The sequence below is a fragment of the Carassius auratus genome, chromosome 35, assembly GCF_003368295.1.
Source record: "Carassius auratus strain Wakin chromosome 35, ASM336829v1, whole genome shotgun sequence".
Classification (NCBI taxonomy): Eukaryota; Metazoa; Chordata; class Actinopteri; order Cypriniformes; family Cyprinidae; genus Carassius; species Carassius auratus.
The window spans coordinates 13,650,818-13,717,880 of record NC_039277.1 but is presented as its reverse complement, the minus strand read 5'-3'; the positions used below and the strand labels follow the sequence as shown (position 1 = coordinate 13,717,880).

The window sequence follows — 67,063 nt, the reverse complement described above, 5'->3', positions numbered from 1 at the left end:
AAGAAAAGAGAAAAGAGTCCAAGAAACATTTCAGGATGTTGTAAAGATTACAAAAGGATATTATTATAAAATTATATTATTATTATATTATATAATATCAATAATATTCTATAGTTCTGTATAAACTAAATGTATTAAAATATGAATTAAACATTATTTTAAAATAATAAAAAAAGAAAAGAAAAGGAAAGGAAAAAATTCCAGGAAATATTTCAGGATTCTCAGTGATTTGAGACCTTAGTTTATATTCTGTGCTTGTTCTGGAGAAGAGCGTCAATACTAGCCCCCTTGACATGGTATTATTTATATGCAAAGGTAGGATGATGCTTTTGGACAGCAGTAGTTTTGATACAATAAGTGTTTCCCATAAATTTGTATTTTCAGCAGATCTCTTGCTGTCCCTCACTGGCTTTTTTGTAAATTACCCATTACAGTTATGAATAGTCACTGTGTCTGGATGGTCCCTGGAGCTCTGGCTATATTCTGCCCTAACAAGCATTTCTGTGGCACTCTTGCAGCTGTTGGGCTGGAGAATCCCTTACAAAAGCACACATGCCTGCAGCTCTCCCTGGACTCTACTCACATGCTTCTTCTTTTCATCTAGAAGTGGCTTACAATAGATGACAGAATCTTACCGGATGCTCCTCTGCATGGGAATGGATGTTATCTGTGCCAGTAGAGAGAAAAAGAACAAAATGAGTCAAAATCCCAATTATCGTTAGAAAACTGCTATAAATAAAATTGAAATACAATTGTTTATCTGTATTCATAGTATAAAAGTATTTGAAAATCTAAGAAATTAACTCATTTTGCTAAACAGATAATATACATCAAGATACGTTTTAGGAATTTAATTTTCTAAATGGTATTCATTCTAATTGTGACATAATTCCTCCTCAAAACATATTTAGATTGTAAATTATCATTAAAAGTGCAATACATTTTAGTCAGTATGGACTTCTGAAAGTTTACATTTTTCTTGGCTGCCAGAAGTGCAAAAATCATGCAGTAATATTCTAACATTTTACTATATATTATCATTTTTTTATTCTTTAATTTGATTTATTATTATTTAATTTTATTTAAATGTTTTTCTCTGGGTTTTCTTTCAATTTCCAATATATATGTGTGTGTGTGTGTGTGTAATAATATTATAGTTTTATATTCTATTCAATTTATTGTAATAAAATGTTTTATAATAAAATTATTAAGTTAAAAACAATTTTTCTTATTTTATAGTTCTCCAAACAGTAAAGTAGACTTTACACGTTTTAATGAGATAACATGTCTGAATAAAGAAAAGAAAAAAACATTCACAAATGACTGTAAATAATGGCTGCAAGTCTGTACTTTTGAATGTTATGTGCTGGTAATAACCGATATTATCTTATCATCAGCTTTCAGGCACCAGAATATGAACAAACACAGAATGTGTAAAAAAACTAAGGGGATTTCTCTTCAACTTTATTGTCATAAACGCTTAAGATTTGACGTGTGTTTGATTTCATTAATACCAGCAGTCGAGTGTAATGTGAATGAGCTCCTTTTACAGGAGAGGTCCTGCCTAAAAAGGTAACGTCCATGAATCACTGGGAACTAAATGAAATGGTGAATCTCTCCCACACAGGAGAATAAGTGCTTGATTGGGCTGACGTGCTGCTGGGAATCCATATATTGATCATATATATTGAATGCTCAGTCTAAAGGCTCAGTGCTTCATTCAGATGTCATCCTCTGAAGCAGCACGTCCAGTGCAGTGATGAAACAAAAAAACACTTTGATCTGAATAATGCATTTCTTCTGATCTCTGTTCAAAAGAAAATGTAAGAAATGTCTGTCGTTTTGCCTGTTAATAAATACTGAAATCTGTATAATGATTTTGGGTGTGTTTTCTGCATGTGAGTAAAGAAGTGCTGACCTTTCCTTTATTGTGATTATGACACAGTAACCCCACCCTGCTTCATTGACCACTGACCGCCACCCACCTGCCGGCCTGCTATTGGCTCTCCACACTGATTCACGCCCAGCAGGACTCTACAGGCACAATGCAATAAAACGGCACTGGAGGAGAGACAGAGAGAGAAAGAGAGAGAATGAAAGGAGCCACTGAATGAAAGTGGCATCATAATAGTACCTTTGATAAGTCATTCCAACTACAATTTCATTTTGTAACTCAAACTATACATTTCCACTACTATTCAAGCAAAAAATAAAAAAATAAGAAAATAAAACACACACACACACACATACACACACACACACACACACATATATATATATATATATATATATATATACACATAGATACATACATACATACATATATATATATATATATATATATATATATATATATATATATATATATATATATATATATATATATATATATATATATATATATATATATATATATATATATATATATATATATATATATATATGTCTACAGTATTTAAAATGTTCACCATAGTAATTTCTGCCAGAGAATACTACTAAAAAACAAAAAATATGTTGGACATTTATTTGAAATTACATTTACAGTAGTTCAGAAAAGATAACCAAAAGTAACTGAAATCTGCTGTGACACTGGATATTCTTTAATAATTAGTGAGTTTATGCAGAATGTTTGAGCACGAGACTGTCGGGCTTGACTCTGCACAGTAATCAAAGCCTGACTGTTACTCTTCCAGCCGTACAACCCATCTGAGTCGACTTCAGACAAAACCCTCACACAGGCTTTCAGTGTTGCTTAGTAACAAAAGCACATGGCTGACCTTATGTGTGGTCATGAAAAAGTTATTTTATTTATTTCTCGATTTTGTTTCTCACTTGCAGTTGTGTCTCACCAGTAGCAGAATGACTGATCATTATTGACTGATATTTATATATATATATATATATACATATAGCTGAATAGTATTGCTGCATTTTTTTCTTTTAATTTGAACACAATTATAATAATAAGCAATAAGCAATGATATTTTATATTTCAATTTCAATTTAATTTATGCATTTAGCAGACACTTTTATCCAAGTCGACTTCCAGTGCATTCAGGCTATCAATTTTTACATATCATGTGTTCCCAGGGAATCGAACCCCCAACCTTGCGCTTGATAGTGCAGTACTCTACCAATTGAGCTATATATTTATATATATATATATATATATTCTGCTGTATACATAGATTTATATTTTATATATATATATATATATATATATATATATATATAAATATATATATATATATATATATACACACACACACAGTATATTTTTATAAAAATAAATAAATGCATCTAATATTTTCAACATTGATAAAAATAATTACAATATATGTTTCTTGAGCAGCAAATCAGCATATTAGCATGATTTCTGAAGGATCTTATGACTCTGAAGACTGCAGTAGAGGCTGCTGAAAATTTAGCTTTACATCATGGGAATAAGTTAAATTTTCAAATATATTAAATTAGAAAACAGTTATTTTGTGTGTTTTATATTTTAATATATATTATATATTATCATTGTTGGGGAAAGTTGCTTTAAATGTAATGCATTACAATATTGCGTTACTCCTTAAAAAAGTAACTAATTACTTTTTAAATATGAGCGGGACTCAAAATAATAAAAAAAGTTCTATTTATAGTAAATATAAAAGCCCTTTCAAAACAAAAAGTGTAATGAATAAATCTCGGGCTGAAGGAAAAGTTTTTTGTGAGTAGGATGAATTAATGCACATTCACATTTATCCTAGAACTAAAGTAAGCATCATGTTCACACAGTGCACACAACGCCTCTACTATTACTTTTTCATGATGTATAATGTTTCAAGGTTAGGAAAAGTTCAGTCCAGTGAATACTGCCTTTTTTTTTTTACACTTACATTGCAAAACTCACCCTGTCTACAGAACTGCCAGCCGGTGGCTGTGTTTAAGGCCAGCAGCAGCTGAGTCGCTCAACGGGACATTCCCCCGTCTGTCCCACAGGACACACAGATGTTGGGCTTGCTGTCTGCACAGCTGTAGGCCTGCCACGCACGGCGGATCCTGCAAACTGTCTGACGGAGAGACGGCAGGTTGGCACAGATGGCATGGAGGTGTACCGGGGCCTGGAGGGAGTAAACTGGCAATGGAAATAAAAAGGCAGGTACCAACATATCCTCCATCTGGACTCATCACTGGAGAACAGCCAGGGGACGTTAACATCACTGCGGCTGAAGACCTGTCAACATGACAGACAGATAAATGTACAGAGCTGCGTTTGGAACGTGCACACAAAAATAAGCCAAATGACACAAAGCTATTTCTGATTGCAGACTTAAGTGTTATTAGTATTTATTTTTATTATATAATTATATATTTATTAAATGTAATAATAAAACATTTAATTAGCATTATTATTGTTCTGTATTATATAAATAAAAAAATTAAATTACAGATTTTGAATTCATGATCGCACACATTAGTATTCTTATTGTTATGATATATTATAGAATTATGTAAAAAATGCATTATTGTTATATTACATAATTATATAAATAAAATATACATTTAAATTAAATTAATTAAAAGTAAGCAAAAAAATTGCTTTTAAAAGTTTGAATTTCTGGCGGGAATCTTTTGTATTTTTTTATTATATATTATATAATCGTATTGGAATTTCTGATACTTTATTATTTTGGGAAATCGGAGCACAGTATGAGATTTTAATGAGACATTTTCTTGAACTCTAAAAGGAGACACGTGGGATTTTAGGATCTATTTCTCAGGAGAAACATCTGAGGAATAGAAGACTTAAGTAAAAGTCTCACATTGTCTACATTTAACCTCATTGCTGTCCAAGACGCACAACTGTGAGATTAAAGAGTTCTTTCTTACGACTTTTCTTTCTCACAGAAACACTGGGTACAGGCACCGCCACAGCTTTACCTCTGATCCAAAACCAGAATCCTCTTCCCTTTCATCTTAAAGCAACACAGACGGACTTCAGCTCAACATTAAAGGCAATTCAAATCCAAGCTGGTCTCTCTAAAGGCAGGAAATTACATTTTGCAACAAAGTTTATTGTTCTATAAAGTCTTAGAAAGCTTTCAGGTGTTTGCATCTGAATATACTGCATTGTTTTCAAAACTGGCATGCTAATAGATGCCAAACCATTTTGGGATGCTTGTTGATAAAGATGGTGTAATTGATGTTGATGGCGATAGAGAATTCTAGCAAAGTAAGCTCGAATCTAGATTTAAAGGTCATTTCAGAGACCATTTTCATTTCAGTGTAAATATGCAATGCAGTTCCGGTAACAAGATTTTTTTGTTATTTATTTACCTCTCCATTTAGTTCACATGCTGTTCGGGTTCAGTAGGCCATAAAATGGGGTGTTGTTTCATTAATGGGAAATAAAAGATGATTGCATCCTGGAGGAAAAAAAAAATTAAACACTAATTGTGTTATTCTACAGCTGTCTCAATTTATTTGCCTCAATTACACTGTATCAAGTATAACATCGAATTAAAGAAATGAGACGAGGACGGACCATCAGTGTGCAGCTCTGGTTTATTTCTGTGGCGGAAGCCCAGAGAAGCTGGAGACTTCATTCATCATCAGAGAAGGTGTCAATCACTCCTGTAGAGGACATGCTTTACTGCTGCCCGAGGGCTCCTGTGTGACCTAAATACAAAACTGTCAACAGAAAGACTGACCAACACAGAACAAGCTGAAGAGCATCGCAGAGAATATTAGAGGATTCATGCATACACTTCTATTTATAATGCATACAGAAGAACTGAAATGCAATTACTGCTATTTATACCAGGTTCCAAGGCATGTATACTTATGAAAACTCTTTTCCAACAACAATATATTTAATCAAAACTGTTGTCAAAAAATACACACGCATTTTATATATGTATAAAATCCTAGAAAACACGCATGAAACATCTTAAAATAACCTTAAAATTAAGTGTGTGTGTGTGTGTGTGTGTATATATATATATATATATATATATATATATATATATATATATATATATATATATATATATATATATATATATATATATATATATATAAATTCAAAACTTGTCAAATATGAATCAAATGTGTTGCGTGTAGGCCATTCTGTAGCAATATCGTCAAAAACACTTTGTTATACTTACTAATGATTATTTAATTAGTTTGTTTTATCATACTTAATCTTGTGACGCTTCCAGATTTTCTATTTTTAAGCAGACAAGTGAGACAAACTGAAGGGAAACCCCACAACTTCGAGGTTATTCCTGACAGTCCGTGACGCCGCCTGCTGTTTGTCAGGAGAACTGCATAGACACACTAACGAATCACACACTTTACGCTTTTATTTTTTCGTTTTAGCATCTACAATGCAGTGTAAAATTTTAGATATTTAAATTAAGAGCACCTTAATTTTGCATCAAAATCTCTACATATTTAGATTAAGAGCACCTTAATTTTGCATCAAAAAAAAAAAAAAAAAAAAAGAATTAAATCCTGATTAGGCTAATGTTTGATTTTAGCTACAAAAGTTTTCAAAACATAAGAAACAGGCAAAGACGGTGGTGCAGAGTTAAAAAAGGGAAAGATAAGAAAGCAATACAAAAATATCCTTTGACATTTCCCATATACGGAAGTAATTTGATGTCAGCAGGTAGTGTTCCTCTAATAAGCCTAATATCGCTCGTGTTGCTGAGGTGAGCTGATAGTTGATGCTATTAGCTGATCTTAAATGCAGCACAGAGTGCTGATGTTCAGTAGAACCGCACACAGCAGCACAGGGAACCTATGAACGCCAATAACGCTGATGTATGACATCGACTTCAAGAACAGAGAGAGAGGGAGAGAGAGCGAGACTAAACCCACAACTGCCCAGTAACAAGCTCTCTCCCCTCATTGGCTGCAGAGGCAAGTGTATTTGATCAGGCCCTCAGACTAAATGACACACTCTGTTTGATGGGTGGACACTAAACCTCACGTGAGAGCTAAAGGAAGACCTCAGCATCTGTCCTATCTGAAGAATCTGCCCTGCTCACAACTGGGTAGTTCACAAAAACAAGCCAAATTCTGCCAAACCTCATCTGTCTTCTCTATAACATAAAATGAGATGTTACGCAGTGCATCATGGCAGCTCTTTTCTGTGTAATGGTTTAAAATGGTATAAAACTGGTTTATCACTTGTTTGTTACATGTACACCTCAAGTCTTCTGAGGACATAATATGGTTGAAAATAAGATATTAAATCTCATTTATTCATGGCATGACATTACTATGTAAAATTGAAATCATAGCTGCAGTTTGATCCTTTTTATAGTATGTTTATGGTCCTTCTATCATTTTTGGAGCTTGACTGCATGTGTATATTTACTTTCATTGAATGGAAATAATTAGATAATTTATCTACAAAGGATCTTTTGTGACACAAAGTGAGAAATAATTTCACTTGGGAGAATAGATATTTCAGATGCAGATGAGACAAACAAAGCGAAACACCAAACAAAAAATTAATTAATCCATAAAACGGCATTGAATGCAGCAATGCAAAAAAAAAAAATTTATAAAAAAAAAAAAAAAAAAAAAAGAATGAATTTGACAAATTCAAAATCAATGTCTGTGGTTTGAATTATTTGCTCTTCTTAAATTATATATATATATATATATATATATATATATATATATATATATATATATATATATATATATATATATATATATATATATATATATATATATATATATATATATATATATAATCTTAATAAAACCATTTCCTATATATACAATATATCCTTTAAAATTCATTCATTCATTATCATACGCAGGCCGAGTCAGGCCTAAATCAGCATTTTGGGGTTTATGGACTTCTCAGCATATTTTCCCCAGTTGGGGGGGGTGTGGGGGGGGCATTACGGGAAGCAGGTTTGTTTGTCAACACACCGTGGGTTCCCTGCCAACATTTTCCTCTCACAGAGACTGAGAGTAAAGCTAAAGATGAAATGTGTTCCCAGGCTGCCGTGTAATTGCGTAGCCCTTATGTTGAACCCCTTGAGCATTCATTCAAATGAGGCCGTAATTGTCACATCTGTTAACCCCGTGAAGAGCCGTCAGCCGAGTGTCACGCATCTGCTAATTGGTACAAACAGGTAGCAGACGCTGATCTCCTCCACTGAGCATCTGCCGATTAGAGTCGCAAATTCAATGAGCGGTGATTAAAGGTCCTGCTAAATGGCAAAGGAGAGGTTGAAATACTGCTGCTGAATATGCTATAACACTTCATAATGGTGATTAACTGGGAGCCAGGAACTGTGATGACTCCGTGGGTTGGTGTGAATTCATTGTTTTAGGCGTGAAGAAAAGCTGAGGAAAATGGGTCATAGGAGTTTTACTCCTGTGGTTTGGTTTGCTGATTGTGAAGCCTTAATGCTCCATGAATCCATAAAATATATATATTCAGAAGGGGATTCTGTACCTGTTAAAGTTGAATCATTCAGTTACAGATAAAAAAATTAAATAATGTAATATAATATATATAGTCTTCAACAGTCCATATATAATATTTTCAAATACCTTTATATAAATATGTTAAATATAAAAAAATGATTTAGCTTCACTTAATAACTTTCTACAAATTAATATGACCTTGGACATTATATTTTGAAGAATACATATCATAATATCCATGCATCTATGTATAATACATGAACTTTATGATATTTTTAAAGATTTTATACAAGTCATAAAATCTGGGTCACATAATTTATGTTACACATTTGAGAAATGTATTTGAGAAATGATGTATAATAAACCATTTAAAACAATTTTTAAAGAGCGTTAAGATTAGATTATATTTGCAACTTTTTTTTCCTCATTTAAATTCAGAGACAACATTTAATCAATTATGTTTATATTTCATTAAATCATGTAAAGACAAAATATTGATATTGAACCTGTCCAGTCAAACAATCATATACATTTTAACATAAAATCTTGATGTTGTAAAAATAATTTCAACTATCCAGTTTTTTTTTTTTTTTTTTTGGCCTGTTATTTTATCAAATACTGTAATAATGCAAATGTGAACTGTTGTGGTGGCAAAGAAACCCAGAGAACAGAAACACGTCAGTGATGTAAAACCTCATGGTCAGGTAGGGATTTTTATTCAAATCATTTGTACAATTGTGTTCTTTATACAAAACATAAACAAAATTAATAATAATAGCATATTGTAGCAAATAAATTTGCAATTAACTTCATTATAGACACTGGTGAAAATAAATAACTGGTTCTTTTTAGATTTATGTGAATACACTTAAATGAAAACCAAAATTTAAATACAAGACTACAAAAAACAATATCGAACATTAAAGGTCTCCTGGACCTTGTCACAGTTCCTCAGAGTCAGCAAATTTGGATCAGTCGCTCTTCTCAAAAAGCTTTTTTTATTAAAAAGCTAATATCTCTGGAAAAAAGAATATTGTATTTTAGTTTTTCTTACTGCATATTATTATTATACCTAATATTTAGAATTCATTTCAGTTTTATATAAACTACTTTTTACATTTTAGTCCATACAAAATTAGGGTAAAACAAAACAAAGAGGTAGTTTTCTTCTTGTGTAATAGTAATAATAATAATAACAATACATTTTATGTGGCACAGCTTGGGTTTATATTTAAAATCTTACCCGCATTTGTTCATATATCCAGTCAAGGAAGTAGGTCACATTTCCGTAGACTCCAGGCTTGTTTCTGAAAGCACATCCATCACCCCAGCTAGTGTCCCCAACCAGCCACCATAGAGAATTCTCCTTTATGACCAGAGGACCCCCACTATCCCCCTGTGTGGAAGATCGCATGTTTATTTTGGCTTTTGGCACATACATTACATTTACAGTGCTCGAATGTACTCTTTTGAATGATCAAGCAGCTTCTAACGGTGTTTCTGACCTGACAGGAGTCCACGCCGCCCTCCAGCTTGCCAGCACAGATCATGGTGTCTGTGATTCGTCCGTTATACACTGCTCGGCTGTTGCAAGTCGTTCTGTCGATTAGCTGGATTTTGGCTTCTTGTAAGGTTTGTGAGGCAGGTCCTTTAAGAAAACAAAATTAGCTTGAAACGATTTTCAGTTTCAGAAATGTAGAGGCATGAGTTATTTTGTCTAATATGAATCACTACACATGTATTTGGATCTGTAAATGGTTACAGCTCTGTTTTGCTTTTTGAAAAGTTTCAAACCTCCACTAAACAGTGCCCCCCATCCAGTGATGTAACTTTCCCGCGGGGCAGCAAAGTACATGCCTTTACGGGGAAGACAAACTGGCCTGACGTCCGCTGAAACAAGAAACAAAATGCAAACTGTCAACATCCAAAACAAAGGAGGAGATATTTTGCAGAAAATTTCAAGCTGCTGTTTTCCACACAATAGAAACTTCTGTCTCCAAAAATCCACCACAAAGATGGTCCATACAACTTATTTATTTTCTTCTGAAGTCATGAACAGGGCAGACTGATAAACAAGGAGTTCTATGAATAAAACAGCTTTACTATTTTACAAAAGCTTTCTCTTAGGGTTCGACACAATAAAGAATCTTTTGAACAACCTGATGGTGAGTAAATGATGATTCTTTCACCTAAAACTCAATTATCGAAGTCATGTTCTATATTAAAAATATTTTACTCTGGGGGAAAAAATGTACCCAGAAATTTCTAGTAAAAAACACACTGAATTAAATGTGAAATTATGAAGCATAAAAACTGAAATAGCATTTTCTTGCTAAACATATTCCGCAATAATCTGTTTCATTTAATACTTTGAATTTTTTTTACTAATATAATTATTAATACTATGAAATAAAATATTAAATACAAACAGTATTCATTTATAAATATAAAATCCAAAAATAATTATTCAATAAAAATACAGAAATGTTGACTTTCCAACGAACTAAAATGTAATTTTTAATCAATTCAAATGACAAGCACATAACGGAATTACAAAAGCTTACAAAAAATATTCACATAAAAGCTATATTGTAAATAATACCTACGGTAAATAACAGTGTGAAACAAAAACACTTTTATTTAATTTATTATCATTATCATATTATCATGAAATTTTCTTATTGGCTGGGGGGAAATGTGAAATTCAGTCTTACATGTAAATCTGAGTGGTTGGTTTAGCTTCATCAGGGCAATGTCATTTTCGTTGGTCCTCGGGTTAAAGTCGTGCATGACAATTCGGTTTACAGAATTGCCAGTGGCCGAGCGCATCTCAGCACGAGTCAGATATCCAGCATACACAGTCCAATCCCTTGCATTTGAAAACCTACACCAGTTGGTCATTTATTAGAGTCATCATAACTTGTCAAATGAGACTGGACTAAATGAGAGAACTTACTCATAAACACAGTGAGCCGCAGTGATGATCCAGTAAGGTGTAATGATAGACCCGCCACACAAATGGTTTCCGGAAATTTGCAGGCTGACCTGCCATGGCCACACCCCCTTAGCGGTCACAGTGGTTCCTCCCACGATTCGGGTCACGCTGTTCCGTCCACAATCTACAACAGAATTCAATAATCATTATCAGTGTATGTGAAAATGTAGCTTTCCTGCCCACAAGCTACACTTCATATTAATACTTTAGATACTTAAAAGGATGGGTCACCCAAAAATGAGAGTGAGTAAAAGATGATGACAAATATGTACATCGGGATCAGTGTTATTGTTTCATACTTATTTACTTTTATAGTTTTTGCTTTTATTTTTGCATTTTCAGTTTTCATTTTATTTTAGCCTAAGGTATTTAACCTTTTTGTTTTATTCCAGTTTTAGTTATTTTAGTACTTATTTTCATTTAGAAGCCATGGCTTTTAAATTTTTTTCTCATATTATGATTTAGTTTTTCTTACTGCATATTATTATTATACCTCATATTTAAAATTAATTTCAATTTTATATAAATTACTTTTATCTTTTTAGTCATACAAAATTATGGTAAAACTCAAAAAAAAAAAAAAAAACACACACACACAGACACAAAATAATAATAGAAAAATACAAATTAATAGATGCAACTATTATCTTACCTATACATTTGAGTGCCACTGCTTTGTTAGATGGACAGTCTGAACTGAATTATTATAAGATAAATATAAAAAGAGTTTTTATAACATAACCAACATGCAAAACCTAAACATTTTAGATGTGAAAAACTGGAAAATTCTGTATAAACAGTCTGTGACGCACCTTTTACTGTGAAAACTTGTCAGATTGAAAGAGCTGGGAGTATCTGTCTTCACCAGCATGTAGTCAGACGATGCTCTAGAGTTACTCTCCACATAACCCACATAAGTGTTCCTGAGAGATAAACCACACACAAACACACAGCACATATTACAAATCGCCTCTTTCAAAACCCATTCTGAAAATGCTTTACATTTTCATTTGATGGCAAAGCTGAGTTTTCAGCATCATTTTTCTAGCATCTTCAATGTCACATGATCCTTCAGAAATTATTCAAAAAAGTTGATTTGGTGCTTTTAAAAAACTTAATTTATTATTATTTATTTTTTTGTGGCAACTAAAACATTTAAGGATTCTTTGATGAATAGAAAGTTTCAAAGAACAGCATGTATTTCAAACAGGACGTTATTTAGTAGCAGTCGCAGACTTTCCTCTGAGCAGTCGCAGACTAACCCTGAATCAACAAACAGAACTAACAATTATTGCTAAATGTGTGACTGAATCATATAATAACTTAATCAATAATATTGATAGTTCATCGTCTAGCTGACTACGTCTTGTATTATTATTATTATTTTTATTTTTTCTAAAATCCTGTCAAATGTGCACAAACTACTAGCTACTACTAAATATTGTAGAAACATAATTTTCTGTAAAGTTGCTTTGTAACGATTTGTTTTGTAAAAAGCGCTATACAAATAAACTTGAATTGAATTGAATAGATGAGTCGTACTAATATTACCTCTCGTATCCCATCTCCTCACATGCTTGCTTCCCGAGGTTGTCACTCCATCCATCCATACAGACATTCTCCCATTTTTGGCTCTCACGTGAGTACATCTGAAGAAGGGAGTTAGATCCATACAGACGATCTACACAAAAAAGGTACAGTAAAGTGCTTTGAATGGGATCAGTTCATTATGTCAGACCATATGCGTAAGGGATTCTTACAGCAATGAGCTTCATCGTCTCCTGATGGACAGTTCTGCACGCCGTCACACCACTGCGAGAAGCTGACACATTTGTTATCCGTTTTACAGCGACGCCCTTGCAAACAATCAAACCCATCTGTTGGAGTAGATGGAGGATATCAGAGCAAGAAAAAACTGGGTAGATGTATAGTTGGAACCAGTGTGTGGGTTTCTTACCATAAACCCAAAGCACCGCAGCTATGACCCCAGCAACAACCAGAAGGGTGATGACTATGCAAAGGATCAACGGCCATTTTTTTCTCCTGGAAGCTGTTGGAAAATCAAAGCTCATAAAAATCAAAAAAATTGTAAACATAAAAATGATAAAAGAGATCAAAGGGAGAGCTCACCCAAACTTGTATGAATTTCTTTTGTCTGTTGAACACAGAAGATATTTTGAAGAATGTGAGTACCTAGAAGTTGTTGGTCCCCATTGGCTTAAATAGTATGGAAAAGCAGAAACAATAATAATACTATGGAAGTCAATGGGTACCAGAAACTGTTTGGCTACCCGCATTCTTCAAAATATCTTCTTTTGTGTTCAACACCACAACAGCTTGGAAGAACTTGAAGTAAATGATACAACATTTAAATTTTAAATACCTTTGTGAACCGGATTAACGTCAAGGTAGAGTCCAGGTGTGACCGTGTGGTGTGTGTTTACAGGTGCTGTTTGAGGCGTATACTGATGCAGGCTCTGACCAGGCGAGTATCTCTCTGTAAAGTACTGTGGAGGAGAATTCTGGTGTATATACTGTGGGTTTTGGGGACCGGGGTGCTGAGGTAAAGCCGGGTTTATTCCAGAAGAGGGTGCATGTGGAGGGGGACGCTGCTCTTCATGTTGGAAACCATGGTTCACGTGCGAAACATTGTCGTAAATCTGAGAGAAATGTGGTTTTTGTCAGTTTCTCAGGTTTAATAATGTGACAAATCAGACTGAAAATATTCATCAGAAAGTAACTTTAGACTACTGTGAGAATATTAGCAATTACAATATGACTAACAGCAACAATGTGCAGACTGTTCCAGGAAAAACTAGCCTATTAAATACACATTGTTCCTTATTTGAACAATAATATGCACTATTTACTCCTTTATTGACATGCTTTATTATATGTAATAAACTATATTGAACTTAACACGCCTTAAGAGTAATCCAATATTTCATCCGATCAACATTTTATTGCAGTAGAGACAGGAAATGAGCTGCACTTGCTTATATCTTACAACACTGGAAAAAAGATTTTTTTTTTATTTTTTCAGATTTCATGTAATTAAGTCTAAATGTCCAATATAGACTACTTGAAATTAAATGTTATATTGTTACCTCCCCCAAATTAATGAATAAATGAATACTAATATATATATATATATATATATATATATATATATATATATATATATATATATATATATATATATACACACACACACACACACACACACACACACACACACACTCAAAGGCCACTTTATTAGGTGAACATCGTAGGTACCTGACGGGCTGGTCTGAGTATTCCAAAAACTCTTGAAATTCACGCATAACCAACTCTAGGGTTTACAGAGAATGGTCCGAAAAAGAGAACATATCCAGTGAGCGGCAATTGTGTGGACAACAATACCTTGTTGATGTCAGAGGAGAATGGGCAGACTGGTTAGAGATGATAGAAAGGCTACAATTTGCAAAGGCTCAACAAAATTGGACAATGGAAGATTGGGAAAATGTTGCTTGGTCTGATGAATCTCGATTTCTGCTGCAACATTCAAATGATAGGGTCAGAATTTGACGTAAAGAACATGAAAGCATGGATCCATCCTGCCTCGTCTCAATGGTTCAGGCTGCTGGTGGTGGTGTAATGGTGTGGGGGATATTTTCTTGGCACATTTTGGGCCCATTACCACCAATTGAGCATCGTTTAAACGCCACGGCATACCTGAGTTTTGTTGATGACTATGTCCATCCCTTTATGACTACAGTGTACCCATCTTCTGTTGGCTACTTCCAGCAGGATAATGCACCATGTCACAAAGCTCGAATCATCTCATACTGGTTTCTTGATCATTACAATGGGTTCACTTTTCTCAAACTGGCCTCCACAGTCACCAGATCTCAATCCATTAGAGCAGCTTTGGGATGTGGTGGAACGGGAGATTCACATCATGGATGTGCAGCCGACCAATCTGCAGCAACTGTGTGAAGCTATCATGTCAATATGGACCAAAATCTCTGAAGAATGTTTCCAAAACCTTGTTGAATCTATGCCATGAAGAATTAAGGCAGTTCTGAAGACAAAAAGGGGTCCAACCCGGTACTAGCGAGGTGTACCTAATAAAGTGGCCAGTGAGTGAATATATACAAATATACATAGTTTTGGTTGTATTCCTATCTGAATAAAGAAAGGCTATTTTGGTTTCAATTAAATTGTTTGCATACATTTTTCAGGTACAATAGAAAAGTTCCCTGTAGCTTATTCAGAAAATAGTTCCTTATGGAAATGATGTATGAATCAGGCCATTATCCATTGTGTCTAATGTTATCATTATTTTTCATGAATTCATTTCTAACTGCCTTTCCATTATAAAAGACCAAATGGCCTTTCTGATGAATCATTCATTAAGTGCTTGGTTTGTCCTCAGGATAGTTAATGCTTTACAAATATATCTGTTGACTGACAGTTTCTGCTTTGTTCCATAAAATCAATGTCAAACAAAAGACAACGGGAACTAAAAGATCCAAGCTGGACAGAAGAGGGTGTTCAGACAGGAGTTAAGATAAGAAAAAACAACTAGTTTATGTCATTACCGCATTTGTCGTCTGCATCTTTTGCCTTTGGCTTGTTTGAACTAAAAAAAAAAAATCACTTGAACTTCAAGCTCAGTCTAAGATCTGCTGAGTAAACAAACATTAAAACATGCATTAGTCTTAGAAACAGCAACAGATCTGTATGAAATCATACATCAATGTCATACAAATTATAATAATATACAGTAAAACTCACCTGGTTTTCCTTGTGTTTGAGTGTTAGTGGACTCTCTGTCCGCTCTCTGTGTGTGTAATGAACAGCCAACGCCACACCTTTGCTTGGTAGATCAGCTAAAACACCCACCAGTCAGGTGAATGCATAAAATATCAATCATAAAATATCACCCGGTGACCAGAACTAAGGGTTTATTATTCAGAGCACTTGATTGGTTTTCTTTTCAATGACTATCTGGTCTCACATTTCTCGCACACAGATGACGCAACTTTGCATTGTAAAATACCAAGCAAACAAGTTGTGTCAATAATAAGGAAAAAAAATATATTCCTGTCAAAGGAGCTTCCTTACTGCAAACTCCATTTCACAACATTTTGAACGGGGCACAAATGCAATAGAAAAATATATAAAATGACATCTGTTTTTTATTTTTTGCTTTTGTTTAGTCTCGCAAATGCAAATCTACATTAACTTCAGTCTCTGTGATTTGAATGCTATGGTTCAAGTCTGCTGAAGTCAAATGATAGCTTTGTGTGAGAATTTAGCCAAGTTTAGTTCCTATACACTGAAAACCTTCCATTCATAGCTCAAATCTAATTTGTAAAAATAAAGCAAGCTTTTGCGTGCTGCAAGTGTGCACTAAATATTCCCTTTCACTTGAAGAAGGAAACATTTGGTAAATCACAATAGATTAGAAGACACGAGAATCAAACATATTTGGTACTGTTGTTATTATAGTATCATATTCCATCATAGGTTTTATTAATATTTAAAGAAGCAATTCGTTTTTTTTTTTTTTTTTTTGATTTAAATTAACTTTTTGTTTTTATCATTTGTAGTATATATTTTAGTTTTAACTTTTTTGGCAAAATGACAAAACTATTAATTATTAGTTGTACTATTCCTTTAAATACCCCTTTAAATCACAGCACACAGCAAATCAAACACTATCCCCATGTGTGTCAACCTTTGCAGACCTTTTAACCCTCTGTGCCCCAGAGAAAACTAAACAATCTTATGTTTCACAAGAGTGCTGTTCTTTTCAGCGAAAGCTTCAAAATCATATATGAACATATTTCAGTGTCATGTATGAACAAATATGGAGAGGAAATAAATATAAACAAACTCAACTTTAAGTTCTCATGTAAATAATTTTGTACAAAGAATCACCTGAACTGCTAAAAGCTATACATCCTTTACAAGGCTTCTATTTGATGAAAGTTTCATCGGTTGCAAGCTGTAACTAGACTTCCTGTTCAATTTCCTGACACGACACAATTTCCACATGAAAAACAAGCTGTAAAGATCATCTGCACTAAGAAAATGTGTGGCTTTCCAAACTCATCTCTCGCACAGGGGTCAATCTCAGCCCTGCTGTTATTCAGTAACTTAGTCAATGAGCCGATACTTTGAGATCCATGACGTTACAAGTGCTCTCTCAACATCATGTTAATATTTGACTCCCACGCCTGTCTCGTAGACTGAAGCACGATAACATTTTAATGACAACTAGAAGGAAGAAACTGAAAATTAGAGCTTGATAAACATTCTCTGTGTACTCAGTAAAATCAACATATGGTGTTATGTGATGAGGCAAGACTTGCGTCTGGAGGTGGAGCCAAAGTTTGTTTTCGGTCAAGGTGTTGGATTATTGATACAGACCCGGAAAGAAGCTCTGTCAAGTTCTCAGGAGGAAATAATTGTTCCTTTTCACTTGCTGAAATCCTGGTTACAACCTAGAAAAATTCTGGGGCAAAGTTAACTCATTTCTGTTAAATAGCTAACAGGCATTTTCAAGGTGAAGTGACTGAAAATTAGCTGTTCAGATTTACTTTTTTTTTTTTTTTATACATATAACTCTTTGTATTTAATGAGGGTGATTATTTCCCAGCAAGTAATTTAAATGTTCTCAGCCATATAAGTTTGGAATGACAAGAAAGTGAATAGTTTATAACAAGTTTAGTTTTTGATTGGATTATAATCTCTTTATTGTCATTGACATATTTAGCATCTAGTTGCTTCTAGTTCTACCCCTTTGGCAAAACATTATTTAACAAATGATCTAGTAACACAGGTAATTTAATAAATAAAGTACATAAATTAGCATAACTTCTGCAAAAGAAAAAAAAAAAAGATCCTCATGGACTCAATAACCAGGAACATCAGTAACACATTGTAATGATGAAACTTGAGATATTGCACATACAGTATGAACTTAAAATGTAATTATGTGATTCTAAGGCAATGCTACTGTATATGTAATAGTGATCTATCATAAAAATAAACTGATTCTGAATAATTTTATTATTATTCATTTTGTTTTGCTTTTTGTCGTTGGTTTTTCCCACTCTTTTTTTAAAAATCAAACGTAATATTACAAAATCTTTTTCATTAAAATAAAAAAAATAAAAAAACTTGACTTTCCAAATGAGGAAAATATATAGAGAGACTGATTAGGAGACTGATTAAAGATTAAGAAGAGTAAAATATCTCAATTTTAACATTTTGTTTGTAGTTCAATGCTTTGGGAAAATAAAATGTCATGAGATAATGGTAAATTAGGTTTTTATTGTTTTTTTTTGTTTTTTTAACCTTTGTTAGAATCAAGATTTTAATCACTGCCTCATTATAGTCTGTGAAAAGCATCCATTAGCGAATCAGCACACAGAGCTCAAAGCACACACCATCTGGTGTTCATTCCGGTGAAATGCATTGTGTTATTTCTGAGTATATTCATCACACATTCAACATCAACGAAACCAACCAATAATCTATTTCAGTGCAAACACACACTTTAACATTCTAAACCCTTTTATTAAACCATTATTTTGAGAATGATCACCATGTAACAAAATATGTAACAAGAGCAGAGAGATTTGTACAGTATGACCATTCACAAGTTTGTTTCCTATTTTAAGAAAAAACAGGACTGACCTCGCATTAATAATGCAGGCATGATGATATATCTGGCACAATGACCAAATCCTACATGCATTCTGTAGGTTAAAGTGCAAGTCCTAATATTTCTGGATCAGAATAGAGGAGGCGCCACCTCCTCCATTGCAGATTCCGGCCAGGCCGTACTGTCCCGATTTCAGATTGTGCACCATGTGTCCAACGATTCTCGCCCCTGACATTCTAGAAATCGCAAAACCAGCACATTAATTATTGAGCGAATCTAATTACAGTATGTCAATATAGTAACCAGTGATACATCTGAAAGATGCTGCATATCTTTACCCAATTGGATGTCCAAGAGAAACAGCTCCTCCGTTGATATTGACTTTATCGGGGTCGATGTCTAACATCTTGATGTTGGCCAGCACCACGACACTGAAGGCCTCATTGATCTCCCACATGGCAATGTCTTCTTTCTTCACACCGGCTGCTTTTAGGACCTGTGCGAAACCGATGTTACTACACTGAAGGACTTCACTTTAACTTAGAAATCAACAGATAAACATCAGCTAACCTTGGGGACGGCAAAGGCTGGAGCGATAGGGAAATCGATGGGGGCGACAGCAGCATCAGCGAAAGCTGTGAATTAGGATAAAATGGTGATCTAGATGTGAAACTATAATTCTCTGACAAAACTAGCCATAAATGAGTAGCTAACTAGCATGACAGTACCACAATTGTTCAGTCCAAATAGTGTAGTTTTCCCAGTAACAAGACTTTTTTTTCTTCTCAAGGGGTGGAGCTATGGCAAAACTCAAATGCTGCTTCTGTCTCTTTTTTCTTGACAAGAATTACATTTATTTAGACATAGAACATCTTTAAGACCACATATTAGGTAAAGCACACTTTTTTTATTTAGTTTACAGCATGTATGCATTATGTATAGATTATTTATTTTATATTTTTAGGCTGATAATTTTACCATAAGTCCGGGACTGCAGATGTAAAATAGCCTTTTGGATAATTCTGGAAAATTACGTATTACTGATGTGCATTGTCCCTGTGAAATAAACCTGAATAATATAAATAGGATGAGTTTCAACCTGCGTCATGTTCAAAAGAAGTCTCATTAGAAGTTGTTATTTTTTTAATAGTCTAATAAATCTAAACATTGATAGTTCTCTATTATACTGTTATGTTGAATGGTTATAGTCAGTGGTTAAATATTTGGAGGGAAAAAAGTTAATAGAGACATCAGTAGTATTTGCATCAGTGATACATTCTGGCCTTCAGTCATAAAAAAGATACCATTAAACAAATATTACAAAATATACTGTCCTTATGTTGTTTTTACATTCATTTGAATATTGAATGTGAAATTATTGCACTATAAAAGTATATTTAACAACTTTAACATTAGGTGGGATTAATCGAAAATTTAATTAATGACCAAATGCGATTATCTATTTTTTTTTTTTTTTCATTTATTGATCACACTGGTTAATATAAAAGAAAATCGTAGACTCGCTTCTGTGTTGTAATATGATAGATAATACATTTCAGTTCATTTCAGAATTTAATGTATTGTAAACCTCTCAGAATATTGTTTACTGTCTTTATGCTTGTAAATGTGTTCTTCGTTGCAAAAACAATACTAAAAGAAAAACTATAATAATAATTTGATGTGTTAGTAACATTTCGTTTTTAGCATGTAGCTAACTACCTTATCAAAAGGGTGACAAGTTTAACTAGTTTATTTAAATAATTAACATTAAATTATTAAAGTATCTTTGAATGAAGATACTTCTATATTGGTGTACTGTAGTTCAGCAAGAAAATTCAAGTGGATCTATCATAGAGCATGTATCACAGTATCATTCAAATGAACAAAATACACCATAAAATGTCATTTAATTTTAAACAGGTGAAAAGTGGCTCACCAACGATCTTTGCAAGCGGCGTGATGTTGAGTCTCTTTGCCGCATCTGCAGTCATGAGCACGAGAGCCGCCGCGCCATCGTTTAGCGTGCTAGCGTTGGCTGCCGTCACTGTGCCTGCAAAAACAAACGTTTTTCAATACCCCCTCATATATAGAAAAGAAGCACTTTAACATAATTTTCAAAAAAGCAATTATTACAGAAATAATCTAGTTTTCTAGTTTTTGTCAACTTAAGTGAACACTAAATATGTTTTCAGACACTTAATTGCATGTTTTAAGCAATTACATGAAAATGTATTATAGTTTAAATCTATAATAAACGCAATTATCTCAAAATCAGAGTGTTTTTTTTATCCCACTTAAGTAGGCGTTAAGTGCATCTTTAAATGTAATTTCATAATTACTTCTATTGTCTACTGAATGTACTGACAAGCATTTAAGGTAAACTAAAATATACTTGTATGTAATTTTTACATTTGCTCTGATGAAGCTGCAATGAAAAAAAAACTTTAAATGTAATATTGAATAACATTCTACAGTTAATTCATAATCAAGTCCTCTGATCTGCTTTAATGTTAGTCAGCACATCAAAATAGGTGGACAAAATATTATTAAAACTGATTTTTTTAGTCAATTTTTAATTTAAGATGAATACGATGTGACTTTTTAAAATATTTATATTATTTTAAGGTAGAGTTTTTTTTTTTTTTTTCTTTTTTTTAAATATGCTTTTAAAATGTGAAGAACACTATGTTCAGTACTCTTCCACTAGGGTTAATGATAATCTTGTACCGTTCTCTTTCTGGAACACAGCCCTCAGTTTGGGGACTTTGCTGAAATCAACCTTCTTATATTCTTCATCTTCCTTCACAACGATGTCTGGTTTTCCTATACGGTGAGAGAGCACATTTTATTGCAATTATGTATCATATTTATATATTATGCAACCAAATATTTTAATTCTTGGGGAATGATGAAACTTAAACCAACCTTTCTGAGGAATGCTCACAGGAACCACTTCCTTGGCCAGGATGCCAGACTTCCATGCTGCTTTGCTGCGGCTGTACGAGTTGATGGCAAACGCGTCCTGCTCCTCCCTGGAGATACCGCTGTTCTTAGCTGTATTTTCAGCACAGCTGCCCTAAAAATGGAGATATGTGGAGGCGTTTTACACAGTCATGGTCTCTACAGTGTTATACGCACTGCTGTCAAGATGTTTCCACACAATTTCATTCACTTCCTTTATTTACTTAGTACTTATTAACAGGCTTCACTACTATGCAAATACAATGCAATCTGTTTTACCATGTGGAATTTGTTGTAGACGTCCGTCAACCCATCCTTAACAATCAGATCCTCCATCTTCACACCACCATAAGGGGGCGCTTCTCTAGCCATAACATAAGGAACCTGAGACATGCTTTCCATTCCACCAGCAACCATCACATCCTGAAAGAGATCATGTAGATTTACTATCTCTGCTGTATTAGCATGCTTAAAGCTGTTACTTTCACACAAAACACTTTCTGAATCTCTGGCAACGTGTCTTTTACATTACCTGATGCCCACACATGAGACTCTGAGCGGCCATCATGATGGACTTCATCCCGGAAGCACACACTTTATTGATGGTAGTTGCCGGAGTGGATATAGGGAGACCTACACGAGGAAGATCACAAACATCACTGAATTTTTTAATTCCTAAATAAAAGGTGCATTTTTTTGTTTGTTTGTGTGTATGATATAGGACTCACCTGCACCCAGAAGAGCCTGTCTGGTTGGTGCTTGTCCTTCTCCTGCCTGCAACACATTGCCCATATAAACTTCCTTCACCTCCTCAAGAGGAATTCCTGTGGATGACACATAAACCTTTAATCATGCAGACAGCTAGAACAAATAAGACTTAAAAATGCAGAAATATTAACATGCATATCAATGCATTAGAAATATCAAACTGCGTTGGACTAGTCGTAGAAACAAATAGCACACCTTTCTGATTACCATTATAATTTCTCTAGATTATTTGATAAACAGAGGCTCCAAAGAACAGCGTTTATACGAAATCAATTTTTTTGAAACATTATAAATGTTTTACTTTCACTTTGGCTCAATTTAATGCATTATTGCTAATTAAAATTATTATTTATTTTCAAAATGTAATTATACTGACTCAAAACTTAAAGGTGAATTAGTGTACATTTGAAAATATTACTGAATAAAAAATATGAATTATAATTAGCTATATTCTTAAACTACATAATCTGCATAATAAAATAGGAAATAAAATATGAATTCCTCCTAAAACCATCAGAATTTTACCTGCTTTCTCGACGGCTCCTTTAATAGCAATGGAACCCAGTTTAGTTGCAGGGACTGTGGAAAGGCTTCCTTTGAAAGAGCCAATAGGAGTCCTGACTGCACTGACGATGACAACTTCCTGTGCAGACAGAAATGAGAGGAAGATAACACTCATCAATGCAGAGCATATTCAATGAAGGAACCAGCTCTGGCTCCGTAAACTGATAAAATCGCATAATATTTTACTCACATTTAGAGATGGTCGTGTGCTGTAGGTCCTGCTCAGATATTTATGTGCCTGCAACGGCAGATTCAAAAACTATTTTGCTGGCAAAATAAATGACTGTTATTTATATGATCACCTCATATTTTGCGTGTCTACAATTTAAGAGGTGAGGTGCAATGTTTAAAACAGTACTGTGTAACTTCGGTTCTGAAATAATGAAACAGGCCTGCAGTCAAACTGCTGTATGCGCCGCATTGTCTCGCAGCATAGTCAATATCGGCTATCGATTTATGTATTTCAGACTCACCATTTGTCTGCACAGGTGTGTGCGTGTACTGTAAAGTGCGCAGGACGTCATAATCGCGATGGAAAACTGCATACAGAGAACAGCAAATTTCACCTTCAACCCTCTGAATGAGAGCGTACAGCGTAGTACTTGCAAAAAGCAGCCAATCACAGTAGAGGTGTGTCTGCGTCACATGGCGACGCCCCGCGCATTATGGGTAATGTAGTTTATGTCCAGGCGCTCATATATAGCGCGACCACACCAAAACAACGTCTACCTGATTACTAGACTAAGTTGTCTTCGCTTCTGATTGATTTTGCGCCTAAAACTGTCACCAAAAAACACATGGTTTAGCTATAAACACAGATGGTTATGTCTAAAATGAAAGTAAACATTTCAGAGAGAAACAGATTCGTGTAGCTCTTAAAGTGACAGTAAAAATGCTGCAGCTTCTCATTAAAGGAATAGTTCACCCCCAAATTAAATTTCTGCCTTTAATTGCTCACTCACATGTTGTCCCAAACCTGTATTAATATTTTTCCCTTGTTGAAAATAAAATAAGATAATTTGAAGAATTTGGGTAACCAAACAGTTTATTTTCTTAACAAAGATAAAATAATAATACCGATTTTTATCTTTACCAGCTTTGGCCTGCCATTCTTTTTTATTTAATATTTTGTTGAGGTGTTATGTTTCTGCACTCTTCCATTTTTAGCAAATAAAGACTACTTGTGTTTGTTTTCAGACATAACAGACATTGTATTCGTGGGCTACAAATCTTTGGCCTGTGCAACAAAACCTTTAACCAGCACCATTGCTATGGGCAAAAAAAGTTAACCTGCAGCCCTGATATATATATATATATCTGTGTGTGTTTGTGTGTGTGTGTGTGTGTGTATATGTTATTCTCTTTACAAAAATAAACGCTTTCACATTTTCTTTTTCTTATTATATTAAAAGATGAGTTACAACTGAATTGCAAGTTTTTGCAAAAAAACAACAACAACAACAACAATTATTTATAATAAGATTTATTTAAAAAAACAATAACAAAACAAACAACAAAGAACAATATAGGTACACTATTATGAATACTGAAACTTAACTAATTTAATTTCTTTTTCATTTAAATATTTAGTAGCAGTCCAGCCATCCATAGTTCAACAGCACCCGATTCACTCGTTTTGAGGTGAAATCATACTCCGTTTGCCTTGAACCTTCTGAAAAATACAGATAACCTAAAAAGAATACATACATTAATAAATAATTCAAGGAAACAGCATTAAATGAATAAGGAACGATTTAATAGTTTTGTTTATTTAATAGCATTTAAGCTCACCATAATTTTCAAAAGCAGCATCCACCCGTGACCCGATGCCAGGGAAATGATGTCGAATAGTTTTAGGAAAGCCGCTGTCCATTTGAGCTTTTCTTTCATTGAAGCTACACCATTGTTAAAATTATGTTAGTTTTGATGTTATTTTGAAAAATCAACACAATGTTAAGAGGAGACAATGTGACATATAAATGTTCATTTAAACTATTCAGTCATTTAGGTTTTTCTTACCTCCAGTATTTTGTTCCAACAAAAAACAAAGTGCGGCCAGTTGATTTTACATATACAGCTGCATCAATCTTTTTCACATATGTGGGAATCCCGAAAGTGGATATGGGTTTGGGATATCCAGGCAAAGTAGTGGTGCCCTTTACTGCCCAGTACTGCTGACCTGTATGTGGAAGACCACACAACTACATTTACTGAAGCCTTGTTATACACCACTCAAAATCTCTTTAGGAATTATGACTTTACCTTTGAAGAGGAAGCTAATGTCTCTGTCACTGAACTCATAAGCAGCATCAACAGAGTCAATGGATGGCCAGGTAGTTTTTACTTCTTTCATTGAAAGTCCACTGTAGTAGCCCTTCTTCCAGTAATAACTGATGCAAATGAAGAATTAAATATGCATAATAAAATTAAATATTTAAAAATCAAACACACATAGTGTTTTTATTATTATTATTATGATTATTATTATTATTTATTTATGTGTGTGTGTGTGTGTTATTAAATATAAAAAAGAAAATAAATTCTTACCCATTTTTAAAGAAGAACAGTTCTCCACGAATGCTGGTTGCTGCATCAAATACTAAGTCACGTTTGCACCGTTCTGGTGGAGGCGGTCCAGGATTAGGTTCTGGTTTTGGTTTTGGTTTATTTGTTGATGGTCTAACTCCTAAAACATAACACAAGAAACATAACAAATTATATTTATTGATTTTTGTATAATTGATAATGCTCACTAGTGACCATGCAATATGATCTACTGTTTTTTATATATTGATATTGCACTTTGCGTTCTCTATCACAAAAAACATTCACCATACAGAGCCTGGACCCCAAGTCGGTCATCACGGGGAAGTGTATAGCCATTTGTGTTGACATATCGGTAAGTTGGGTACATGAGAGCCGAAGGGTCTTTGGAGTGGTCTAGTCCCAGTGCATGTCCGAATTCATGAGCAGCCACCAAAAGCAGGTTTATATCTAAAGCAGATTTATGATTTTTAAAAATAATAAATAATAAAAAGTTAACATGCACATTAGTATGTGATTCTGTGTGATTTGTGCATTTACCTCGTGAATGCAGGGTCCACCTCTCATCATCATCAAAGTGTGTGTCTCCTCCCTGCTCTGGACCGGGTGAGTTGGCATGGGCCAGAACCCCATTAGGCCCATCAAATGGGTAAAAATCTCCATGATCTAACAGGAAACATACATGAAATAATTACATAAAAAAAAACTAAAACAGTAATATTGTGATATATTAATACAATTATTATCAATGCTGAATTATTAATAAAGCTTAATATGGAAACTTTGATTTTTTTCCCCCAGGTTTTTCAGGAAAAGAAATGAACAGCATTTATTTAAAATAGAAATCTTGCATAATATTATAAATATTTTGCACCATTTTAGTCCTATTTTTGTATACAAATCGTATCTACCCCAAACTTTGAAATGGAAAATTAAGCAGCACAGCTGTTTTCAGCATTGACATAATAATAAGAGCACCAAATCAGCAAATTAGAATAAGGACCATGTGACACTGAAAACTGGAGTAATGATGCTGAAAATTCAGGTTTCCTGCCACAATAAGTTACATTTTAAAATATATCACAATAGAAAACAGTTTAGGTAAATACAGCATTAGTGAACATTTGAGATTTATTTAAAAAACAATGCAAAAAGTTTTAACTATTCCAAACTTGTAATGGTCCTGTACATATACCCACATCCTGCTTTGAAGAGGATCATGATGTCGGCCGTGCCGCTGTAGATCTGTTTGAAGTCAAGTGGAATAACATCACTGTAGAGCTGGAAAGCTTTAGCGATGGTGTCGTCCACCTCTTTCTTGCTCAGCTGTGATGTATATTCAGTTATTCTAAGAGAAAAACAGCAGTTTGTAGTCTGAAATTCAATACTAAACAGTTGCATTGAAAAAAAAAAAAAACAACTAATTTTCTCAGTCTGAGAAGGTCTGTTCTGATTGGTTGATTTATATGAACAAAATTAAGGAGCTACATCTACCTGTATGTTACAACGCTCTGCTTCCACCTGGGACTCCCCTGGAAGTGTCCGTATTTGGCCACATCAGTGACTCCACACCGCGGCAGCTTCATCGTCTCAAGAGTGTTCGAGTCCAGCTTACCCGTGACCTCCAGTCCAAAAAACTCCTGCATGACCTTCAGTTCATTCTCGAGATCTGGGAGGAACATCATTCTGCCAAGGAATGTGGTTGCATTCGGGTCCCTGTAGAACTGTGACAGATAAGCCTGGGAAGAAAGAGGAAGGAACATTTTTACACTGATTTTACAATGAAATAGAGCAGATAAATATCATAGTTTCATGTCACAAAGTTAGATCTGTAGATTTTTTTGTGTCATAAAAAAATGCATAAATTGAATAAGTTAGTAAATAGATAATAGGTACCGACCTCTGCTATTTGATGGTCTTCCGTTGATGCTGTCGTGGGAGCGCCGTCGCAAAGAGCTAAAAACCCAAAAAGCATCAGGCTGAGAGCTGTCAAGTGCTCCATACTTCAGTCTTCTTCCTCTGCAGGGAAAGAAAATTGATCTCCACGGTGTCTGTTTCTGACTTTTATAAGTGGTCTTAAAGGGGCTTGTCCAGTGTTTTATCATTTCCGATCAGTGGCTGTATTAGCGGGGGTGGAAGTGGGAAACTCAGGGTTGCAGGGTTTTTTGGTTGCTGTCTGAACATGTCAGACAGATGTTTGTATTGTCGATGACTTCAGCTCTGACGCAGCTGCTAAATAGGCCACCTTCAGAAATATTTGAAGTTTTGTATCCCCGGCCTTTGCTTTTGTTTTGTTTTCTTTCTGGGGACTTTCTAACGAGGGGATACGTTTTTTCCCCCCAAAAATAAAAAAAATTATTAATAATAATTCTAAGTTTAGGTCTGAGATATATATATATAGAATGAATTGCACTGCATTTCTACATTGTCTAAATTTCTATATTAAAATGTCACAAAATGCATAATGAAGAAATGGCATCAACTCATAGAAATTATATAAAACATTCACCAAGCAGAACATGATGAGCTTGATAGTTTTGTTTTGTACTAATAATTTGAAAATGTACCACAAGAAAATATTGCCAAAGTGATAAACTCTAAAAGACTAAATAGTTCCTAAAGTGGGCCTGCTGAGTGTTTATCTTAAGCATACATACCAATGGGGGTTTGTGAGAAAATGACTTGAAGGGGGTTTCGGGAGTCAAACTGATACAACTGTTTTGAATTGAATTAAGGATTATCCCAAGAAGGAATTCACTCTGGTAATTTATATATACATTTTTTAAATATTGTGGACTGACATTTTAGTTAGTTTAGGTAATATTGTAAGTTTTTATCAATAATCTATAAATGATAAATGTTAAAATAGTCAATAAAAAAAGCTTCATAGATATTCATATATATATATATATATATATATAGTCTAGCTTTACACAGTCACTGGAATTCCCTTCAGGGCACATCAAGTGCATACACGTTTCCCAAACCCTGACATGACTGAAAGATAAAAATACAAAAGCACAACCCCAGAGGCTGTTTAACAGAGGCACTCCCTTGTTCATGTCCTAAAATGTAACCACAGAAATGATGTCCATATATGTCTGAGTGAACCATTTAACAGAAAGACCATGACTGTTTTTAATGTCCAGTACATACACATGGTGATGACAAAACAGTTTTCTCAGAAATTCCAAATACTGTATCAACCACAAGTGTCAACAGGCTTTGACAAAAAGTCTGCCCTTTTATAAAGCTTTAGAGGTCTACTTATTATTTAGAATTTAGATGGTTTGATATTTTACAAAGCTGTTTACTGATAATGGATTTGCAGTAGATACTATACAGTATATAGGTCTGCCCTGTAAATCAGGTCAGAGTCTTTTAAAAGGTTAAAGTCAAAAGTATTTCTACACCAAAATCAGTCTTGCTTACAAAATGAAGACACTCACGTGCTGTTTAGTTGAATTAGACATTTTAGTTTATTTGGAAAAAATAACATTTAATTGATTCTGTAAAAACCCCAACCCCAACCCCAGAGTTTTCAGACTAAACGTTTGCAACGTTTTCAAAAATCTCAGTTTTCGACGAAAACGTCGGAGTAGTGTAAACGATAGGCGTAACGGTAGCAAACATTATGCGTTTTAAAACGAAAAGGCACTGGTGTAAACATGGCCTTAAAGGGTGCAGCACGGAGGGACGAATATCCAAAGTTTTTCAGACTACTACAGCTTGCACTCATGCTGCCTGTTGGTTCAACAACATTATCAATACGTTTCTCAGTTATGAGGAGAATAAGAAACTGGCTCTGGTCTACCACACAGAAAACAATTTGTCAGATTTTTTTTGTACTCTTTGTACAGCAGTTATTGTTCATTCTAAATGTATTTTAATGTAGAATATGTGTTACAGAAATACATAAAATACAGAACATATAAAAAAGTGCTCGTGGCTCGTCTGCCAGTGGGTGCCCTCCCCCCACGCATACAAGTGAAGCTCCGCCTATGTATCCAAACTCATACACATTTCTCCCACTGTAGAGATATATGTAACCTGGAAGACAAAAAAATCATTCAACTACACTAAGTATAATCATTGCACATAAACGCTTGTGGGAAAAGATTAGAAACACCTACCATTGGACATGTGGGCTGCTGTAACCTCTCCAGTCAACCCTGGAAATCCACTTTCCACTCGTTGGGGATACCCTCTGTCCATTTTCTTTGCCCTTTCATCATAGCTACCAAAAAAAAAAGGGGGGAATTCCAACAGCTTTTCGGTGACAACTGTCAGGGATTTTGTTTATGATGCATCACTAGACCCACCTGTAGTAAACCTTGTCAACAAAGAGCAGTGTTTTTCCTGAGTTTTTGTCATGGACGGCAGCACTAACTTCTCTCACAGATGCTGGCAGACCAAAGCTGATGAGAGTCTTGGGATATCCGCGCTCAAGATTGATGCCATTAAATGCCCAGACTTGTCTACCTGTAAACAAAGACAGACTACAATAAGAGTTTTTCTGAGCATGGATCTAGAGATTGTAAGGGTGATTGTGGCTCCAGAATCCCCAGATTGTTTGAGAAGGTACCTTTGAATAGGAAAAGTTTATCTTGCACTGGATCCTCATAAGCAGCATCTATATTATCTGGAGCACTGGCCCAGAAACTCTTGATCTGATGTTGCGTCACAGTTTTGTTCGGAGATCTACGCCAGAAAAAGCTGAAGAGAGAGACATGAAGATATTATAGGTCTACTTATATAAAAATACACTTAATTTTTATTTAATTTGTATATTACCCATCCTTGAAGAACATTGTTTCATCTGTTAGAGTTGTATCTGCATCTAAGATCACATTAGGGTCACAAGCCTTAGGAGTTGCTTGTACTTCTTGATGAGTTTGGGTGGGGGTCATGTCTCTGTTTGGGCCTGAAGGAAATACCACATATTAAACGACTAAATATTTTCACTTAAAGATTGTTGATGTGCTCTTGAAGACCTTATGCTTACCATAGAGCGACTGAATCCCTCTGATGTCATCACTGGGCAGAGAAAAACGATCCGGATCAGTAAAGCTGTATGTGGGAAACATCAGAGCGCCGGGAACGTCAGAATGAGAAAGACCCAAAGAGTGACCAAACTCATGAGCGGCCACCAGGAACAGGACAAGTCCTGTGGAGAAATTAAGCAGAATAGTTTAGGTGCGATTTATAAAATAAACACATTTTGGAGGAAAATGTTAAATGGTGCTAAAGTTACAATCTGCAGTAATGAGTTCAATGCACTTCTAAATTTAATAACTTTTGTAAACTAGTAAAACTCACCTTTAGATGAGCAGAATGTGAAAAACTCATCATCGTCGAAATGTGCATCTCCACCAATTCCAGGAGAAGGAGAAAAAGCATGAGCCAATATGCCTTGTGGTCCATCAAACGGGGAAGCATCGCCATGATCTGTAGGTAAGTGTTTGGTTTTATATTTAGTGTTCAATAGAGATGTGTGACGAGTGGGGCGGGGCCGAGAGACGTGGGAACAGAGCGAGACCGGTGGAGTGACTGGAGATGAGCGACACCTGCTCGACCCACCGGTCTCGAGTCCCACGGAGGAGATGGAGGGATATAAAACTGGAGCGACAACAATGACGGACGAGACAGGACCAGGCCTGGGTTTTAGTTTTGTTTGGTTTTTATCTGTTTTGTCTTTATTTTCTCATTAAAATGTAATTTGATTGTCCGCCGGTTCCTGCCTCCTTCTTCCCGATGATTATGAAGGTTTAATTTGTTACAAGATGCCTTTCACGTGATTGCGCAGACACGCACACCGCATGCTATTGGTTCTGTAAGCAGACTCACTGAAACTTTTTCCGAACAGTTTTTCAGAAAAATTTACTTACTTTCACTGAATTCAATTTCATTATTGTTTTCTCTTAGATATACATGTGCCATTTCATGAACATCATAACATAAATGGCCTTAAGACAACAGAATAGACTTTAGATATTTGGATTTCACCCAAATATTCAAAGGACTAACTGCAATAATTATTTTATTGAACAATTCTACTTTATTGTAATGTTATATAATTGTACATGGGGACTAATTAGTCTGCACTTATCAACAGTTACATTTAATTAAACTGAAAAGAATTCAACAAAATATAAATAAAGATATATAGATAACTTACATCTTTTAGCAAAGGAGATCATGATGTCAGCTATGCCTTTGTTAATACGAATGAATCTCAGAGGAGTGACATCGGCCCAGACCTGCAGCGCTTTACTTATGGATTGATCCACTTCTGCAGTTGACATGTCAGGGGTGTAGTTCACGATTCTGTAAAAGCACCAGGGCAGGACATAGTGGGCCAGGGGCCCCTTGACTACAAATGCCCTCAAGAGCGCCATTATGGAGTAGCACAAAATACACACAAATTTAAATATGCTTTAAGGTTTATATATATATATATATATATATATATAAAGTACATTTAATGTGCAACATGGATAGCCTAGTCAAAGTTTAAATGTATTTTTTTTATATATATATTTTAAATAGTAATTATAATACAATAAACAGAATGTTTACTCTGAGAGATTAAAACCCTGAAATGCCAATGAGCAAAAAAAAAAAAACCCAGAGATGTCTAGATCTCATGTCAGATTCTTAATTTGAATCAATAAAATCAAATCAGAATAAGAAGACATGTTCGATATTAACAATGAAATAAAAAAATTAAATAATCAGCTACTTTTGTAAAATAATATGAAACTACAACCACTAGGCCAAGTAGGTGGCAACAAGTGACTGTGGGTTGAATCCTTAAATCAACCATTAAATCAATTTAACTTTACATTTTGCAAAACTTTACTGCTCCGTGTAACACCGTTCTGCTGTTTGTGCAATTTTTTTTTTTTGTAAGAAACAAAATGGAATTGTATGTCTGAAAGTTAGTCAGTAACTTATTGTTTATTGTTCATTTGCGACTGTGTAGATATTCTGTTTGTGCGATAAGCCAAGTCCTATATCATAGAAATATTAAATAAAAACAAAAACTTATTAAATGGCACATTAAAAAAATAAATCATTTTGATGACATTTCTGCCCCACCATATGTGATGGCAGTGAGATGGTGGGATAGAGCGCTCAAAAATGTCAGATTGCATAATTTAGCGGACCCTTTAATGTAATATAGAATCATCCCCTTTAAAGAAATCAGGTGAGAGCATATGAGAATGTATTATTATCTTTATAAATGTGCACCTCGAAGGTCACAGTTGGAAGCTGTTAGCCCTGGCCGGTCCATTTAGCGTTTTGTCTGCACAGTGGAAATGAGACTAATAATTTTTGACTGGCATGGCTGAACAAATCAAACAATGTGAACTGGTAATGGCAGCACAGTCGAGCCCAATGATCATTCCGGCCTTGAGAAGCACCATAGTCTCCTAAAACTCTTTTTTGTGTGGGACCAAGAGAACTGTTATTACACACACCTGTAGGTGAGCCTGTTGGTCTGCCATTTGGGTTTGCCTCCAAATGTGGAGTACGCAGCAACATCTGGAACTCCACAGCGGGGCTTCTTCATCACCTCCAGTGTTTCTCTGTCCAGCTTTCCAGTGACCTTAAGTCCAAAAAACTTCTGCATCCCTTTCATCTTCTCAATCAGTGGACTGGCCTCTCTTTGGAAGGCTGTTTTTTCATTCGTTATATCTGTTAGATTGTAGAAGCTCTGCAGGTAATGCTAAAGGTGGAATCATAAGAGCAATTATGAGCAACAACAAACACAACATACAAACATGAATTTTATACATATATATATATATATATATATATATATATATATATATATATATATATATATCATACCTCTGCGGTGGCTTCATCTTTGTCAGCGGACTTTAAAATCGGTGCAGTGTAAATAACAAGCACCAGGCTTGCAAGAAAACAAAGCTGGCTATGAATCCTCATTTTGAGAGTTGCTTCTTATGCTCCTGTGCTTTGTTTCTAAATTGGCAAAAGTCTGATGGAGGCTTATATACTCCTAAAACTGAGGGTTTTAGCAACAGGTTAAGTCATCAGCTGTAAGTTTCTGAGTAAACCATTAAACTGGCTGACCGATTAACGCCTTCCTTTAACACAAACCTCTTCCTTCTTTCCCAGATATTAATTTGATTTATGTTCCACACACCTTTATTTAACAGCAATATTTCTTAATATTTATATCTATACACACAAACAAGAGCAAAAATGTAAACCTCTTTGCTTAAATGTAAAGGAATAAACTAGCAAATGTGGTTTCAGAACTTTCCTGTTAAAAATACAGTGAGGATTTTTACAAGTATCATGTGATCTTATTTTGGCGGCTGTGTGTTTTACACTACCTAAATTTGTGTGATAGTTCAATGCAGGGACTTTTGGGTATGGTCATTCATATCTTTAAGTCACAAAATTTGATTTTATTAAGTATATACTTTGGGCTTTACAAATTACCAGTTAAGTTTTTGGATATTTTTATGGGTAAGACTGAACCACAAAACCTCAAGTGCAGGAGTGAAGCGTGACATGTTATTTTTTAGTCTGAAATAATGCAACCATTGTTCCCTTATCAGAATGGAACAGCAAGAAATCAATAGACATACATGGACATGTCAGACATAGTCAAGTTCCTGATTCATCGTCATCTCTGGTTGTGATTCACTGGGGTGGCATCAGTCACCAAACAACAACCGGGACGTCCACTCTGTACATGTGTGTGCGTGCAGTTACAGTAGGAGCTAATGGAGGATTGAAATTCTGATGCACATTCAAACTAACCTCCTCTTATATCCTCAAGAGGAAGTGGTGTCTATATTCACTTAGAAAATGACAAAAGTTTTAGAATTTGTTTAATTTGTGCAATTTCAAAACATATCAAAGGGACCCCCAGTTTATAAAATGAAGCTCTGCATGTATATGAATATATGCATAAGACACTTTAAAAATAATGCCAAAAGCACCATGAAGCTATTATGAAAGTGGTTAATATGGCTAATGCACTATATTTTAATATATGGGACAGTGTAGTGTAATGTAGTTGTCAGGGTTATGTTAGGTTTGTATTCTAGTTTTCATTGTGTTTTCCATGTCCATATGTCCACAAAGTAAACAAACAACTCAATATTTCTGACTCAAAAAGTATAGATAATCTTACGAAAAAAATACTAAGTAGTAATGGGCAACCCAAATTTTGTTTCCCTTTTTGTTTATTTTTTAAGAGACTAACGTTACATGAATTTAAGTGTTATCTGTAAGAAAGGCATTTACAGAGCGTTCTGGTAAAAGGCTAGAACACTAGATTCTAATCTGTGTGTCTCATCATTTCCTACAGGTATGTAAAATGTGTTATGTAGATTAATATCTATCAATATTGAAATTTAAAGATATACATGAATGTTCAGAGATGATGTTTGTACTGTTAAAGTGATTTGTCTCATTTTTAAAAGAGTAGTTTATTTGTGGTTCAGTTTATGTGATTTCTAGTTGAGTAAACAGTTTAAAATTCATGATCCTGTTAAAAATGTGAAGTGTTAGAAATATGAAACCATCTACATTCCCCGCGTAATCCCAGGTTGAGCTCGACAATGTGCTATATTGAGTTTACTCTATCAATTTTACTTCTGTGGAAAAGTTTTCTGTCAGATTTACACTCTAAGGGTTAAAAACATCATACCTGTTTCAATTAAGATTTTAATCAACAGATTTTTCCATTAAATATATGTGCTGTTGCATTGTGGTGAAACTGATTTCTCTTTGTATAGATACTATACGTAAAATAGAGAAAGTGAAACATTAAAGACAAACTGAAATATTGAGTGAACCCATATGCTGGTGGTAAGGCACAAGACAGGTGTTTAGTTGTATCCAGATGTTTACTGATTCATAAAAAAGTACAACCAAAGAGAAATGTTCAAATGCGTTACATTTGCCAACCTTAATGGACATACATTTAAATTATGTGAACTGAATTGTCCAGAAAGCGTGACCTGTAAAGAAATATTGTTAATGGTTATTATTTCAAATGTGTTATACTTGCCAGAAGAGAAAAAAAAGGGATAAAAAGGAAAAAGACATTTAAAGAAAGCGCCAGAACACTTCAGAATCTAATCTGTGTGTTTATTATTTCCTACTAGCTCTCATCCTTCCATGTTTACGGATAAAGGGACTGAATCCCTCTGATGTCATCATTGGACAGAGAGAAACGATCTGGATCAATATAACTGTATGTGGGAAACATCAGAGCGCCAGGAACGTCAGAATGAGAAAGACCCAAAGAGTGACCAAACTCATGGGCGGCCACCAAGAACAGGACAAGTCCTGTGGAGATATTAAGCAGAATAGTTTAGGTACGAATTTAAAAATATCAATTGCCAATTTAGATTTTTTTTTTTAACTTGAAATTAAAATGGTTTCAAAGTTGAAAATGTAGAAAAAAATTCTAGCAAAAAAAAAAAAAAAAAAAAAAATCACCTTTTGATGAGCGCAAGGTGAAAAACTCATCTTCATCAAAATGTGCATCTCCACCGATTCCAGGAGAAGGAGCAAAAGCATGAGCCAATATGCCTTGTGGTCCGTCAAATGACTGAACATCGCCATGATCTGTAGGTAAGAGTTTAGTTGAATTCTCTTCTTACATTAATATATTGGTGAAACGTTGAGAATCTGCATTTTAAAAAAACTTGTTGTGCATTGATCTGAGTTTAACTTTTTTGAATCTAATCTGAACTTTCTTTTAATATTTATATCACCAAAGTACCAAGTTTAAATTTAGTTTAAAAGAATTCAACAAAATGCAAACCACATGGTTGTTAAAATATGAATCTAGATAAATTGATATATGTATCTTACCCCCTGTAGCAAAGGAGATCATGATGTCAGCTATGCCTTTGTTAATACGAGTGAATCTCAGAGGAGTGACATCGGCCCAGACCTGCAGCGCTTTCCTTATGGATTGATCCACATCTGTTTTTGACATGTCAGGGGTGTAGTTCACGATTCTGTGGAACAAGACCGTTATCTTTATCTGCTCCTTTTACTCTTTCTTTTTCAAGTCATGCAAAGAAAGCTGCTATCAGACACACACCTGTAGGTGAGCCTGTTGGTGTTCCATTTGGGATTGCCTCCAAATGTGGAGTACGCAGCTACATCTGGAACTCCACAGCGGGGCTTCTTCATCACCTCCAGTGTTTCTTTGTCCAGCTTCCCAGTGACCTTAAGCCTGAAAAACTTCTGCATCTCTTTCAGCTTATCAGACAGGGGATTGATCTCTTCTTCTGGGTGAAAATCGGAAGTGCTCATTAAATCTTTCAGATTGTAGAAGTTTCTCAGGTAATCCTAAAAGGCAAACAGACATGCAATTATTGGAGAAATTATGGTCAGTTGCACAGCATCCAAAAGACTATAATATGATGGGAAAAACATACCCTTGCAATGGCTACTTCTTTTTCAGTGGGCCTTAAAATTGGTGCGGTGTGAATAACCAGCACCAGGCTTGCAAGAAAACACAGCTGTCTCTGAATCCCCATGTTGAGAGTTGTTTCTTCTGCTTGTGTGCTTCGCTTCTGACTGCTGAAGGTCTGATGATGACTTATATACACTTAAAACTGTGAGGTGTTGAGCAACAGGTGAAATTAAACCATTAAACTGACAGGCAAGACAATTATAACAGGATTTTCAGCTTGACACAGCTTCCTCGCCCAGATATTAATATTATTTATTTTTGTCATACCTTTATTTAATGACAATATTAATAATTAATATGAATAAAAGAATGTTTATGTATTATAGGCAAAAACAAAATGGCAAAATGATAATCATTTCTGGTTCAATTTATAATTCAATCTTGCAGATAAAACGCAGCGATGACATCACTAACATTACAGTATGGTCTTGTTTAACTTAAAACAACAAAATGTAAACTGCAATATAAAACATCCCAGCGCCCATAACTAATAACAAAATCAGGAAGAAAATAACATAAAATTTAAATAAATGTGATGGTTTGTGCAGACAGTTCTAGGGATGCCCTTTTGTACATTTTACTCAAACATTGTTTTAACAATATTTTACCTTAAATGAACATATTTTCTTGTTGAATATAATACACTGCAGCAGCTAAAATTAGGTTACCTTTAAGTCCAAATGCATGTTGTCTAATAAAATATTATATTAATTACTCTAAATAGTAATGTAATTGTACTACAAGCTGTACTACAGAAAATATATTTATTTTATGAAATGCTGAAGAAATCATCAGCGCTTAAAACACTTCCTCTCAAAATGGTATAACTGGTTTATTCAGTTATAAAATGGTAAATGTTGCATTTTTAAGGTTATGAATTCCATAGAGTTTGGTTGTTATTTACTTCATTTTAGAAAACAAAATAAATCAAGGGAAAGCCCCAGAGTATGAGGTGTGCTTAGGGCGTTATGAAATATTTGTAGGTAATGCCAACTGTTGTCAATCTTTATTTACTCTGAATGAGTAATAACTTATAATGAATACTCCATGACTGAGACTTTCAAGCCTCAAAATGTATAAGCACTTTAAATCAATCATGAAAGTGATGCATATGACTTGTGGACTATATTTCAGTGTTTCTAAACCCATATGATAGTTTTATGTGAGGAACAGACAGAAATGTATGTCAGTCATTAAGTAACAAGTAAAACTTCTACTGTGTGCAGAAATGCAGAAACATGCCTCCAGAAGTTACTTGGACAGGTTTTCAGTGTTTCACTTTTACACTTTACACACATAAAAAAAAATAATGAGGGTTAATGGTGGGAGCATGTGAAGACATCAACAATGCAGCAAATTACGGATGATGGAATTAGAGAATGCGGGTTAGGCAGAGATTCACATGAGTCAGGAGGACAGCAAAGAACAGATTCTGGATTTGGGTGAAATAGGTAAACAAAACATGTTAATTAATGTTTTATTTTAATTAATGAAACGACTGACATCGCCCTTGGAAAACAGTTGCTGTTTTCTTTGTTTTTGATGTTGTTTCCCATACACAGGAGTTTCCTTTTTAGGCATGAAGGAAATGTTTAAATAAACTTCTATTAAAATTATACATAAACATAAAATTATATGTATTTATTTGGTCCTCACATTCTTTCTCGTAACTCGTCCCTGTCAGTCACACAGCTGACTGAAAGGCTCATTATGCAGCTCACTGTGCAGGCCTTTGTCTTCTCAGGTGTACTGTAAATCACAATGATATTCATGATAGTTGATGCCTACTCGCATATGACTTTTACAAACAAAAAGTGTCTTCGAAAATTTGAACAAATATATTGTTTTCTGTGAGTGAATAAACAGGATGATTTTCACATAATTTAGAAAGAAAAATTCTAGGCTATAGATCCAGTTCTCAAAAGTTTGAGAAGTCTCTGTTTGTTTTCATGGAGTCCTTACTTTCCGTCACCTAGTTTCCTCATGTTCCTAGTTTCTAGTTCCTATTCCTGTTCCTTTCCCTGTTTGTTTGTTTGTTTGTTTTTTGTTTTGGATGGATTTTTGGTTTTGACCCTCTCTTGTCTCCTGTTTTTCCCTGGGTTCCCGATCGTAACAGAAGGACTCCATCTTGTCGAGATCCAGTGCTGTGGGACTTCATTCCTGTTCCTCAGCCAGTATGGTGGAGCAGAGGGTGAAATTCATCAAATTAACCACCCTCCGCCAAGAGGGGAATGAGGTGGGTGGTATGGCACAAGTGTTCCGGACCCTGGCGGATGGTATGGGATATAATGATGTGGCCCTGAAAGACATTTTCTGGATGACTCGGTGCCAAAAAAGGAAATGGATCAGTTGGACGCTTTGATTTCTGGGAATTCGTTTTTACTTACCCCAGCCACACCTGTCTCTCCCGGAGGGATGGCCGACTCTAGACCGGGGTCTACAGACAGGAGGAGCGCCAGCCCAGCACCACGGTGCAAGATGGCTGCCAGCCCAGTGTCATGGCGCAAGATGGCCGCCAGCCCAGCGCCACAGCACAGGTTGGCCGCCGGCCCAGCGCCACTGCACAAGATGGCCACCGGTCCAGAGTCATGGCACAAGATGACCGCCTGTCCAGCACCTCTGCACAAAATGACAGGCACAGTTGACCCTCCAGAGTCGAGTCAGGTTCCCCCTGACCCTCCAGAGTCAGGTCAGGTTCCGGTTGACCCTCCAGAGTCAGGTCAGGTCACCGTTGACACTCCAGAGTCAGGTCACCAATGATCTTCCTGAATCCAGTCTAAACACCATGGATCTACCAGAGTCTCTCCACGTCTCTGCGGAACTACCAGAGCCTCTCCACGTATCTGCCGAACTACCAGAGGCTCTCCGCATCTCTGCTGAACAATCAGAGCCTCTTCATGTCTCGGCTGAACTTCCAGAGCCTCGTCATGTCTCAGCCGAACTCTCTGAGTGCTCGACTGATCCTGTCCCTGGTCCTCTGCCAGTCCACCTCCCTTCTGGTATCCTTGTTGTTGTTTTGGTTTTTGGCTCTTCCTGTCTCTGTTACCCTCTATTACCTGGCCCTCCGTCCCTTCCCCTGGTCCTCCGCCAGTCCACCTCCCTCCTGGTCTCCTTGTTGTTGTTTTGTTTTTGTTTTTTGGCACTTCCTGTCTCTGTTTCCCTATATTACTTGGCCCTCTGTCCCTCCCTCTGGTCCTCCACCGTTCCACCTCCCTCCTGGTCTCAGAGTTTTAGTTTTTTGCACTTCTTGTCTCTGTTTCCCTATATTACCTGGCCCTCCGTCCCTCCCACTGGTCCTCCGTCGCTTCACCTCCCTCCTGGTCTCTGTGTTCCTTGGTCTGTTCTTGTGTTCGGGTGGAGCATCTGGTAGCTGCTCCGTAGTGGAGAGGGTAATGTCACGGTGTCTGGTCTCTGTTTCACTGGGTCACCACTAGTGGTCTCACTTCCCCATTGGCATCTCACCGAAGCACTATAATACCCACAAAGCCTTGTCCCTTCATCACAGTAATTGCACTCCTGTTAATTGCACTCAGGTGTCTTCACTTGATAGTCATTACCCTGCCTATATTAACCGGTCTGTTCTGTTTGTTTTCATATAGTCCTTACATTCCGTCACCCAGTTTCCTCGCGTTCCTAGTTTCTAGTTCCTATTCCTATTCCTGTTCCTTTCCCTGTTTATTTGTTTGTTTTGTATGGATTTTGGTTTTGACCCTCTGCTTGTTGGATTCTGTATTTGGATTACCCATTAAACTCACACTGCGTTTGGATCTCTTGTCTCCTGTGTTTCCCTGGGTTCCCGATCGTAACACACAATCACGTACATACATGCTGCTCACATATTATTATAGCCCAGTTTGTGCTGATTACAGTGAAATTAGACTTTAGCCGTTTAGATGTTTATAAGCAACTGAAGAAAGCACAAATGTCAGGGCATGACAAAACTTCTCCAGGCCCCAAAAATTCCCTTAGAGGGCTCAGAGGGTTAAAGGGGACATAGACTAAAACAGAGCATTTTGGCTCATACCCTAAATGTGGCAATTTCAACAAGCTATAAAAATTATCTGTGGGTATTTTGAGACCAACAAAGGCTGGAAGGCAAGGTGCTTACCTGTGGAGGAAGGGTTCAGAGGCATCGCGGGGAAGTCCCTCTACGGGGCCTATACTGCACTCTGCATCGCAGGAAAGAGAAGGAGAAGGGCTATCCACAATGGCACAGAGGCTGCAGAGAAGGCTTAGAGGTGGCTCTGGATTAAAAGAGCGGATCCGTGGATAAATGCTGCTAGGGCACAAGCTGAGGCCTGATCAACCTCAGCTGGGTCGCCTGAAGAAAGGTGTCTGATGTTTCAAAAGACCCGAAATACCCAGTGAGATCAGGAACATCACAGACGATGTGCCATGGCGTTGCATCAGAAGATGTATCATTACAACTGTCAAGCTGAAGAATCAGTGACTACCAGGAACAGGCTGATTGACAACCAAGAAGAGGTTGGTGACATCTGGAGAGACAGATGGCAGCTCGGCAAGACGGAAACCGGGGCGATGTGGGCTAGAACCCCTAAACTGCAGCCTCTGTGAAGAGGAACCCAAAACTAAGCTACAGAAAAACTAAATGAACAACACCCCCAGGGGAGCCCGAGAGGGGGGGAGAAAGAGAACCCCAGCAGTCTAAGGTTATCGACCTTAGACCAGATCTAAGGTCATTGACCAATAGCAAAGGAAAAACTATTACGAGCATGGTATGTCTGTGCAGAAAGATTAGTAAAAATGCGAGAGGTATGAAAATCCATCAGTCATGGATGAAATGTCTGGAGCAACAGCGAGCGCCACAATGCACAGGCCAGCCTGGTGAGTCAGAGGAGGAGCAGGGCCCAGAAGCACCCCATTGAGCCCAGACCAAGTGGTACTAACTGTTCCCCTAGCCAAGCTGTCTGAGAAAAGGAGGATCCAGTGGACTCAAGCATGTAAAACAGCCGAGTGGCAGATGTTTTATGAGGATGTGGATAAGGTGCTTGAAGCAACGGCCAAAGGCGGTGTGGAGAGGAGGATGCAAACGATGACGACCATCATAGTGAGCATGGTGGTTGAGAGGTTTGGTGTAGAGGAGGTGAAAGTAACGAAGCCGTACACCAAAAAACAGAGGGCAGTCAAAATCCATAACATTAGAATGGAGCTGAAAACCTTAAAAAGGCATTAGAAGGAAGCTGGTATAGAGGAGCACAGGCCATTGGCAGAACTGCGCTACATCTTAAGGAAGAAGCTTATTACCTTGCGCAGAGCCCAGCAACATAGGAGGCGGCGAAGGGAGTGGGCTAGGAGGAGAGCAGTCTTCATTAGAAACCCATTTGAGTTCACCAAGCAGCTCCTCGGGCAGAAGAAAGGCCAACAATCAACACCTTTGAGATACATTTAGCGACCCTACAGAGAAAAAGAGTTGGGGCAAAGTGATGCCTTGATTACACCACCAGAGCCTGTAGAGGCATTCAACCTGAGGGAGCCACTTCTGAAAGAAGTACAGGAAGTGGTAAGAAAGGCCAGATCTAGGTCTGCACCAGGACCAAGCGGAACATCATACAAGGTGTACAAGTACTGCCCCAAACTGCTACATCGGCTGTGGAGGATCCTAAGAACCATCAGGAGGAAAGGAAAAACCCTAAAACACTGGCGTTGTGCAGAGGGAGTGTGGATCCCAAAAGAAGACTCCAAGACCACCAGCCAGTTCAAAATCATCTAGCTTTTAAGTGTTGGAGGTGGGAATCATCAAAGGCTGCACCATTTCAGTGATCCTATTCACTCTGGCTATGAACATATTCGTGAAATCTGCTGAACTGGAGTGCAGAGGGCCCAAATCCAAGACTGGAACGCGGCAACCACCAATCCATGCTTTTATAGAAGACCTCACAGTGACAATGGATTCAGTGCCTGGAACCAGATGGATCTTGAAGGGTCTGGAGAGGTGGATTGAATTGGCCAGGATGTCATTCAAGCCAACCAAATCCAAATCTTTAGTGCTAAAGAAGGGCAGGATGGTGGAGAAGTTTCGTTTTATCATCTCAGGGACTCAAATCCCTAGCTTGTCTGAAAAAAACAGTAAGAAGCCTGGGAGGCCTCAAGGTTACAGCATCAATCAAAAACACATGCAAGGAGCTGGAGGGGTTGCTGAAGAAGGTCAATAAAACTGGGCTCCCTGGAAAATTCAAGGCATGGGTGTACCAACATGGTATTCTGCCAAGGATACTGTGGCCTCTGCTTCTGTACGAGTTTCCGATTTCCACCATCTCAGAACTAGAAAAGAGCCGCTACCTAAGGACATGGTTGGGATTCCAGAGGAGTTTAAGCAGCATTGCCCTTTATGGAAACCCTTGAAAGGGAACCCTTGAGCACATCTTGAGCTGCTGCCCAAGACCTTTGGGAGAATGCTCATATCGCTGGCGGCATGACCAGGTGCTGGAAACAATAGCAGAGAGCATCCAGGTTAACATCATTAGCTGTCGAAGGTCAAAGCCCTCCAAGCAAACCATTAGCTTCATCAGGGCCGGAGAGAGGCCAGAAAGATCTTCCAGGATGACAGCAGGGATTCTGAACACTGCACATGATTGGCAGCTGATAGTTGACTTGGGAAGACAGCTTAAATTCCTCCAGCATATCGTTAAGACCACTCTGATACCTGACATTGTCTTGCTATCCGAGGCAACAAAGAACCTGGTCATGTTGGAGCTCACCGTGCCATGGGAAGACCGAATGGAAGATGGAATGGCCTATGAAAGGAAGAGGGAGAAATATGATGGCCTTGTCAACGACTGCCACAACCAAGGCTGGAAGGCAAGGTGCTCACCTGTGGAGTTGAGATGCAGAGGCTTCGCGGGGAAGTCCCTCTATAGGGCTTATACTCGGCATCACAGGAGAGAGAAGGAGAAGGGCTATCAGCAATAGCACAGAGGCTGCAGAGAAGGCTTCGAGGTGGCTCTGGATTAAAAGAGCGGATTCGTTGTTAAATGTTGCAAGGGGCACAATTTGAGGCCTGATCAACCTCAGCTGGGTCGCCTGAAGGAGGGTGTCTGATGTTTTGACAGATCTGAAACACCCAATGAGATCAGGATAGCGTTGCATCAGAAGGTGTATCATTCCAAAAGAGATAAAACTTTGCATACACACTCTGGGGACAAGAGAACAATTTTAAATATTGTATCAATGCATTCTATGGCACCTTTAACAGAAAGGGATCAGGGTCTCTAAAGATTTATTATAAAATGGATAGTTCTGGTCTCTGATTGGTTGAGCCGCATCTCTTAATTATACCCTCTACAGATGCACAAAATTTAGAGAGTATTCAGACAGCCTGCCAGTGTGATTTGGGCATAGACTTAACAAAGAGAGAATGGAATGATGCTCTAAGTCTACTTACCAGACTTTATTTCAACTCAAAACCAGATAAGATTTATCCCATTGTTAGTGCTTGCACTCACCTGCCACAACAGCTCATATGTTTTGGACTTGTCCCAGGTTGGAGGAATTTTGGAGGGAGATCTTTGAGTCCTATAAAATATCTTTGATTTTATTATTGATCCTGATCCCTAGCTAATAGCCATCTTGGGTATAGAGAAGAGAGAGAAATATTTAGAGTTATTGCCACTATTTCACTTTTAGCAAGGGGTTTAATTCCATTACAGTGGAAAAGGGTTGATCCTCCAACACACGGTAGAAGGATTAAAGAGGTAATGACCTAAATTCAACTTGAAAAGACAAAATTTACTCTTTGAGGCTCAAAACGGAAGTCGCATAAACAGCCTCGGTTAGCAAAAGGGGTAATCAGTCTTATTTTTGGATACAACTAAACTAATGTATGCTCTTATATAACTGTACTTATATAACTTGAATGTAAAAAAATAAATAAATGAAAAACTTGTAAGACTAGTCTAAACCTGTCACAAAACACTCACAGACTCTACAAAAGATCCAAGTGCGGCATTTAATAAAGTAACAAAGTAACCCACATGAAACAAAAGCGCAAAAAGCATCACACAAGACAAAAACAGCAAGCATAGTACAATTCCACCACAATCCAAAGCTTAGTTAGCCAAATATATATACAGGTGAGCTAAATGAGTAAATCACACACAGCTGGAGGCAATGAGACTTTTGATAGGCAAGGCAAAGGATGATGGGAGTTGTAGTTCAATGCAAGAAGCAGTGATATTAGAGAAATGCCCTCTGGTGGCTGTCGAGGGCAATCCAGCTGCTGGCTGTGACAAAACCTTATACGCAACTGCCCTGGTCTCCCTTTCTGGGATCTTTTGAAGAATCACACCTGCTTAAAGAATGATACTAATCCCCCCTTACCCCCTTTGATATCAATTATTTTATGAATCTGCATAAATGTATCTGTTTGTTTACTTATTTATTTGCTTTACCTTGCATTATTGTGTATTCTGTTATTGTTATTACATTGTTTCTTGGTTTTCAACATTTAAAAAAAACTTCCATTTAACTATTTATTTATTTATTTACTTACTTTTTTTGTCATTTTTGTAATGTATGTGTGATACTTTTCTCTTAGTTCAGCCTTCTACGGGGAACAACAGCTGATAAGCTGGATAAACAAGGGACATTTGTAACTTTTGTGTTTGTAATTGTAATAACTTTTTCATTCTTATCATGAACTCCAATAAATAAAGTATTTAAAAATAATGATATTTAAACATTTTCAGTGTTTTATGACATAATATGTATGTTAATGTTTTGTGAACATTTTAGGTAGTTGTTAGATATTTATTAATATTAATAAGATAAAATTTGAAATTAAATTTTATAAAATTAGAGTGGGTTCATCAATTTTGATTGAAAAGCCCTCTTGATATTTTAGCCCTGTAAGGCATGAATTTTTATTTTGACTGGAAAAAAATATTTCATCCCATATTTCTAAGTATGACCTGAACTATTTGACTACCATCCCAGAAAGCCCAACTCAGTTTTCCAGTCTCTCTAGTATATACATTTATAAATGTTTGTTGATGTTAGTTCACAGTGCATAAACTAATGTTAACAGATAAAAAAAAAAAAAAAAAAAAGAAGAAGATGTTTAGGTTTTGAATATTAAAGCTGCAGTCGGTAACTTTTGACGCTCTAGCGGTTAATAAACAGAACTGCTTGCGTCTTGCGGAAGAACATCGTAGCCGGAACTACTTCTCTCTGTTTATGTCTATGAAGAATCACAAAGATACTGGGTTACTCCGCCGCGGTACCCCCGAAGCAATCTAAAATAGTCCGAATATAAACACTTATTATAGGTGCACCCTAGTGATTCAGGACAAGCTAAAAACACGGTTTGGAAAATGGATTCATGGTGTACTCGCTTATTATATACATTTTTTCTACATTTTGAACACAAACAAAGTTACGGACCGCAGCTCTGATTGGTTGTTTCTTAATGGGAGCGATGTATTTCTACAAATGGCAATAGGAGCACTGGGAGGAGCCAGAGGAGCTTGATTTTTTTCACAGATTATCTGTCTCATATTCTACTGTCAGGACATAATGACAGGTTTAACAAATATGTAAAAAATATATTTTTACAAAAGTTACCTACTGCAGCTTTAACTGGGATTAATACATGCTATATAATTATTGTTCACGTTAATTAATACAGTTAATGTTAATAACTGAAACCTTATTGTAAAGTGTAACTAAAGTTTTATATATTGTTTTTTGTTTCAGCCTTGATGGTTTGGATTAACCCAATTTTTGTATCCCTTAAAACCAGACTGCCAGAGGGTTACTGTAAATGCATATGGCTGCTGGGCACAATTTTCCTGATGCCACTGAGGTGCTGTTTGCACTGATGGATTGGGCCCTCCATTGCTATATATATATTTTTCTTTTTATTATATATATATATATATATATATATATATATATATATATATATATATATATATATATATATATGATATTAAATGTTAGTTAAGTTAGTTAAGTCTGAAAGGCTTTGGGTCTGAGTATTTCCTTGCCAAAATGAACATTCTGACACTCTTGAATTAAGCTCTTCAATTTATTTGGAAATAATCAATAACACTAAAATGATTGTAACAATTCATTCTTTTAAAATGGTAACATTAGTAAACTAGAAGTCCAGTGACAACTGTAAACAGCAGTTTGCAGAGATACAGTGAACAATTAATTAAATGTTCCTTAGGCACATTTATTAAAGTGCTGTCGTTTTAATAAAATAATGCGTTATGCTCCATCTCCATCCATGTTTCAGGGACCCTGACAGGGCAGGAAGTAATCGCTCTTCAGCAAACGAAGGAGATTTCTGTTGCTTGAGCTGAACTCATACAAATTTGCTCCGCTGTAGAGATAAATGTTATCTGGAAGAAAATAACTCATTGAACTTCATGAAATTGTACAGTAATGTTAGAATAATTTATTTGTATTGTTGCAGATGTGCAGAAATTAAAGTAACAAACACCTACTGTTGGACATGTGGGCTGCTGTAACCTCTCCAGTAAACCCTGGAAATCCATTTTCCACTCGTTTGGGATTCCCTCTGTCCATCCTCTCTTCTCTCTCATCATAGCTAACAAGAACGGGGACATTTTAAATTCTAATATCTTTTCAGAGCAAGTGTTAAGGATTTTTGTTTATGATGGAGCACTTGACCTACCTGTAGTAATATATGTCAAAGAAGAGCAGTGTTTTTCCTGAGTTCTTGTTGTGGACGGCAGCATCAACTTTTGTCACAGATGCTGGCAGACCAAAGCTGCTGAGAGGTTTAGGATAGCCTGGCTCAAGATTTTTGTCATTAAATGCCCAGACTTGTTTACCTATAAATAAATACAAGCCAGGATCAGAGTTTTTCTGAGCATGGATATGGAGATTGTAAGGGTGACTGTGGTCTCAGCATTCCCAGATAGTTTGAGAAGATACCTTTGAATAGGAAAAGTTTATCTTGCACTGGATCCTCATAAGCAGCATCTATATTATCTGGGGCATTGGGCCAGAAACTTTTTATGGGAAGTTGATCTGCACTTCTGCTCGGAGATATACGCCAGAGAACGCTGAAAAGAGAGACATTCAATTGAAATATTTTATGTTTAAACTGTATAAAAAAAAAAAAAAAAAAAAAAAAAAATTTATGTGTTACCTATCCTTAAAAAACATTGTTTCTCCCTTAAAAGTCGTCACTGCATCCCAGACCAGGTGACAAGGAGTATTTGCTGGTTCTGAATCAGGTTTACCTGATGTGATTACCACATAGTTAACAACAACCCAAAATTTTTGACACAGAAATGATATATTATAGTTATCCTCTTGATGATCATAATACCATAGAGCGACTGAATCCCTCTGATGTCATCACTGGGCAGAGAGAAACGATCCGGATCAGTAAAGCTGTATGTGGGAAACATCAGAGCGCCGGGAACGTCAGAATGAGAAAGACCCAAAGAGTGACCAAACTCATGGGCGGCCACCAGGAACAGGACATGACCTGTGGAGAAATTAAGCAGAATAGTTTAGGTGCAATTTAAAAGATGAATTGCCGCTTTAGACTTTTGATGTGATGTCAAAGTTGAAACTTTGAAAAGTATTACAGGCAAAAAAAAAAAAAAAACTCACCTTTAGATGAGCGGAATGTGAAAGACTCATCATCATCGAAATGTGCATCTCCACCAATTCCAGGAAAAGGTTTAAACGCATGAGCCAATGTGCCTAGTGGTCCATCAAATGGCTCACCATCGCCATGCTCTGTAAGTAAGAGTTTAGTTTTACATCTATCTGTTTTACATTGAATTAAATAATCTCCCAAAAAAACAGTTTAAATTTAGTTAAAAAAATTCAACAAAATGAAAAGCACATGGTTGTTAAAATACAAATATATTTACACTGATACATGTATCTTACCCCTTGTAGCAAAGGAGATCATGATGTCAGCTATGCCTTTGGTAATACGAGTGAATCTCAGAGGAGTGACATCGGCCCAGACCTGCAGCGCTTTCTTTATGGATTGATCAACTTCTGCAGTTGACATGTCAGGGGTGTAGTTCACGATTCTGTGGAACAGGACCATTATCTATATCTGCTTCTTTTACTCTTTCTTTTTCAAGTCATGCAAAGAAAACTACTCAGACACACACCTGTAGGTGACCTGTTTGGACTGCCATTTGGGTTTGCCTGCAAATGTGGAGTACGCAGCTACATCTGGAACTCCACAGCGGGGCTTCTTCATCACCTCCAGTGTTTCTTTGTCCAGCTTCCCAGTGACCTTAAGCCTGAAAAACTTCTGCATCTCTTCCAATTTACTTGGTAGTGGATCCGGCTGCTTTCCTGTGGGACTAGGAGGTCTATATACCAGATTGTAGAAGCTCATCAAATATCCCTAAAAATAAAAAAACAAGGATTATTGTATTAATTATCTATATATCAATTACATTTATATATATATATATATATATATATATATATATATATATATATATATATATATATATATATATATATAAACCTTTGCAATCTCATAATCATCAGCGGGCTTTGAAGTCGGTGCGGTGTGAATAACCAGCACCAGGCTTGCAAGAAAACACAGCTGGCTCTGAATCCCCATGTTGAGAGTTGATTCTTCTGCTCGTGTGCTTTGCTTCTGATTGACGAAGGTCTGGTGATGGCTTATATACTCTTAAAACTGTGTGGTGTTGAGCAACAGGTGAAATTAAACCATCAAACTGACAGGCAAGACAATCATAACAGGATTTTCAGCTTGACACAGCCTCTTCCTTCTTCGCCCAGATATTAATATAATTTCTCTTCCTCATACCTTCATTTAACGGCAAAACATTTGTTGTTAGCTTTTTATGAGTTTTATAAACACAAACAAGAGCAAACTATTGTTTATGTTTTTAAATGTTATGCTCCATTAATAAAATACAGTGATAAAATTACAAGCATTACTAGGGTATAAAATACTTAGGACAAATGAGACTTGATTACTGTGCTTAAGCATTATTTTGGGGGATTTGTACTTTACTAAATTACTATTTATAATGACTTTTTGTACCTTTACTTGATTACATTTCTAAAGGAAAACATTGTACTTCTTACAATTTTATGGTAACTTGTAAAGTACTCTTTACATTTTTGCATTTTATTTTTCTTCTGCATTTGCATTTCAGCTTCCGTTATAATTTTCATCATGGAAATTTATGGCTTTGAAAATAGCCTGGAAAAAGTCACTTTTTCCCCAAAAAATGTTCTTCATTGTTTTGTCCATTTTAAATTGACATTATATGGTATATTAATCATAAATCAAGTTTAGTGATGGGACTTATGAGGAATTGGATGAATGGTATCATAATGATTTATTGATATTACATGATTTGCTCTTAATTAATTAATTGTAAATAATTGCATATCAATATTTGAGGGAAAAAAAATGTAAATGCCCTAAAAATAAATTTAAGGATTAATTATTGTTACGGACAGGGGTGCTAAATAGACAACATAAAAACTGGCTTTTCAAGAAGTCAGTACTGTATGCCACAATTTTCTATTGACATTTTATTTACTTATACTTTTTTCTTATAAAAGCATTGTTTTAACATTATTTTATCTTAAATGTAAACATAATGCCTTGTTTAAAATAATACACAGTTGCAGCAATACACGGTAGCATTTTCATACTTTTATCCTCAAGTTAAAATGTATTGTCTCTAAAAATTACACATTAATGATTATAAATTGAAAAGTTACCCAAATGGAAAAGTAACCTGGTAAAGTAGTCTGTTACTACATTAAAACATTTTTAATTAGTGAAATGCTGAAACATCCAAAGAAGTTAGCAACACTTAGACCTCCTCGCACATCCAGAAAAATAAAAATTTTTAGGGTTAGGATTTCCGTTAGAGTTAATTGCTATCTGCTTCATTTCAGAACAAAATAAATCAAAGGTGTGCTTGAGGAGTTATGTAAGATCTGCAGGTAATGCCAATCGTTGTCTCTCTTTGTTGTCAGAGGAATGAGTAATAATTTATAACAATGACCGAGACTTTCAAAAATGCATTATGTCTTTGTGAGGAAGTAGGTTTTTTTTATTCAGGTTTCAATATTTTTTTTAGACAAAAAGAGGGTTGATGATGGGAGCATGTGAAGACATGGATATAATAGCAGATTACAGATGATGGAAATAGAGGATGCGGGTTAGGCTGAGTCAAGAGGACACCAAAGAGGAGATTCCAGATTTGGGTGACATAGATATAAGAAGAATTTGGCAGGAACATCTTAATCTGTCATTAATGTTAAACTGGCATCGCCCGAGAAAAACAGTTGATGTGTCCAAGAAGTGGTAACTGCAGGCTGGAGCAGTGGGCGTGGTGAAAGATTAGGGCATGGGGCGTGGATAAACGTCTTTCTCATTGGTTAAGTTTAGGTTCAAGGGTTAATTTCTGTTGTAGCACCCACCTTTCGGCATGCCATCTTTGCTCCCCCGTCTTGATGTGTCCTTTGTTTTTTATGTCCTTTCCCATACACAGGACTTTTTTTCTGTGTAGGTAGGAAGTAAATGTCTGACGCATATGTTAAAATTGTTTTAAAACTATTATATTATACCACATTAAATTAAATTTAATCATAGCACCTATATACATAATATATCTATCGCTATATCATTCATGTATTTTTTTCTTTGTTGCATGCCTTTGATCCTTTCCTTTGCATAGGCCGAAAGTTATTTTGTCATATTGTTTACATTAAAATAAAACACATTTCAAAATAAAAAAGGAAGTATTTCTATTTCCATAAAAAACTAAAAATGTAAATATGAAAATACATCGATTATAAACTTTCACCAAAATGTTTTAGATTATCGTTAAATATTTAAAAAATTTTAGTAGTAGTAGTATTTTAAATAGATGTTAGATATTTAATAAAAAGTATATATATATATATATATAGAGAGAGAGAGAGAGAGAGAGAGAGAGAGAGAGAGAGAGTAAAAATACATATAACTTACACCAAATATTAATATTATTATTACAATTGTGTGTATATTACAATTGCTTATTATTGTATACACACATTAACATGATTAAAAATTATAATCACAAATATTATTTTATTTTTTTTACCTGATATTTATTTCCTGAAATTTTGCACAATTTTACACACAGACTTGAAACATCTATGATCACTTGATTATGTTTCAGATATTAGGCCTATAGTCATTTCATCCATGTACTGTAGCTAATTTCTAAATTCTACATTAGGTGTCAGACAGATTAAAAAACAATAAAATAAAATGAAAATTGAAACAAAAAACAGGATTCAGATTGTTCAGCAAATTGCTCAATCCTTTATATTGAAACTGCATCAATCAAAAGACATGCTTTATTTTGTAATTTTTTTGCACATACGAAGGATCCTTAATAATAAGGATACCATAAAACCTACTTTTTTGGTCAAATAAATGAGAAAGTTAATAAGTTACTTAATAATTTACTTTAAAATACTGAGGGTTCATATTTTACTGTGTGCAGACAGTATATTGCTGAGCTTTAAAGAGAAACTCAACATTAACTGACTAACAGGGCAGGAAATAATTGTTGTTGAGAACACGCATCAGCTTGTTGTTGTGGGCACCAAACTCAAACAAATTTGGTCCACTGAAGAGATAGTTGAAACCTAAAAAGACCATGAAAGACAATGTTAGATGGGATTTTACTTCAGGTGTTCTTGTTTGTAAGTCACTGCTGAATGAATGAATGTAAATAAATGTATGCAAAACCCATACCTTTATACTGGAAGGCTGCGGTCACCTTCCCTGTCATTCCAGAGAAAATGTCTTGCACCGGTTTAGGAAAACCAGTCTCCATTTTGCGCTGTTCTTCATTATAACTGTGCAAAAATAAATTCATGTTACTTGAGGATTCCTGAAAAAGATGACCAGTTCGATCAGATTAAGGGATTTACTGACCTATAAATCTCGTTTTTAACGAAAAACAGGATTTTGTAGCTTGTCTCATCGTAGAGGACTGCGTCGATTTTCTTCACGTTACTTGGGAAACTGAACATGCTGAGACTTTTTGGATACCCCTGTACCATATCATAGCCATAGAGAGCCCACACCTTGTCACCTGAGGAGTGACAACATTTTCAAATTATATTTCAAGTCTCATATGAAATAAATATCTTAACTATTAAAAATAAACATTCTTTACGGGCATCAGTGGTTCCATGAAGAACCTTTAACATCCATGCAACTTCCACTAGTAAGAACCTTTTGTGCATTGGAAAGGTTAAAGGTTCTTCATGGAACCATCAATGTCCCTTTATTTTTAAAAGGGTGAAATATCTTTCCATTGGACAAAAGGTTCTTTATAGTGGAAAAAGGTTCAAATGTTTTTTACACATAGAAAAAGTGGTTCTTTTAAAGTTCTTTGTTGGCATCGCTATGTACCCCCCTTTTTGGAACCTTTATTTTTAAGAGTTCTGCCATTTATATTCATATGGTTTTTACCTCTGATAATGAAGACTTTGTCCTCCAAAGGACTTTCGAAAGCTGCATCAATATTATCTGGAATCTCAGGCCAGAAGCCTTTGATGAGATGAAGTTCAACGGTTGCACTCAGAGGATAACTGCGCCAGAAGAAGCTGCAAATAAAGCCAGATGCTGAAACTGGTCACAGCACACGAGGTCATGTTGACACCAGAAAGCATTTCTGTCTCTGTTTACCGGCTCTTGAAGAACATGAGCTCTCCACGGAGCATGGTGACAGCATCTAGGACCAGTTTGGGATCACATTTGTTTGGGGTTCCTGGTGGTGTGGGTTTTGGATTTACGGTATCGATATCAGGGTTTGGGCCTGTTTAATAAAAAAAAGTCGAATCATTAGGAGCGTCACATTCTGTGTATTTAAACCATCACTGATGCATCTCATTCGTAGCAACTTTACCATAAAGAGACTGGATTCCATTGACATCGTCTTTAGGGAGGGCAAAAGTATCGATGTCTCTGTAAACGTAGGTGGGAAACATCAGTGCACCCGGATCCTGGGAATGGTCGAGCCCTAGAGAGTGTCCGAACTCATGGGCAGCCACCAGGAACAAATTGTAGCCTGAGGAATACGTGGGAATGAGAATACAGCTGATTTTTATTTTGTGCATTGGTACAAACCGGAGACTTTTGGAAATTAAACTGCCCTCACCTTCAGGAGATCTGAAGGAAAACTTCTCGTCATCGTCAAAATGGGCATCACCACCGAGGCCTTCAAATGGAGGGAAAGCGTGAGCCAGAAAACCATCTGGACCGTCAAAGGGGTAACCATCCTGATGATCTGGAAAGAACGAGAGATTTGTCTTATTTTAAGAATATAGTAAAAAGCATTCAACAAATTGAGCTTTTGTTGACAACCACCTAACTGAACATTTGGCATATTCAAAATAGAAATTTCATATTTCTGTCATATTAATGGTTCGTTTAAAAAACTGACCTCCAACAGCAAAGGAGATCATGATGTCGGCTGTCCCCCTGTTGACACGGCTGAATCTCAGAGGAGTGACATCTGCCCACACTTGCAGGGCCCTTTTGATGGAATCATCCACCTCTGCTACAGACATGTCAGGGGTGTAGTTCTCAATCCTGGCAACAACATAAAAAGAAAAGAAAAGATAGTAAATGTTACAAGTTCTTTTTTAATCAGTTTTGTCTTAAACAGTTGTATCTATTAGCAGGTCTTACCTGTAGGTCAGAGCATGTTTTTTCCACTTGTAGTTCCCTTGGAAAGTGGAGTACGCCGCAACATCTGGAACCCCGCAGCGTGGCTTCTTCATCACCTCCAGCGTCTCATCATCCAGCTTCCCTGTTACCTTGAGTCTAAAGAACTGCTGCATCTCTTTCAACCTCTGATTCATTTCACTTGATGCACGTTTTTCAGAATCAGGAGAGGACTGCTTTGGCAGGCCATACAATTTAGTCAGGTAATCCTAAAAAAAAGTGCAAAGTTAGTTTGCATTCAGTATCTAACAAGCTAGTTCAAAGTGTGCAAATTACCTTTGCAATGCTATCTCTGTCTTTGCCAGCAAGTGGCGCTATAGGGCTGGTGTAAGCAGAGACCACCAAGGTGATTAGAACACCCAGCTTGTAGTAGCTCTTCATGTTGCTTCTCTTTCATGAAACCAATGGAGTCTTGTGTTTTGCTCCCCTCTTATATATACCAAAGACGGACAGATTGTGAAACACAAGGCACCTTTCGCCACAGGAAACAAGATCAGTGAATCACTGAAATCAACTGGACTGTGTGGTCTAGTTGTAATGAAATCTACTTTGCGTCATTTATGTGACAAAACATTTATCTTGAAATATTTACACTAGAAGTGGTATAAAATGTAAATTCTTTACTCTCTTACATAGTTCGGTGACTGTAGTGGGATTCTTAGCCATTACTCTGTTGCCAAAGGTTTTCCAGAGATTTTCAGTCAGGTTTAGATGAGGACTCTAAGTTGGACATTTCGTTTTTTCAGTGTTCTTAGCTTCACGGAATTGCTTTACCTCTTTTGCAGTGTGACGGTGGCATTGACTTGCATGAAGATTGCAGGCTGATTGAGAGATGCCTGCAGGGAAGGAATACCATGTTGCTGAAGGAGGTTCTAATAAACATTTGTATTCACACTTCCATAGCTGTAGAAGAGGCGCAAGTCCTGCTGCACAAAACATCCCCCATACCATGACACTTCCTCCTCCACCTTTCAACAAAATATTTCCCGTCAGACCCAAATAAATGAAACCTGCTCTCATCAACTAAAGTGAACTTTGGGCCAGTTCTCCTTTTTCTGCACAACATGCTCCTCAGCAAATGTAAGCTGAGCCATTTGATTTGGAGAGACTTGGTAACTGCAAAGTGCGCATTTAGGCAGACAATTCCAGTTGCAGTGTTGAACCAATTCCCCACTGAGAGTCTCTGCATTATCCTATCTTTTCGTGCATTTGTCTTACATGGACACCAGCCTTTTTGGGGGAATTACTGTCACTGTAAGGCTGCTAATATTCTAGAAATCACAGATTTTGGAATTGTTCTTTGGCCTTCATCTGCACCCCTCCTGTTGCAGGGCTTGAGTCTCCTTAGAGTGGGCCACTATCTTGCCATCTTGGTGAAACTTAGAGGAATGCTGCCAGTTAAATAGGGTTTCCTATTAAATATATGCAATTCTGCCAGTTAAATATATATGTATATATATATATATATATATGTATATATATACACATTATGTTTATTTTTAAATGCTCTTAAAAAATGCTCTTAACATACTGATTAATAATGCTAATGATGAAAAAAGGTCTTGTCATAAATTCCAAACAATTAGCAAAAATGTAAACTGAAAAAAAAAAGTATTTTCCCATGACAATGCATGACAATTGCCGTAAGGAGTCTTACAAAAACTGTAACTCTTGCATAGTAACTCCAGTTGCAATAACCGTGGTTTTCGTGGTAAGACCATGGTAAGCAGCCAATGTGGAGCTCCTCATTAATGGTTAGATCTATGTTACTGTTTTCTGTAAAATAAAGTGAAAATTGTGTTATGACATCATTTAGAAACTATAGCTGCCATATTTGTCTCATTCACATAATTTGGGAAGACTTGATTTGTTCATAATCCCAAAAAACAAGAGATTTCAGATAAGTGACAAAGTAAAATGTGTATTTGTACAACATTTATTCTGGCCCATTTTCAGTCCATTATTTTATGTGTGTTTGCTACAAAATCCCACTTTATCTCATGTATCATCTTGAGTAGGGGAAGACCAATGCATTCAAAACATCCTCTTTGTCCTTTAGTGTGGTAATGAGATGAGCAGATGGGTTATGACAGCTCTGTGTTAATCATTTGTGAAATGGACCAGAATAGACTGTTTTGAAACTGTTTGTTGACCCTGTTTTTCAACACTGAATGTCTTCTGAGCTTATTTTGAAAGACTATTATTGGTGATCTCAAAAGCTGCTTCAGTTAATTATGAAGAAATCCAATAATTCCATTAGAACAAAATTGACCTTAACAGCCTAAAATGTACTTTACTTTAGCTTTAATACACGATTAATCTGCAAAAAGAGCCCAATGATTAACTGAAAAAGCTAGAAAACATGCTATTCTTGTAAATTCATCATGTACTAAAACTGAGCTAAAATAATGAAGTAGCTCTATAAACAAACATGAGGAAGTATCCCATGTAAAAAAAAAAAAAAAAAAAAAACTAAATTAGACAATGTATACACACTTTCTTCATCACTCAATGAAATTCACAGCTTTGTGTCTGAGGCAATATATTTCATAACCATTAAATTGGATTTATGCAATAGGAAACCATCAAGTCAGAGAAGGTGGACACAACCAAATAATTTGCAATCTTGTTCCCATCACTATATGGTGTGGTACTGATCAACTTCCTGTTATTTCTCGGTTTTGAAGCCATGCGTGTGCAGCCTTTGTCTCAGTAACTCTGGGGTTTAATTTTGAGGTTGAATTCCAGTTGTTGAGGTCCTGTGAAGAACTAAATACATAGACAAAGCTAAATAAAATTAATTTAGTCCAAAGTGTGACAAATATGGCCTCAATTTGATTAAATAAAGCAATGTTTGGTTATATTTAAATTCTCATGGTTTTCCAAAAAGATACAGACTCATTATTTGCATTACAATGGAGTGATAGCAAAAGTATCTTCAAAAGTCCTGTATATTGCATAAACATAACCCATTTTTTAAATAAGTGTTTTTATTTTGTTTTGTTCCAGTTGAAACCTAAAAATCCTTAAAATAAGATATATTTATTGCACAAAATATAAAGGGGAAACAGGGACATACTAAATTTAATTTATAATTAATTTATAATATATAATTTATTTATATTTAAATTATAACAATAAAAATAAAGAAAATTATTTAGCATTATTATAACACTTCCCTATCTTACATAAATTTATGAAAGTGTCTTTTAAAAATCTATCTACTGCATATTGCACAATCAAATCCTATTTTTAATTAGTATTTTTGTACCATTTTCCAGTTCAACTATCTAAAACAAATAAATAAATAAAAAAATCAATCCTGCATCTTCATCAAACCTTCACACAGCAAAAAACACATCCTTCAGAGAAACATGTAAGCACTTAGGCAAAATAACTCTTAGTGATATTTTATTCAGTTTCTCATACCTCCAGCATTCTTCACCAATAAAGAAATCTGTGAGACGATTTTCCTGGAAAATACACAGCTGCATCGATACTCTTAACAATGGATGGGAATCCAAATTCAGAGATGTTTTTTGGATATCCATGCTTTACTTTGAAACAGCTCACTTCCCAGCATTGAGAGCCTGAGTTAGACATAACATCTGTCAAGTCAGGCACTGTAGTGCAACTATTGGTGATACTAAAATCAAAGTACACACATGGAGCGACTATCTGTTTTTAAAGAAAACCAAGTCCTGTTGCAATCCTGTCACCACATCGAATGACAATGTAGGATCACGTTTATCAGGTGTTTTTAGAGGAAGTCTGTCTAAACTTATTTTCCTCTTACCTTTGGCAGAAAAACAAAAGGTAGAGAGTGTTAGTTCCCACAGAATGTGTTTTTCCTAGAATATGGCATATTTTCAGTTGTTTCACACTTTTTTGTTATGTACACAGCAAAATCTCCAGTGTCAATTTAACACTCTGAGTGTGGACTCATATAAACTCTAAAGCAGTGTTTAAAGTAACACTGAAGCAGAGTTTAAGTTAATGAGATAATTACAAAGTTATTTGAGTTATGATTGAGTATTATTGAAGACACCTGATGTTAACAAGCAGAATCACCAAACGAGAAAATCACAATTTGTGAGTCACCATGATAGTGGTCAGTGTTTGCTTTATTTGTGATCGTGGCTTGTGGCATTTTACTTTTAAAATTTGTTTGGCAAGCCAAGAGCAAAAGTCATCGGGTTGTGATGACTATGTTTTAATGTAATTGTTGTTTGACCTCAGTTATTGAACTAATTTACAGTGTTTTCTATTAATAAAACTTCCATTATTGATTGTAACAGCTTTGATTCCACAATTAAAGCATCTGCATTTTCTATACATTTTGTAGCCATCTCTTGTAAGTGAATCTGATTTTTTTTTTTTTTTTTTATTAAAGAGTCTTTATTTTAGGCACACACAGATAACAAGAATCAGCGTATGAATCTCAACAACAGTGACAAACAGCATAGCCAGATAAACATATCTACTCTGAACATCACAAAACTAGATACTAAAAATTGACATAAAAACAGCAAAAATAAAATAAAGTTAGAATAAAAAGTTAATAAGACAGTTCAGCTCATAATTTATTCATGCCGCAATGCATGATGGGAGCCATGGATGAGTTTTAATTGGCTACAACATGTTTTTTTGATGGTCACCGTTGTTGTGATGCTCATGCTGATTATTGATGTCTGTGTGTCTAAACTAAAGAACTCTTTCTTTATGTAGAAATAACTTTTAAAAACATGTCATATTATGCCAAAAATGCTGGATTGCTATCTTTTTTATCCACCTAATTTATGTACACAGTAAAGAAACCTGAACTCACGCATTCAGGTCACTTCATGACAATTAGTTCAAACCACAATCAATAGCACACATGATTGCCTTTGCTCTGGTCTGTATGGTATAATTCTATTACCACAGCCCCACAAAGTCTAAAGAAAATAACTGAAGGTTCAAGATCCCAAATAAAGCAAACACTGACCACTATAATGGTGAAACACAAATTGTGATTTTCTCGTTTGGTGAGTCTGCTTGTTTACATCAGGTGTCTTCGATAATGGTCAATCATAACTCCATTAACTTCTTAATGATCTCATTAACTTCAGCTCTGCTTCAGTGTTACTTTTAACACTGCTTCAGTGTTTATATGAGTCCACACTTTTAGATTTTGCTGTGTATATAATTCCATATATAATTCCACATGTCTTAATTCATAGTTTTGATGCCTTCAGTGTGAATCTACAATTTTCATAGTCATGAAAATAAAGAAAACTCTTTGAATGAGAAGGTGTGTCCAAACTTTTGGTCTGTACTGTATATTGATACACACTGTTTACTGCTACTATGAAGTATGTAAGAAAAAGTGATCAGGACGTTGAAGATCTTGATGAAGCTGTTTATTGCATATGTCAGAATGAACATCCTAAGTCCTTTTAGACATTTTCAGTTTACTACCCTTCATGTAAATGAAGTTGCTCCTGTTGTAGTCTGAATGTTAATGAAGTTCTGACACCCCTTTGTCTAAGGCCTTTCTCAGTGTCCCACACCTGTCCCATTCTACATTTGGTCACCATTTGCTGATGATGTGATCGTCTCAAATGGTCTACAAACAACATAACCTTTGACTTTCTTCTTCTCTATAATAATTAAGCCATTTTGGGTAATGAGCTTGATCAAACATATTGTGGAGAGGAAGCTGGTCTGTTAACCCTAACCCTGTAATAATAATTACCCTGGCAGTGAAGGACTTGACATGAAGACTTGAGAACCATAACAGCAAATGGGATTTTTAACCTGGGATTTTATTTTATTTTTTTGGCAGGGATGCGGTTGGGGGTGGTGGGGGTTAGAGGAGCATGTGAGAACCATAACAGCAAATGGGATTTTGCATTTTGTCACTTGCATTGCGCCCATTCTCTTAGTGTGAGAGAACATCCTTTGTCCTAATGTGTGCATTGAGTAGACAATGTTCTGCAGAGAGTCTGTCTTTGCATTTCTCATTTCTTGTTTTCCATCTCTGTGATAAGACTTCTGTCCACAGACTCTGAAATTGGTTTGATGTCTTTGTGTCTTTGTTTCTCTTTTCCATTGTCCATTCATTTCAATTTGGAAAAGTCTGTTAATAAACTGCTGTTGTTGCAGTTTATGAAGTTCTATCAGGTTCATCTATGCCATTGTGGGTCTCAGGGTTTTCTGGAGTTGGAGTTCTGGATTATGTAGGTTAGAAATCTTTCGATGTCTGTCTCTGATGATCACTTTGTCCTTTAAGAAGTACTTTTATCTTGTGGAAGTTGTTCACATTCAAAACATGAAAGCTATAGAAATTGAATCACAGAATGCAAAGAATTTATCCTAAATTATAATTAAATATCAATGCCATGAACACATTTCTCAGAAATTATAAAAAATCAGACCCCTTTTGATAGTTAACATATTTTTCTAAAATGTACTTTCATGAAACAATTCCTCCAATTTACATCAGCATCTGCTTGTGACTGAGCTACAGTCATGTTATTCATGCAGTGCTAAGTCTGTCAAGGTGTGAATGGTTTCTTTCTTATTTCCTTTCAACAGTGTCAACTGGGTTTCTAACTGCTTAACTTCTAATCTTCTTAAGCAAATCACGGTAGCCTTTCTTTATTTTCTGTGAGAAGTGACACTGTCTCGCCTTGTGTCCCATCCTTCCACAAGCAAAACAAACAACTTCTGCCGCGTTTCCACCGGAATCACCCGGAACAATTGTACCAGGAACTTTTTTTTCTCCAGGAGCTATTTTCGCCCCAGACCTGTTGCTTTCTGCGTCTCCACTGCGGTCTAAAATACAGTGAAGATGTGACGTAGGTCTGTGCGTGTTTCTCAATACAAAGTACGCAAATTTCAGACTTGCATCCTCTGTATTCAGACTTTGTAATTCTGCAAACAGCAGCATATTTAAAAACATCAACTGCATTTTTCCTCACTGTATATTTACAATAAAACGAAATAGGATATCAAATACCATTGCCTCTTTTCATTTTCATTTAAAAATAATAATAGCCGCAGAAATGTACTTAGTTCAGGGAAATTTGTATAAATACAGCCATTACAATTAAACGAAATATTATATCAACTGCCTCTATTTATTTTCATTTTAACATATAGATGAATTGAATATAGACCAAAGATGACTTGTTGGATTTACCCAAAACAAATGATATTTTATGTTTAACCACTAAAGAGAAATCAGAGCCAGCGGCAAATGTCAGAAGGACAAGCCGAGGTGAGACTGATCTAGGCCGATACATGAGCACTGAGCTCCTGCTGATCGCGTGGAGCTGATCGTCTCCTAAATCAGCTAAACATATTTTTAAAATAGGTGCTGCCTATAGAAATAATATATTTTAATATAAATCCTTGCCTACATTATCAAGTTAATAAAACATTAAGAACAGCTACACTCTGTCGGGCCTTACTCTTCACTACACTAAACCGTTAAAAAAGTAACACTGTCACAGTATGTTGGACAAAACCACACTACTTAGTGTACTTAGCCACAATATGTTGGGCAAATCAACACTGCTGTTGGGCTTTAAACTTCACAGTGTCACTATGTATCAGACTCACTAGGCTACACTAAAACACAAAACAGTTATGAAATCATTCTGTGACCACACGGCTTCGGGTCAATTCAGTTATTTTAGAATTTCCTCAGAATTATCACAACTTCAAAATGAGTTTAAATTCCGTTAGAAACTTACAACTCTGTTTCAGTTACTTTAGAAACAGTAGGTCTAATAATGTTAGTTCCTATGGCTCAGTGGTAGAGCATTGCATTAGCAGTGTAAAAGGTTGTGGGTTCAATTTCCAGGCAACACACATATTGTAAAAAAAAAAAAAAAAAAAAAAGTGCTGCACTGTAAGTTGCTTAGGACAAAAGCATCTGCTAAATGCATTAATATAAATGTAATACAACTCTGCTACCACACTTCGTTCAGCTGATTCAATAACTTTAGAATTTTAACAGAATTATAACAGACCAACACCAAGTATCAATTAGTTTAGAAACATTACACTTAAAGGGGTCATACGATGCAATTTAAATATTCCCGTTCTCTTTGGAGTGTTACAAGCTCTTGGTGCAAAAAGAAGATCTGTAAAGTTGCAAAGACTAAAGTCTCAAATCCAAAGAGATATTCTTTAAGATATTCTTAAGACTCTGCCATACCCCCCCCCCCCCCCCCACAATGGCTCGTTTAAACATGCCCGCACATATCTACATCACTATGTGGAAGGCAGGACTCAATCTCCGATTTGACACCTGGCCACATCTGCAGCGACTGGCCTGATGACTCCAGGGAAAACAAGGGAACAGCTCCATGTAAACAGGCAACACCCGGTGATTGGCAGCAACTGATCAGTTGTATTGAAGATGGTCACGGCACCAGTTTTATGTAGCTGATCTGATTCTGTACATAAGGAATTTTACTCTAGAGACATCAGGCCAGCTTCAAAACAGTTCCATTTATTAATCTGAAACACATGGGACACTTGATAAGTGAAACAACTGTTGGGCTAACTTCTTCCATTAAACACAATAATGACTGGAAGAAGAGAAGGGAACTAAATGTAAAGACTCAAAACCATTTTAGGACAAGCACCGAACATGTTGGAAGCCTGCCCATGCTAACATGTGCGCTGTATTGCTACATCAGTGTATTTTGCATCATGATCTTTGTGCAATTATTCACACCCATAAAAAGTAACCATCACCATCCTAATGCGTTTACGCAAATCACCTCCTCAGAATTTTCACACACAGTGAAACAGCTGTTATAGCTATTTACATAGGCTTGAATAGAGGAAGTTCCCAGTGTCTACACACTAGTGACTTCCCTAAGTATATAAGGATACTGTGGTGATGCATGAAGAAATAACAAATAACTTGTTTTGAAACATCATGTGACATCATATACAGCTTCCTGCATATTTACATAGTGTATATAGTACACACATTTTTCTGACCATAGCAACACATATTACGTATATATCAACATTCAGCTACATGGACTTGCCTGCTATCGATCTGACAGAAAGAACTGGTTCAAAAACTCATCACAGTTTAGCCAGATTGTGCTACCTCAAAACTACAGGACTGCTTTCAGTGCACAGACTGAAACATGTTTAAAGAGGCAGCCACCTACAACAACCTCCCGCGGAGGAGTACACTGAAACTGTGTTGTGTATAGGTTTATGTCTTCATTGTTGTATGTCTGTACTAGCACCGCGGTCCTGTGAGGCACGACATTTAATTCCACTGTATGTCCACACATGTAGCGGAATGAAAATAAAGCTCAACTTGACTTGATTTGGTTTCATGTATGCCGAAAAAAAGAAAGAAAAGAAAACAATAATAAGACAAAAGTTACAAGTCATTTAGATGCTTTCATCCAAAGCTAACTTGAAGGAGAGACCTGCACCCACTCATAATACCCTAGAGGACAGCGGGAGTTTTTTTTTATTTTGTTTATGTAGTTGTTAGAAGCACACAAATGAAGAATCTCTCAACACACACTTTGTGCAGGAATGTGAAAGCATCATCATAAAAATCTTTACGGTCATTTGACTTTTACACTATAATTAGTGTACCTGTTTCATTAAAACACATTATCAGAATTCAATATGAAACATTCAAGTTTATAACATCATTAATCAGTGCCATAAAAGCAGATATTATGTCTGTAACTTGGGCAAAGGTTTAAGGTTCATGATGAATTGCATTTCCTTACTATACCTATTTTTTTTTATTTGTGCTAAATACAGTAACTTATTCAGAATTTCATTTTTAGAAGAAACATGTTTTACTCCTTAAAATTGTTACGCCTGGTCATGATGACATAATTATTTCTGATTATTTAAAAAGTTAAAAATATTTGATAAAATTGTCATTTCAGCCAACTTATCCTAAAAAAAAAAGTTACTTTTTACAGTAAAATTCTTGCATGCAATTAAATTTGTAAATATTGTTGTCATTAAAACTATATTTTGTGTATTCTGACTTAATAATAATAATAATTATTAAAAAAAAATCTATTTTTCTGATAGACTATTTTGCCTTCAAAACATTTTAACTGCTTCAGATTAGTTAAAACTGAAAACCTCAAACCTCAAGAAAACAAAAATGTGTAAGTTAAAATCTAAAATGAGTTAAATAAATAAATAAATAAATAAATATATATATATATATATATATATATATATATATATATATATATATATATATATATATATATATATATATATATTTATTTATTTAACTCATTTTAGATTTTAACTTACACATTTTTGTTTTCTAAAGCTGTTTATAAATACTGTCGACATGTCCATATGTTCCAACATAATAGTAAAAAAATATGAATGTTGTGTAGGCCTATATAAAAAAACATTTTGCTACAGACATGAATCATATTAGTAGTACGTACAAGTACAAGCAAACTACAATCAATCAAAACAATGTTTAATGTTTTGGCAACAAATCTTTACAAGTCACACACTAAACATACAAAAAACACACACATCCATCATTAAACGGCTTTTACAGGACAATGCTGGGAGGGTTAGTCACAATATTCCATTATTATAACTCATAATTTCAGTCATTAAGCATGATTAGAGGTCCAAAAATGTATTGCCTATTATCTAAAGAACTGAGTCAGTGGATTTAGGCAATATAATGCATGCAGTGACAACGCCAGTATTTTTGCTGTTGTTAGTTCATTTATACCGTACACTAAGAGAAAATACTGACCACTTACTTTTATTCGTATCATTAGATGTGTGACACCATATATTTAATATAATGGAAATCAAGGCAACAAGGAAAAAACTACAGTTTAATCTAAGGCACCCTCAATGATACAAACAAGACTTTACAGGAACACTGTGCCTCACGCCTCAACGGATTATGTGAGATTTTCTTTTTATCAACTGTGCTTCACGTAGAGATGAATGTGTTGAACCATTAACTAAGCATAATACATAAACCAAATAATGAATCGATATTAATAGCTAACATGTCTTCACACATAACTACATTTCACTGTTGTTTTTCTGATAGCGAGTGCTGTCTGTAGCAGTTAAAGTAGTCAATTTTAATTAACAATAGAGAGCATAATAGATAGGCCTATCTAGCTTATGAGACATTTATTTAGCCTACTAATGATAGTAGGTTTTTATTTGATTTCAATCAGACTGAGTAACAGCATTTTTATATCTTATCTCAGCTCAATGTAATTAGCACTCATAATAACTCCTTCAAAATGTTCATGTTAACACTCTATTCATAATTAGTTTACCAAAAATGAAAATAAATGAAATCAATTCAATTACATACTGGTGACATGAGAGGCTTGAGATGGTTGAATTGCAAAAATCATGCTTAAATATTTATTTTTATACAACAGTGTCCTTGAATCAATAGTTTTAAGTCGGTCCTGTAAGTGATTCGTTAAAAAACAGTCGTGAGGAGTGAGTCGCTGAATCATTAATTGAACAATTTGTTCAAGAACGCTGATTCATAAGTGAGTGGCTTAATGACCATTATTACAGTAAAACATATAACAGCAAGTAAAACATATAAGACGACCAATCTGACTAGATATGATCCAAGCTATATTAGTTTCCCTCATGAAGGCAACAAAGAAATACTGGCCAGAATCAAATCCTAGTTTTGTCCGCTCCTTTCTCGCTTATTAGACCCTCAGATTTAAAGAATATTTTTTTATACATATTATAGTGTGCAAAATCACAAAACCACAAACCGCTCATCTAACCTATAACAATGACAAAAGCTTTCCATCTTTTGGCAGCTTTCTCAGTAATGCACTTGGCAAACGG

General features: G+C 35.8%; 8 protein-coding genes and 1 pseudogene across 10 annotated transcripts in view; 1 reads left to right on the top strand and 8 right to left on the bottom strand.

The window, feature by feature from the left end:
• Window positions 1–9,130: 9,130 nt before the first annotated feature.
• Window positions 9,131–16,369, bottom strand: LOC113054508 (transmembrane protease serine 2-like). 3 transcript variants are annotated; one of them, XM_026220112.1, is made up of 14 exons: window positions 16,223–16,369; window positions 16,027–16,113; window positions 13,827–14,103; window positions 13,401–13,493; window positions 13,204–13,320; window positions 12,995–13,124; window positions 12,256–12,366; window positions 12,096–12,139; window positions 11,405–11,567; window positions 11,163–11,332; window positions 10,243–10,338; window positions 9,954–10,096; window positions 9,692–9,844; window positions 9,131–9,466 (listed from the first exon to the last, which is right to left on the bottom strand). In XM_026220112.1, the coding sequence occupies exons 2-14, from the start codon at window positions 16,042–16,044 to the stop codon at window positions 9,458–9,460; spliced, it is 1,524 nt and encodes a 507-aa protein (XP_026075897.1). In that variant the 5' UTR covers window positions 16,045–16,113; window positions 16,223–16,369; the 3' UTR covers window positions 9,131–9,457. The 3 variants fall into 3 exon arrangements, with proteins under 3 accessions (XP_026075897.1, XP_026075898.1, XP_026075899.1); XM_026220113.1 differs by having other exon boundaries at window positions 16,027–16,110; XM_026220114.1 differs by having other exon boundaries at window positions 16,027–16,067.
• Window positions 16,370–18,175: 1,806 nt separating this feature from the next.
• Window positions 18,176–24,028, bottom strand: LOC113054509 (acetyl-CoA acetyltransferase, mitochondrial-like). The gene is made up of 12 exons (XM_026220115.1): window positions 23,870–24,028; window positions 23,587–23,634; window positions 23,358–23,475; window positions 22,793–22,888; window positions 22,597–22,697; window positions 22,344–22,487; window positions 22,029–22,179; window positions 21,831–21,926; window positions 21,040–21,153; window positions 19,674–19,738; window positions 19,442–19,599; window positions 18,176–19,339 (listed from the first exon to the last, which is right to left on the bottom strand). Exons 1-12 carry the CDS (start codon window positions 23,939–23,941, stop codon window positions 19,219–19,221), a joined length of 1,284 nt encoding a protein of 427 aa, XP_026075900.1. The 5' UTR covers window positions 23,942–24,028; the 3' UTR covers window positions 18,176–19,218.
• An 835-nt stretch (window positions 24,029–24,863) lies between these two features.
• Window positions 24,864–28,048, bottom strand: mmp30 (matrix metallopeptidase 30). Its single transcript, XM_026220111.1, has 10 exons — window positions 27,841–28,048; window positions 27,435–27,679; window positions 27,140–27,288; window positions 26,481–26,606; window positions 26,229–26,390; window positions 25,944–26,082; window positions 25,659–25,786; window positions 25,416–25,575; window positions 25,188–25,291; window positions 24,864–25,086 (listed from the first exon to the last, which is right to left on the bottom strand). Exons 1-10 carry the CDS (start codon window positions 27,940–27,942, stop codon window positions 24,983–24,985), a joined length of 1,419 nt encoding a protein of 472 aa, XP_026075896.1. The 5' UTR covers window positions 27,943–28,048; the 3' UTR covers window positions 24,864–24,982.
• A 1,150-nt stretch (window positions 28,049–29,198) lies between these two features.
• Window positions 29,199–33,925, bottom strand: LOC113054506 (collagenase 3-like). Its single transcript, XM_026220110.1, has 10 exons — window positions 33,798–33,925; window positions 33,425–33,672; window positions 32,119–32,267; window positions 31,260–31,388; window positions 30,946–31,107; window positions 30,735–30,864; window positions 30,526–30,656; window positions 30,263–30,422; window positions 30,074–30,177; window positions 29,199–29,990 (listed from the first exon to the last, which is right to left on the bottom strand). The coding sequence occupies exons 1-10, from the start codon at window positions 33,897–33,899 to the stop codon at window positions 29,827–29,829; spliced, it is 1,479 nt and encodes a 492-aa protein (XP_026075895.1). The 5' UTR covers window positions 33,900–33,925; the 3' UTR covers window positions 29,199–29,826.
• A 2,158-nt stretch (window positions 33,926–36,083) lies between these two features.
• LOC113053908 (collagenase 3-like) lies at window positions 36,084–37,492 on the bottom strand. Its single transcript, XM_026219080.1, has 5 exons — window positions 37,391–37,492; window positions 37,051–37,301; window positions 36,816–36,964; window positions 36,438–36,566; window positions 36,084–36,284 (listed from the first exon to the last, which is right to left on the bottom strand). The coding sequence occupies exons 1-5, from the start codon at window positions 37,490–37,492 to the stop codon at window positions 36,118–36,120; spliced, it is 798 nt and encodes a 265-aa protein (XP_026074865.1). The 3' UTR covers window positions 36,084–36,117.
• Window positions 37,493–42,370: 4,878 nt separating this feature from the next.
• LOC113053907 (uncharacterized) lies at window positions 42,371–44,443 on the top strand (annotated as a pseudogene).
• A 3,239-nt stretch (window positions 44,444–47,682) lies between these two features.
• On the bottom strand, window positions 47,683–49,744 carry LOC113053906 (collagenase 3-like). The gene is made up of 9 exons (XM_026219079.1): window positions 49,560–49,744; window positions 49,327–49,475; window positions 49,042–49,170; window positions 48,752–48,913; window positions 48,569–48,662; window positions 48,352–48,482; window positions 48,089–48,248; window positions 47,898–48,001; window positions 47,683–47,792 (listed from the first exon to the last, which is right to left on the bottom strand). Exons 1-9 carry the CDS (start codon window positions 49,709–49,711, stop codon window positions 47,683–47,685), a joined length of 1,191 nt encoding a protein of 396 aa, XP_026074864.1. The 5' UTR covers window positions 49,712–49,744.
• Window positions 49,745–52,739: 2,995 nt separating this feature from the next.
• Window positions 52,740–55,622, bottom strand: LOC113054505 (collagenase 3-like). Its single transcript, XM_026220109.1, has 10 exons — window positions 55,463–55,622; window positions 55,151–55,395; window positions 54,903–55,051; window positions 54,618–54,746; window positions 54,366–54,527; window positions 54,146–54,275; window positions 53,930–54,063; window positions 53,387–53,546; window positions 53,204–53,307; window positions 52,740–53,094 (listed from the first exon to the last, which is right to left on the bottom strand). Exons 1-10 carry the CDS (start codon window positions 55,565–55,567, stop codon window positions 52,994–52,996), a joined length of 1,419 nt encoding a protein of 472 aa, XP_026075894.1. The 5' UTR covers window positions 55,568–55,622; the 3' UTR covers window positions 52,740–52,993.
• Window positions 55,623–65,663: 10,041 nt separating this feature from the next.
• The window catches only part of LOC113054504 (alkaline ceramidase 3-like), a 7,697-nt gene continuing 6,297 nt past the window's right edge, over window positions 65,664–67,063 (bottom strand). The window contains exon 10 of the mRNA XM_026220108.1: window positions 65,664–67,063. This exon is cut by the window's right edge and continues 238 nt beyond it. The gene's annotated coding sequence lies outside the window, so the exon portion shown is untranslated.

What these genes read in the sequence shown, in the direction of transcription:
- LOC113054508 (XM_026220112.1), bottom strand. An exon ending in AGACGATGAAGCTCATTGCT is followed by an intron (nt 13,125 to 13,203) that starts GTAAGAATCCCT and finishes TTTTTTGTGTAG; the next exon opens with ATCGTCTGTATGGATCTAAC. An exon ending in GAGGAGATGGGATACGAGAG is followed by an intron (nt 12,367 to 12,994) that starts GTAATATTAGTA and finishes TTTATCTCTCAG; the next exon opens with GAACACTTATGTGGGTTATG.
- LOC113054509 (XM_026220115.1), bottom strand. Translation starts at nt 23,941, where the DNA reads ATGCAGTTTTCCATCGCGATTATGACGTCCTGCGCACTTTACAGTACA. An exon ending in GCCGCTTGCAAAGATCGTTG is followed by an intron (nt 19,739 to 21,039) that starts GTGAGCCACTTT and finishes CCTAATTCACAG; the next exon opens with CTTTCGCTGATGCTGCTGTC. An exon ending in CAGCCTTTGCCGTCCCCAAG is followed by an intron (nt 19,600 to 19,673) that starts GTTAGCTGATGT and finishes GGTTTCGCACAG; the next exon opens with GTCCTAAAAGCAGCCGGTGT.
- mmp30 (XM_026220111.1), bottom strand. Translation starts at nt 27,942, where the DNA reads ATGGAGCACTTGACAGCTCTCAGCCTGATGCTTTTTGGGTTTTTAGCT. An exon ending in GATCCTCTTCAAAGCAGGAT is followed by an intron (nt 26,607 to 27,139) that starts GTGGGTATATGT and finishes GTTTCCTGTTAG; the next exon opens with ATCATGGAGATTTTTACCCA. An exon ending in CATTAGCTTCCTCTTCAAAG is followed by an intron (nt 25,576 to 25,658) that starts GTAAAGTCATAA and finishes TTCCACATACAG; the next exon opens with GTCAGCAGTACTGGGCAGTA.
- LOC113054506 (XM_026220110.1), bottom strand. Translation starts at nt 33,899, where the DNA reads ATGAGGATTCATAGCCAGCTTTGTTTTCTTGCAAGCCTGGTGCTTGTT. An exon ending in ACCAACAGGCTCACCTACAG is followed by an intron (nt 32,268 to 33,424) that starts GTGTGTGTAATA and finishes GTGCTTTTACAG; the next exon opens with AATCGTGAACTACACCCCTG. An exon ending in CACATTCTGCTCATCTAAAG is followed by an intron (nt 31,108 to 31,259) that starts GTGAGTTTTACT and finishes ATTTCTCCACAG; the next exon opens with GACTTGTCCTGTTCCTGGTG.
- LOC113053908 (XM_026219080.1), bottom strand. Translation starts at nt 37,492, where the DNA reads ATGGGGATTCAGAGACAGCTGTGTTTTCTTGCAAGCCTGGTGCTGGTT. An exon ending in AAGAAGTAGCCATTGCAAGG is followed by an intron (nt 37,302 to 37,390) that starts GTATGTTTTTCC and finishes TTTGCCTTTTAG; the next exon opens with GATTACCTGAGAAACTTCTA. An exon ending in GATCTCCTTTGCTACAGGGG is followed by an intron (nt 36,567 to 36,815) that starts GTAAGATACATA and finishes TCTTACCTACAG; the next exon opens with ATCATGGCGATGTTCAGTCA.
- LOC113053906 (XM_026219079.1), bottom strand. Translation starts at nt 49,711, where the DNA reads ATGCAGAAGTTTTTCAGGCTTAAGGTCACTGGGAAGCTGGACAAAGAA. An exon ending in TCCAAACAGGTCACCTACAG is followed by an intron (nt 49,476 to 49,559) that starts GTGTGTGTCTGA and finishes CCTGTTCCACAG; the next exon opens with AATCGTGAACTACACCCCTG. An exon ending in GATCTCCTTTGCTACAAGGG is followed by an intron (nt 49,171 to 49,326) that starts GTAAGATACATG and finishes TCTTACTTACAG; the next exon opens with AGCATGGCGATGGTGAGCCA.
- LOC113054505 (XM_026220109.1), bottom strand. Translation starts at nt 55,567, where the DNA reads ATGAAGAGCTACTACAAGCTGGGTGTTCTAATCACCTTGGTGGTCTCT. An exon ending in CAAAGTCTTCATTATCAGAG is followed by an intron (nt 53,547 to 53,929) that starts GTAAAAACCATA and finishes GTCACTCCTCAG; the next exon opens with GTGACAAGGTGTGGGCTCTC. An exon ending in GTTAAAAACGAGATTTATAG is followed by an intron (nt 53,308 to 53,386) that starts GTCAGTAAATCC and finishes ATTTTTGCACAG; the next exon opens with TTATAATGAAGAACAGCGCA.